This window comes from Anas platyrhynchos, chromosome Z (genome assembly GCF_047663525.1).
Source record: "Anas platyrhynchos isolate ZD024472 breed Pekin duck chromosome Z, IASCAAS_PekinDuck_T2T, whole genome shotgun sequence".
Classification (NCBI taxonomy): Eukaryota; Metazoa; Chordata; class Aves; order Anseriformes; family Anatidae; genus Anas; species Anas platyrhynchos.
In genome coordinates, this window is record NC_092621.1 from 63,208,393 (window position 1) to 63,280,481 (window position 72,089).

The 72,089-nt window shown below is 37.4% G+C and overlaps 2 long non-coding RNA genes across 2 annotated transcripts in view; both read right to left on the reverse strand.

Moving 5' to 3' along the window:
* LOC140000697 (uncharacterized) overlaps positions 1 to 10,044 on the reverse strand; it is a 17,771-nt gene extending 7,727 nt beyond the window's left edge. Inside the window, exon 1 of the long non-coding RNA XR_011805860.1 lies at positions 9,741 to 10,044. This is a non-coding gene — a long non-coding RNA (uncharacterized lncRNA). The remainder of the gene's footprint in view (positions 1 to 9,740) is intronic.
* A 12,746-nt stretch (positions 10,045 to 22,790) lies between these two features.
* On the reverse strand, positions 22,791 to 46,463 carry LOC113840395 (uncharacterized). Its single transcript, XR_003493214.3, has 4 exons — positions 46,273 to 46,463; positions 32,905 to 32,963; positions 24,630 to 24,739; positions 22,791 to 23,497 (listed from the first exon to the last, which is right to left on the reverse strand). It is a non-coding gene; the product is annotated as an uncharacterized lncRNA (long non-coding RNA).
* Positions 46,464 to 72,089: the final 25,626 nt, after the last annotated feature.

Consider the following 72,089-nt stretch of genomic DNA (forward strand, 5'->3'; position numbering starts at 1 on the left):
CATAAGATTCAGGAAAGTCTGGACTGAAATAAGTGAAAGGAAAAGGAGTGTTATAAGAGCTACAGAAGAGAAACAGGGTCACATGAAAGCCAGAATTTCTCCAGTCAATAAGTCATATATCCCTCTCTTTGTAAAGTTTAAGAGAAGGATATGGAAATCTTGAAAAACCTCATCTAACAAACAATCTCAAAACAAGATTGATCTGGCAGCTACACACTAAGCCTCTCCTGTCCTTACCAGCACATAATCTTTTGATAACCCTAGTTGATAGCTAGGACAAAGCAAAAAGCCTTTATTCTGTTGGTCGTAGAAATATATATTTTTAAAACTCTTTACCTTTGCTTTTATTTATGAAGTAAACCATTACTTCGTATTCTAAAAACAGAAAAATAAATTAGGTATTTTCCATGTCTATAATTCAAAGTAAAAGGAAAATGAAAGGCATCTGTTTCTTTACTTTTTAGTTGTTATTGTTGTAGTTGGAGGTGTTGTTTTTTTGTTTTTTGTTTGTTTCAGATGTCATGCCTGTGAAGTAGTTCCTGTTCATCAGAATTTTGCTTAGGATACAAACAGTAGTTTAATATATCAAGAGAATGGTATTATAAAATTATTTTAGAACATGAATAAACTTATTTTATCCACCTGAGATAATGAACAAAATCTTCCTGAATACCTTGGAAATGTCTGATTCAGACCCTGACAATCTGAAGCTGGCAGAGGTTAATCACGTCTAAGTAGGTGGTTGTATTGTTGATCAGCACCATTAGCCATAGCTGTTAGGAGTTAAGAATGATTTTAAACAGACACAAAACAGATACATTTCTGAATCTCGAATTTGTATCCTTTCATTATGAAATTGAAAACATAAGCTCATAGTCCTACTCCTGTAAACAAGATGTCACTGCTATTTCTGCAAGAAAGGAAAAGCATCTCCCCTTTTGAACCACATCATAATAGGGCTCCAGAATTAAAATAACAGACATAATTATATGAAGCCGGTTATTGATCCAGGAGACTTTCCTGTGACATAGCTGTACTGAACAATTTTCTATCTCTAGCTGTAAAAATATATTTTTGGACTTATAATGGTAAAATAAAGTACATTAATTAGAAATTTTAACAATTCACTCAAAGAGAATTGTGCTTTTAGTTTGATAATATTCTAGATATTTGTTTGTATTGAAATACAAACAGAAAACAGCAACAAAACAGCAGTCAAAAACCAGTATTTGACCTTGATTTTGGATCATATGGAAAGAAGGATGGGAAGAGGCATAAAGCAAAGCCTAGTTTATATGATTAATTAGAGTATCCTCAGCATTGTTTTCACTCAAATGTTGTTGCATCTTGGCCCTTCCTGCCTCTTCTGTTTACAAAAGATTACCAGAATACACAGGTGCTTGACTGTCTTCCCTTTTACCAAGGAATATGCTTGCTATTAATCCAATGGCTGTGAGAGGGATATATACACTTATATATGTGTGTGTGTGTATATATATATATAATATATATATATATAATAAGCTGTGAGACTTTCTTGGCACCTTATACATCAAAGCAGAGTATAGAGTTGATAGGTATATTTCTTTTGATATTAAGGGTATATAAATTATGCAATTGTCTGTGTAGGAGTTGATTTAACTTTACATCTGAAATATTTGGAAAACAATCACTGACCAGATACTGCAAGTAAACCCCCAAATTCTATTGTACATGAGGAAACTGAAGTCAAACTGCACATTTTGTACTCAAAATTAATTTCTAAAATAACTTTTGGAACAATTTTAACCAACAATTCATAGCAATTAAAAAAAATAAAAAAGTCTTGAGATTAACCTTATTACTGTATATTCAACAAATTTAAAAAGCTACATTGTTGGTGACAGTCATGATGTTAAATTCAGTTTTGAAGAATATGAATAATTGTAAAAAAGTGCTCTTTTCTTAATAAAAGCTTTAAAAGTCAGATAACAAGCAAGCAAGCAAACAAACAAACAAAAAACAGTTTAATGTTGAAAAAACACTACCATTTATCATTGAGTGGAGAGAAGAAATAAAGGATCAGCCAGATATTCACAGAGTCTTCCTTTTCAAAGATTTATTGTTACGTTATTCAAAAATATAATTTCACCTTAGCTATGCACTTGATGTGAGGAAGTGCTTTAATGTAAGCCTGTATCCTGCCAAGTCAGTGCTAGTGGCAGAGAGATAGGATGCTCCATCCTGCTACTGCCTTGCAGTGATGTGCTGCAGAGATGTGTTGCATTGTCCCCATCTGAATGAGAAAAGAGGAAAAAGGACATGTACTATGCAAAACTGTCCTTGATGCTACTGAATAGTTTTCTTCAGACAGCCAACATCTGTAGGACATTTTGCTCTGTTTTTGCTCTAATTATTCCCAAAAGCGAAGGGCTTCTAGGTATTTTAAAGAATGAAACACATTTGAAGCATGTTTGACACAGGTGAACACATCCCACTGTTCTTTGTGGAACTACTGGTTCTGGGTTTTCAAAAACTGTCAGGCTGAGAGAGGTTAAAAAGGCAGGACATCCACATGTGGACATTTTCTGTAAGAGGGAGATAAGTTTCACACTGCTCCACTTGTTCATTGATGTTTCACTTGAATTTTGGATACCATAAGTCTCACTGCACTCTTTTTCACCTCAAGGACAGTGAATTATTCTAAGACAACTTTCTTCTTTTTGGTGTCTTTCATCATCTTTCATCTTTTTGTCTGTATCTTTTGTCTCTCAGCTGAGAGATCCTGATAACTCCTTTCTGTTACAAAACAAGCCTATCACCTTCTTCTCTCAGCCCCCTTCGACTCTTCAGCCATCATACCAAAGGTTAAGCCTTTCTTTGTATGGAAGACAACATCGGTAGGGTTTCCAGGATATTGAACCCAGCTTATTAGAGGCCATACTGCCAAAATGGGGCAGCAGGATTCAGAAAGTCTGAAAGCAGCAGCTGCAGCAAGCCAAAGCTGTGCTGAAAAGGAAATATAACATCTGTTCTCTGCACTGTGTAGAGCAACAAAACTACACCCACACCTGCAATCCAAGTGCAAAACTTGACAAAAACACAAATCCCTTTGCTTCTATTCAAAAAAATAAAATAAAATGAAGGGATTCCCTTTGCCTGTAGCTGTTACACTGACTCCAAGCCATGATATTTATATATATAATAGGCTAGATATTCAGGTTGTACAAACCAACATTATGCTCCTGTTGACAATAACTGCTCTGTGTGGGCAGAGGATTTGACCTTTCCACGTCTTTGATGGCAGTTAGCCTCTTTATTAGGAGAGGATTGTGGAAGGTGTTTCTGGTTCCTGACCCTTTTTGATCTCAGACACTGATGTGTGTATGAGTGGAATGGAGATATTTGACAGTAACAGTGAAAGGAGCCTCTTCATATGATCAAGAAATCATGTCTAGACTCACTTTGTGTCCTCCTGCATCTGGATGATTCTAGTGCATTTCCATTGCTGTTTTTTTTTTTTTTTGAGTGCTCAGATAGCATTTTAACAGTCCCTGTATAAGGTCCTAGGGAGATATGTAGATGGATAGATTTCCCATATGTTTTATCTTATAATTGGTTACTTGATTTCGTCCAACCCTGGCTGCAATGCAACTACTGTATAAATTTTACAGGAAACATGGCTTTGTAACTGCAATGTGAGCAGTTAGATGTTACTATCCATATATGCTTTATTGGATATGAACAGTGGAAAAAAGTAGAAAAAGAACACTGCTCTATAATTTTATCAGAGATCAAACAGAAATAATATTTCATCTTATCCAGGAAGGAAAAATGCAATACATTTATCTACAGGATACAGTTATCTGTATTTTAATATAACTGCATCATAAAGAATAGCACATTAAATGTGCTCAATATTTGTGTTCATTATTACTTCAAAGGAACTATTCAGTTGAATCAGTGCTATTATTAACCGTAACAATATAAAAATTTTCAGTCAGGTCATATATATGACAACCACTCATGGATTACAACCATTACAGTTTTACAAAGGACAAAAGATGAAAATAGTGAATTCATATTTATGACTAAATGATAGGTGCATTATCAAGGAAATAGGTAAAAGGACTGGTTTGTCATAGAATATTCAAGGTTTTATAATTAAAAGGCTAGAGCTTCAGTAATACTCTGTGCCCATGTTTTTGCTGAAGCAAAAAAACCACCACTGAGTAAGCTTTTTTGTACTGCCATTTAATGCTTAAGTTAGTAATATTAAGACATACAAAATCTTTGCAATAAACCATAGCATATTTTATATGCTATAAAGCATACTGTAAGGAGAGTATAGCTGACTAATGTCAAATTTCCTAAGAGAAATGAAAATAGCATTGGTGGGACATTCCTACCTTACGTAACATGCCTAACTACTTTGAAAATTGTTCCTTCCCACCACTAGTTTCTTTAAATGATCTTAGCTAGCACTATAGAATTATGTAGGAACTCAGTTGTGGACTAGATTCCACCATGTTTAGTGGCAGAGAGGTGCAAAAAGAACCTCTGTCTCAAACACTTTTAAAAGTTTATAATTACAAACAAAACAACAACAACAACAAAACCCTCACTATTCTGATGGGTTAAGTTGCTAGTTACTCCCCAAAGCTGCCCACCTAGTAACTGCTTAGACTGAGAAAACAGATACAAAATTAGAGCAGTACAGAGAAAAGTAATTATCAGATAGCAATTCAATTAGCTTGTACATGAAGTGTGCTCCCAAGAAATATGGTAGATGTTCAAAACTAAACAAACTATATTATTTGATAGCATACTGTGCACTGTCAGGTATGGTACAGTTTCAGAGTCAGAAGAGATATTCCAATATCAAGAGTCATTTCTATCTCTACAGTCTCTAATTTTTTATCATAATGTGTTTCAATTCATCAACAAAAATAAGAAATGCGTATTAGCCTGTACATTCAGTGCCTTGCAGTTGCATATAGACAGACTATGAGATTTCTGTGGCCTCTTCAAAAAAAAAAATATTGAAATTGTAGCAAAATTATAAATAAACCCAGCCTACAACTTTAATATAACCCATCCTTAAATATAACCCAGCCCACAACTAAAAGATGATACACAGAAGAAGCTCTATACTGTATATAGTGATTAGTCATACAACCAACATACTGCTTAAAAAAAGTTAAAGATTTCAGAGGCAAAGCTTGGAGCTCTAAGAGTGTATTCAAATGTCAGGACACAATCTTTCCTTGGGGTGCCAAATACTCAGGGAAATAGATGAAAGGAAACAAGAATTCTCAGTACAAAAACTTTCACCAGGTATCTGTTTAGTTATGACCCTCAGAAAATAAATATCTTTAAAGAACATTTAAAGGCTGGTTTTGTTTGCTCTTGCAAAAATAGTAATGTGACTATGATCTCATTAATATTATATATGTTATCTTTGCTATGACTCTTAAGAGATTTCCATATACTTTTCATACAATACATAGAAATACTTTTTTAACTCTTTATCTGCAACTGAAGATATATTTAAAAAATAATAAATAAATAAAAGTAAAGGAGTGCTGTTCCTGGTTCTCTACATGAGGAAATAGAGCTTCAGAGGAAAATGATTAAAATGAGATATTTAGACACACAGGAACCCCTATATTGCACAGGTTAGAATTTCTGTTAGTCAGAGTGCAATCTCCTGGTGTTGCCTATGGATTTTATTTGTCAGGTTTGGATGACAGAAGACAGATAATTATTTTTTTTTACTTTCCCTTTTTTTTTTTTTTCAAAGTAGCTTAAATATAATCTCAAAGAAATTATAGAAAGAAATCTCATGCATTAATGCTTACATATATACTTGTTATTTATTGTCTCTAAGCAGAAGACTCTACTTTGTGTATTTTAAAACTGATAAAATTTGCTTTTAGCAACTAGAGGCAGATTAATTTCATACTATTTGTAATATGAGAATATGATGAACAAATAAAAACAATAAGGAGGAGCTTCTTGTTGTGGCTCTGTAGCAAACAAGATGAAAGGCTTCTAAAACCTTTTCACTTTGCATATGCCATAATTAATTTAGTTAGCTGTTCAAGTTGCATTTTTAAATTTAACTACAGACATAAATGCTGAAGTGGTAAACTGTGACAGACTTTCTTTTTGAAAGGCCTCCGCTGACACTGTATGCCCTCAAGCAATTTTGTTAACATTAATAAGAATCGTCAATTTTGAAACACCCTCATAAAGCACCAATTAGCCCACTCAGATGCATTTACTTTTGTAACTGAATGCAATATTTATTAGTATTAGTGGAATGTAATATTTATTATACAAAAGGGGAATGGTGGTGAGCATGAAATCTTTAGATTGCATTAAAAATAGAAATGGGCTTAAGCTGACAAATCTGGCATTTCGCAACCTAAATATTATTAATTTCTGGCTGCCGGACTTTGGTCTGTCTCTTTTTAAAGAGTCTCTTTTTAAAGAGTCCTTTGGAAAGAGTATCACTTTATTTATTCATTTATTTATGATTCACAGCATTGGCAAGGTTTTATGGCTCAGAGATTATCTGCCTAACCAGGCAGAAATAAGGACAGCAATTTTTATGTTACAGTTTTTAAGCTTTAGTCCAGGCTAGATCTATTCTTACTGATATCATTGGGGGCTGCACTCAGACTCATGTCCTACTAGAAAAACCACACTGTGCTGAGAAATAGTTGATATTATATTTCAGTCTCCAAAAGATCTGTAACTGTTTGCCCAAGGCTTCAACTAGTAAAATAAACTGATAGCCATTAACACTGTACCTGTAAATCCCAGTGAAAGTTTTTTTCAGTACTCACAATTGTAAAGCACTACAATGCAACCATTGACTGAAATTACTGCTGCATATTTTATTGAATTCTCTAGAAAACATCAAAGGGAGTTGATATACTAGGTATTGTGCTATTTAACTAATATCTGTTTAAACAAACAGTGCTGCTTAGTAATGAGGGTATTGTCTGGGGATGCTTTAAGTTTATGTACCATTTCCAGCTTTGCAGAAGCCAATTTCAGTGGCCTTTCTGTGCTTGGTCAATTTGCCCCAGCTTGCTCATCTGAGAAGCTGCCTTTGCAAAACCACTTTTGAGACACGCTGATGAAAATACTACGTAAGAAGAAAAATTATATCAATCTGATAATAGCTTTCTTACTGCTTTGGAAATTTACTGTGTTTATTCATAATTAGCTCAATACTCTCGTCATAAGGTCATTTAATACAAGGCAGAGAACAGAACAAGGTTTTCCCTAATTAAATATTTATTGCTAACATCTGTGACTGTGACATAGCTCCTGTTGTGTCTTTTTTTGTTGTTGTTTTTGTTTTTGTTTTCAACAAAATTTTATCTTCACTTTAGCTCCATAATTTGGAGGCACCTTTGTACTGGTATCAAAATAGCTCTATGACTGAAAGCAATTGTCCATCTGTTTGTTTGTTTTGTTTTTGTTTTGTGTTGTTTTGAAACTGGCTGCTTTATATAGAAAGGATTCACATTCAAAGTCAGACTGACAAAGAATGAAGAGAGTGTTCTGTTTTATGGAAACCAGACTTCTGTTCTTCATTGATTTTCATCAAGTGGAAACAAACATTGGTCATACGTTACACTGAAAGATACGTCTTGTTTCCTGCCTATGCAGGAATGTTTATGATCAATAAAAAATGAATTATGAAATACATGAAGTACATAATTTTTCAAGAGAATTTGCAAGAAGAAAAGACTTCAACAACGTGTATGTGTATCCCCCATTTTCCAAAAGGCATATAAAAGACCTTAGAACACTATTTTGTTTCTATTTTAGATAAAATATGTGAGGTTAAACAAAACTTGATCTACTTTATCTTTTAAATCTTTATAGGTTTCTCAAATATTTTTTTACCATTTTCTACTTCCAGTTTTTGATTTTATTTGCATTAGAAACCATCTTTTTTTTTTTTTTTTTTAGCTTTAATTTGTAATATAAACTATAATTGAACATTTATCATGTGCTTTCAAATTAAAATAGGTTGTTCTTATTTGACATTCATGTCAAAGAAGAACAGAATGGTTGAGGCAACCCCCCTACCTAGATCAGGTTGCACATGACCACATACACAGGCATTTTGAAGGAGTCAGGGAAGGGATACTTCACAACTTCCCTGGGCAACCTCTCCCACTGGTTGGTCACCCACACAGTAAAGTGTTTGCTGATGTTCAGAGGGAAGGATCATCCCGTGTTTCAGTTTGGGCCCGTTGTTTCTTGTCCTGTCACTGGACACCACTGAAAACAGACTGATGCCTTATTCTTTACATCCTCTCTTCTACTATTGATAAACATGGATTAGATTCACCATGAGATTTCTCTTCCCCAGGTTGAACAGTCCCAGCTCCCTCAGACTTTTCTCATGCAAGAAGTGTTCCAGTGCCTTCATTATTTTTGTGGCCTCTACCTGGGATCTCTCCAGAGTACTCATGTCTCTGTTGTACTGATGAGACTGGAACAAGACACAACACCCCAGGTGTGACCTCAGTAGTGGAGGTAAAGGATCACTTCCCTTGACTTGCCAGCAGAAATCCTCCTAATAAAGCCAGGATACCACTGGCCTTCTTTGTTTTGAGAGTATTTGTTGGATCATATTTAACTCAGGGTCCACCAGGACCCCCAGGTCCCTTTCTGCCAATCTGCTTCATGCTGTGTAACATGGTGGCACCCAGCATAGACTGGTGCCCGGGGTTATTCCTCCTCAGTGCAGGACGTTGCTCTTTCCCTTGTTGAATTTTATGAGGCTCCTGTCAACCCATTTCTTAGTCTGCAGTACAGGAGCTTTTGTTACATTTTCTCATAAGGTAAGATGTTACACAAAAATCAGCAAGGGCAAAGGGATTACTATTGGTAGAAATCCAAATAATACTTTGTTTATGTATTTTTGCATGTACCTTTCACTTGAAAATGGCCAGAACTTTAACTCAACAATTAGAAGATCTGCCATTAAAGCAACACTAGGATATTTTGCAGGAGTCTTTCAAATTTTTAAACTTATTCATCAAGGACCTGGACAATGGAACAGAGTGCACCCTCAGCATAGTGTACCTGCAGAGGAATAACCCCAAGCACCAGTACAGACTGGGTGTGACCTGCTGGAGAGCAGCTCTGCAGAAAGAGACCTGGGAGTCCTGGTGGACAGCAGGCTGACCATGAGCCCGCAATGTACCCTTGTGGCCAAGAGAGTCAATGGGATCCTGGGCTGCATTTGGACGAGTGATGCCAGCAGGCCAAGGGAGATGATCCTTCCTGTTTACTCAGCTCTGGTGAGACCATGCCTGGAGTATTGTGTCCAGTTCTGGGCTCCCCAGTACAAGAGGGACATGGAACTACTGGAGTGAGTCCAAAGGAGGGCTACTATGGTGATTAGAGGACTTGAGCACCTGTCATATGAAGAGAGGCTGAGAGAGCGGGGCCTGTTTAGCCTGGAAAAGAGGAGACTGAGGGGACTGAGACTCCTCATCAACATGTATAAATTCACATTGAGGGGAGGGTGTGGAGAGGACGGAGCTGGTCTCTTTTCAATTGTGCCCACTGACCAGACGAGAGGCAATGGGCACAGACTGAAGCACAGGAGGTTCCAGCTCAATATGAAGGGGAACTTCAGTACTATCAGGGTGAAAGAGCACTAGAACAGGCTGTCCAGAAAGGCTGTGGAGTCTCCTTCTCTGGAGATGTTCAAAACTCACCCAGATGCCATCCTGTGCAACATGCTCTAGGTGATCCTGCTCGGCAGAAGGGTGGGACTAGATGATCTTCAGAGGTCCCTTCTAACACTGCCCATTCTGTGATTCTTTGATGAAGTGGAGCCAAATTCTGACCAGCCTGCCCTGTCTGAAGCAATTCAATCTGAAACAAATCAGAATATTGATAATTTAGCAAAGGACTGTGTAGTTTGATAAATATTGAAAAGTACTGTATTCTGGATACAAAAATATGGTGATTTTTTATGTGTAGGCCAACATTTCATGGGCAATGAGGCTGGATGTAAGAAATGAACAGAGATCTTTCTCAGGAGTGCAGAATACTAAGAGTTCACCCAATCTAACTTTATGTAAACAAAAATTTGATTGTATATATAATTTTCTAAAGCCTTTTTTTTTTTTTTTTATAAAGAGCCAATTAATTCAAATAAGGTATTTGGGAAATTTTTAATTTCTAGCATTGCGTAACATAATTGAAAGCTGTTTTGTCAGAAATCATGATTAACATGCTCAGAAATCTGTCTGCAAGATGTATGCTGCACTAAGTAAAGGAAGTCAGACTTACCCATAATCTGTCTCCACTGGCTACATACAAAGAAAGTTTACTCCCTAATGTTACCCCAAATTGTTGCACATTGTCCTTCCCTTGACTGTGGCTTCAGGATACTAGGAAACATTTAGAAAGTAAGATCAGTCAGCAGGGCTATTACACTTGGTATGAAAAGCTGCCTTGGAAACAAGGAGAAAATAATGGGTTGAAATTGGCAGAAATTCTATTACTTTGCTTGCTGTGACTTTGTGGGAAGGAGAACATACAGGGGGTTTTATGTTGCAGTGAAAAGTACTTGAATTTTAGCAACTTTATGATGTTTCATTCTTTCCTTCCATTTCAGACTTTGACTATGACTAATTCCCTGACAGAACTGCTTTTCTACTTTCAATATACTGTTTGTATTGGTAGACTATTTCATAATTAACTTCTGTGTGTTTTGTTTTGTTTTCAAGTGTGTTAATCATATGGTATATGACAAATTTAAGCCACTTTTTTATGCAAAACAAAACTGTCTATTCTGTACATGGTTCCCTGAGAAAATACACCCTAAGCCAAAGTAATGGGAGAGAAAAGAGAAAAAAACCAAAATGTCCATCAGACACTCTCAGTGAAAGGGCAGTTTGTTGTCTTACTGGGTTTTCCTTTGTATGGCAATGAATATTCCTTACTTTTTATTTTACATGTACTGTGTACAGCTTAATTTTAATAATTACACATAATAGTAATCTTCTGAGTTTTATTTGCAATGAAAAGAATAATTTATTTTTTCTCCTTCTAGATGATTTTGCATCTGATTGTTTTTTTTTTTTTTTTTTTTTTTTTTTGTTTTGTTTTGTTTTTTTTTTTAGTGAAAAGGGTTTAAGACAAAAGCTGGCAAAAATTCAAATGAAAATGGTGCAGGTACTTAAAATATTTACTAATCTGACACCAACAATCACATTCCATGACCACGGCTAACACCTGGTCTCATTGTCTGCAGTGTTGTAGTCAAATTTCATTAAAGCACAGATCAGGCTTGTAACATTTCCAGCGTTAGCAGAGGCCAGCACACAACCATCACCCCAGACTGGGGATGCCATCACCGCCATGGTAATTTGTCCTTTGATCAGACCTTGGGGAGTAGGCAGTGATGCTCTGCAGTGTGCTGTGGTGGGTGAGAGCCCAGCATGAGGGAAGGCTCTGGGCAGCTGAACATGCCCAATGCAGCCCCCTACCACTTCCACTATCTCTGCTGCCTGCCCTGAGCATAGGTTAGTTGTGGTGTGGTGGGGGGTTTCATCTGGTAGAAAACCAAAGTCAGACTAATGCAGAGAGGAAATAAACTGATATTTGCTGAAGGAAATAGCACAACTAAGCTCATCTGTACCATCCCCATTAGCTGGGACATGGGCCTGCTGGTGGGCCCAACATTGTGGGCCTGTGGTCAAGCAGAGCAGGGCTGTGGAGAGCTGGAGAATTGCCCTGCTGTGGACTCACTGGGAAAGGAGCAGTGGCCTCTGACATGGGGTCCTGGACCCTGAGCAGGGTGCAGGTGGTACTTGCAGGGTACTTGCAGGGTACTTGCAGGTGGCCCTAGGCCATGAAGAGGGACACATCAAGTGAAAGTGACACAGAGCAAAGTCTGGGCCCTGATGGGAAGAACTGGCTGTTCTCTTTCCAGATAAAAGTACTCTGACTTCAAACAGGACAGGAGGACAGGAGGAAAATGGGCCTAACAGATGAGACCAAGACTGTCTCTGTCTCAAAAAGCTGGGAGGGCCATGGTCCATTGTCCACTGTGTGCTACACAAGGATAGTAACCTATGAGCACAATCCTGTGATGCATCACCATGAGTATCAGAAGCTCTTCAGAGGGTGAATAACTAACTGTGAGGGCTCTTTTGATGCACACTGTGTACTGTTCCCACTTTGGGACCCTACTGTTTCAAATAAACACAGTGCAAGGTCTTGAGGATGAGGTTTCACATGGATCTGAGCCAGCCCAACAGCTTGCTGCCACCGGAGAGGCACGCCTGGCTTCCTCTTCCCTGCTGACTCTCTCTCTCCCTTCCTTCCTCCCTCCTTCCCACCAGCTGTGTGGTCTTCCTGTCTTGTGTGCTCTGGTACACGTCAGGCCCCTCAGTGAGCCAGGGAGCTCAGCACAAGAAGCACTTCCCAGTTTGTTTGCTGAGATTGGTACAGGCTGGACCACAGGAACAGGCACGTGGTGAGAAGAGCAGGATGGAGGAATGTCTCAGCTTTGGAGTGGGGTAGACAGACAGATGGACTGTTTCTTAGACCAATGTCTCTGCATTGTGAAATGTCAACCTGAATCTCCTTTTGCATGCATTTCATGCTGGTGTAATTTCATAGAAGCCTCTGGTAAACAGGGTCTTGTGATCACATACACACAAGTGATAGGAGAGAGCTGATCTCCCATTGTAAGTAAATGAAGACAATGAAAGGTAACAATGGGAGGAGACTTTTTTGGGGAGAGAGACTCTTTATCAGGGAGTGTAACAATAGGACAAAGAGTAATAATTTTAAACTAAAAGAGGGTAGGTTTAGATCCAACGGGAAGAAATTCTTCACTCTGAGTGTGGTAAGGCCCTGGCACAGGCTGCCCAGAGAAGCTGTGGATGCCCCATTCCCGTAACTGTTCAAGGCCAGGTTGTATGGTTCTTTGGGCAACCTGGTCTGCTGGGAGGTGTCCCTGCACATGGCAGGGGGGGTGAAAGTAGATGATCTTTAAGGTGCCTTCCAACCTGAGCCATTCTGTGATTTAATGGTTCTATGAAACAGATGTCCAAGTGTTTCTGGAACTCATGTCTCCAGTTTCCAGCCAGCCCTAACATATTCCAGAGGAAGCAAATGACAATAAATGAATTATGCTGGTCACTGAGCAGCACAGCACATCAATTTAGGTGGAACTGGATTTTTGTGAGATTATATTATGATCACTGCATGCAAATTATAAGAGTTGCTGTATCAAGCAATGGTATAAAACCAAACAATTGTTTATTTAGTTATGAAGAAATTAATAAATACTGATAAGTGCTATTTTTACAGTAGTCGTTTCAGGGCTGTTGAATAACTACATGGTTATGGTCTGAATAACTTTCCAAATTAAAAAAATGTATCTAGTAACTAAACAGTTCCTGTTATTAGTGGCTTTGAGTGCCACAGGGAATGGGATCTTAAATGGGAAACCATTGGTTGAATGTCTTCCATGCTTTCCTCTTCTCTACCTGATTATCAATAGTACTCACTATGGAGAACCACCGTGTTTCTTACAAGTTGTGGTTCGATGAATAAAGAGTTTGCAAGAGGAGACAGGCTGGGGCATGCCCAGAGACATTCATATTTTGGAGAGTTTGTGCTTATGAATTAGTTTTCCCCTTTTGTTGCAAAACCTGACTTCTAGCTCCTCTTCAAACATGATTCCCCATAGTAGCTGTAAACAAGAAAGCTATTGTTATACTTGGGATGAATACGGCCTTTTTATAAAAGATTCATTGGCTCAAGAGAGAGTAAAGGAACACAGTGGAAATAGACAGTAAATATATATATATATATTTTTACCAGTTTACAACCTGAAAAGGCAAGACACCACCTATATCTACTCCTGCATTCCAAAGTGCGATGTGACCATTAGTCCTGGACCACTCACTGTTGCACTAGAAAAAATCCTATGCCTTTCTGTTCTACTGCTTTACTTTGCCTTACTTTTTGCACTAAACCAAGAGTAGCTTTTAATCAGCTTAGAGCAGACCAGTAGTTACATCACTCAGAATAATCCTCTCCTTAGCCACTTCCAGGTCGAAGTCTCATGAACTTTGTTTTTATATTTGGATATCAAATAACAAACCCTAATCTCTGGGGTAGTTCAGACTTCAGAGTCATTCCCAGCATCAGTCAGTGGATGAGTGAAAGTCTGAGAATTCTATTCAGTTCAAGAAGCATAAGTAACTATCACACGCCTGGAATAAGCACATGCATATTTAAACTGCTGCAATCTTCCATTAATTTCTTCTGTCTTGTCCTCTTTAAATGTCACTGAGGCAGGGGTTGCCTTCAGACATCCTGGGATTTATGTGTGTGTGGAGTGGGGGAAGCTGACATTAAAGAAAGAAAACAATGTACCCAGTGCCAAAAATTCTACTTCTGAGCAAAGATAGCATATGGCATGCATGAATTATTCTGCCTGAAGTCCCTGTGAAAGCTGCTGGATTCTGCAGCTGTAGGATGCCCTGCAACAGCATGACAACCTTGAAGGGTAAAGCCTAATCGCTTACCTGGTTTTGGCAGCAATTAAGATAATTTTTCCAGTTACAGAGAGATTACAAGCACATTAAAATCACTTAATCCTTTGCAGGATTTTATAGAAAGACATGTGGGCAACAACTGAACTTTGTAAATTCAGAAAGTGGTTCTAACTAAACAAAACACCATAATGGTGTCAGAAGCCTTGGGAAGTCCTGTGCTAAGTGATATGCTAAGTTTATTGAACTGAAAATAAGGACAAGGAACAGGCTGGTACAGTTAGGTCTTTTTCTTCAATAAAGCTTAATCATAAAGATCTCCAGAGCTGTTGCTATATTGATGGCATTTGAGTCAGATCAGTTTAAAAGATGTGTCCCACTCAGAAAAGCATTTGAAAGGTTTTTAACTTAAAACACACAAATACCTTCTCTGTAGTCAGTGGAATTACTGAATGTTTAGTACCAAGCAGATGTTTAGGTCCCATGTTGAACCAGAGCTGTTTTTCTCATTGCTTTTCAGTGGATGGCACAGAACAGTATTTTCTTTTAAAGTTAACAAATCCCAACTGCAAAGTTCAGGTAACAAAAAATGAGAGCTTCAGCTGCCAGTGACATGGTTTGTCTTAGTCGTAACAAACAGAAGACCATGGGCTCTTTGATGCTTGCAATGAATATCTTAGCCACCTATTTTAATACAACTACAATACAACAGTTCTCAACATGACAGTTTACCCAAAAAAAAATAGGAAAAAAAAACTTTGTAATTGATTATAATGAGAGGAAGACATATACATATTCAGTTTATCAGATACCAGCAGAATGCTACGTTTCCTCTCAAATGTGAAACAAAAATGAAAAACTGCAGGAAAAAATACAGGAAGGGCTTCCGATGTCTGTGAAGGGATTCCTTGCCTTCTGCAAGAAGCAGATCAGACAAATGTAATAGCTGGCAACAGAGGAGTATCAAGTAGTATCTACTATTCTACAATTCCACTATTTTTGTGAGTTTGTTAGTTTATAGGCTCTTCCCATTACACTGGAAACAGAGGAGAGTTTAACACAGACTGCTATTGCTGCTTCATAAATCCAGCTCACATGGTTAAAATATCTATCATGGTGTATATGGTAAAAACATTAAACAAATTTAGAAGATATCTTTATAGCTATTAGCTTTAAATGAGAAGGTTGACTCTAATGATATCTGCAACTGCATCATTTCTAATAGATTTCTTCAGGAAAGAGAGCCTGATGAGAGACATCTAAATCTGAGGATGGGAAAGCTAAAGACGGTTGCAGAGAAGCTAGGGGATCAAGAAAATGACTTCTGAAATCACCAGATTCTTAGCTTCCCAAATGAAAATGTGGGTTGCCCTTAACTGCATGGTTTAAACTGTACTCAGAGGTATTTATTCCCAGTATGTGGGTGTTAGAAAGTAATGCAACTCCTTGCCATAAATAACAATGAGTAATTACTAGATGCTGATGTGACATATGGAAATCAAGTCTAAGTCTAACTAGTGATGTGGTTACAAAATGGCACAAATCTGCTGGGTGCATGTCAAAACATTAAGCTAGAGAAGGGCAGCAGGAATGAGGTGAATAATAGAAGAACTTTTATCAAATGATCAGTGATCAACCCCAGCTGCTTTCCTACTGCTTGGCAATAGCACAAATTTAATTGTACAAAACTCTTTTTTTAAAAAAAAAAAAAAAAAACAGTAGTACATATTCAGAATTTGATAGCACTTTAGCACTTTAAGTAGTGGATTAGACCTTGTCTGAGGATCACATGTATTCTGGGCCCAAGAAACATCTCTGTCCTACTTTCTTGTTTCAAAAGGCGTAAGAATCAGTATTTTCATATTAGTTAAAATAATGAATCATATTGTCATTCTCAGAAACTTCTTACTCTGAAGGAAAATAGTTGTTTTCCAAAGTTCTGAAAACACATTATTACCATTTAACTTAATAATGAACCAAGCTATATTTTCATAGAAAAGCCCAAATGGAAACACTCCAGCCATTTATAATTTTTATGCAAATCATTCTATAAAAATGTTAAAGTAATCTCTAGCAAAAGACAAAGAGATCTAATGAGCAGGAGAGCTATGATTATTTCTCCTGTTCTGCATCCTATTTACATTTACTATCATTTTCTTTGCTTCCCTGAACCACTTTCAGACTCCTTTGTCTTCCACTTGGTATATGTAACTCTTTAGAAATTGATCTTGAAATGGACAAGTGCAGGCAGAGAAACTTCTATTCCACCTGCACACAGGCTGGCCAAGTTGAAGCCAACTCTTGTGCAGAATCTATATTAATGACTGAATCTATGCCAAACTACCGTGACTGTAACACATACTCTGCCTCTAACCATGCCAGCTGAGCCACCCAGCTTCCAAACCAGGGGGCCATGCCTGTCCAGCATCAGGGTGGCAGCAGCTAAAATCTGTCTCCAACAAGGACTGCTTCTCAGATGATCCCATTTCTAAGTGATCTGTTTCTCTCACACATACCCGTGTGAAGCTTCTCCAGCTTCCTGCTTAGGCTTTGGGTTCAGACCAAGAGTTTCTCAGCCATATTCACAAGTCTAGTAATGGGGATCTCCATGTTCTCAGCCCTTCTCATCACTTCCATGTCCACACTTGCCAAACTTCCCTCAGCAGCACAAGGCTGCATATGACTGAAATTGCAGAATCATTTAGTGCTCACTTACTGATATTTGCCTAGCCTTCCATCCCCTTCAGGAGCTTGAATGCCTCCATCCCTTTCAGATCTGACAGCTACAGATGTTCCAATAGAGAGAGAGGCCTTTTAAGGGAGATTGTGGTTCACATTACTTTTCTTTTCAAATGTAGCAAGTAGAGGCAGTGCTATTCAGTTTTTATATAATAACTTTATTGCCTCATAGTTACTCCTCACCTCATAGTTCCCCTTTGAGTTCTGTGGTGCCTTCTTACTGAGATACTGTTTGAAGTTTTGTTTTTGGTAGTCCTCTTCTCTCAGTAACCCTGCCTTCTGGTAGAAGCAATTAGTATGGTTTCAAGCCATGTGTTTACTGTTTGCCTTAATTCTACTTTCCAAACAAGAGAGAGAACTCTGCTTTAAAGGGCCTGTTGAATTTATATTATGCTATTTCATTCATTCAAAAAAAAAAAAAAAAAAAAGTGTTAAAAAGAGAGAGAATACGTGCAAAGGGAAAGGAAGAGTTTGTATAATACATTTCATTTTCTTACCTGGGGTTCAGTGTCCTACAATTCAGGATGAAGTTAATTCAACATGTCCAGAGCAACATTTGATCACAAGACCCCCAATAGCCTGAAGGTTACACAAAGACCATTTATCTTCTAATCTCCTGCCTCCTTGCATCTAGCCTCTAGTATTTCAAAACTCTTCTTGTGCTTGGAAAAATGCCCACACCAATCAAAATGATTGGCCTCCAGACTGTATTTCCACTGTTCCTTGGGGAAGGAATTAGATCACACTCTCTTGCTGTAGACATCCAGTTACTACCTCTGCTGACCCCAGCTGTTGTCATGATCTGTGTAATAAAATCAAAGCAATTTGTACATGAGAGAGCTTTACAGTTAGACAGAGATTAAACATACCTTTAGCGATGTCTCCAAATTAAATTTTCAGATCATAACTCTGCAGCCTCAGGCCATTCCCTAGAAAACATACTACGCCAAATTAAATTTCAGAATACAGTGTTCAGATTTTTTTTTTTTTTTGGTAACATAAATGTTAATTCTTTTATTTTTTATGACAACTGTAAGATGCCGTAGCTTAAGCTTAAACCATGTTTCAGCACTATGTATCAGTGTGGCACATTATACATCAATTTTCTGTATAGATATATCAAGAATATCAAGACAGTTTCACAGGTTTAACAAGTGGCAAACACAACAGAAACAGGAACAGTGAAGCACTGAATAAATATTCCATAACACGGAAATATCCCTGTATAACACAAGAGAATGGTGGGCAAATGAAGTAAATGTTTATTTCTGACATGAAATAATATCTAGAATCAATGTTTAGAGAAGCCACATGGCAAAGAGAAAGCAGTTTTGTAATCAAAGCAGATACTCATAGCAGCCTGTAATGATAATAAACTGATGATAAAAATCTAGCCAGAATGGATCATGCTTAAGCAGAACAAACCATGCTGTAACGAAGAATGAAACTGGCATCTGGTGCAGTAGTAAATGTCTAATGGCAAACAAAAACTATAAGGAAGAATGATAGCCACCAAATGAAAAATTGAATGTCACACATTTGTTAAAAGTTGTATTTGCTTATGAAAGAAAAAAAGGAGATAAAATTAAACATCTGAGTTGTTTTTTAAATTGCTCTTTTATCTATCCTGATATAAGGGATTCGAGTCAGTATCTGTTATAAAGCAGCAGACAGGAGCCATCTTATGTGCAATTCATACAGCTGCTTTTTAAAGCAGAAAAAAAAATGTTCATTTTCTTATTAACCTTATGCATAAAGAATCTTCATTAGACTGTTAGAAACACTATTACTTTTATTGGCTTTGTGTTTACTCAAGAGAAACTAAAACTGTGTCCTGCCTAATCCTCCTGTCTGTAGTATTCTCAAACTGAATTCCTACATAGTCATCACACTTTAAAGGCAGACATTTTCAGTATGGAAGTGTAAGGGTTGTGTGTGATTCTTGGTGGACAATACAAATTGCAGTTCAGATAAATTCGGGATAACACACATAGTCCATAGGACTGGAATGAAAACTCCAGTTGCAGCAACTGCATAACAAAGAATTTTAATAAAGATTTTTACTGGTCTAAATATGTGGTTGCTTCTTGGCACCTCAACCAATCTGCTACTTCCCTCTGTCCCCCTCTTATTTATTCTGAAGAAACTTTTTTTTTTTTTTTTTCCTTTATCATCAGTGTATGCTCTCTGTTTTATTTGGTTGCACTTTTAGCATATGCAACCAGCCTTAACAGCTTTCTTGGTAGCAATTTTTAAGATCCTAAATATCTCCTTTTCTCAATTTAGCCTTTTCAAACACAAAACTGACCTTTTAAGACTAATTTATTTTTTCTGTCCTCATAATCTTGACCAAAATACTATTTAGTTATGAGAGCTCTGCATCTACAGATCATTACACTTTGGGATATGTTGATTTGATCCAGAACTGCTAGTAATGTTAATTTCTACAAGTTCTCACCTTCAGCTGTTGCTCTGACAGCCACAGTCTAGATACTATCTAAAGCAAAACAGTTCTTCATCAAGCTGATATCTATAAAAGAACAGAAGCCTCTGCAATCAGAGACAGCAAGGAAACTATCATTATAGATATATTTAGCACAATTCTGTTTTATTGAAAGATTAAGCAATGAACTGTTATTTGTATTTATGACTGTTTTGTATGTATAAATATACAGTATGTATAAGTCCTTTGATTATGTCTCCTCTTTTCTATTCTGCACCTCTCTCCAGTTACGTCAGAACTGCAACTTGGTAAAATAAAAAGTTATATCTTAAACTTTCTTGTATTTTTTTATTGCCTGCCATTAGGAATTCAGTTCTGGTTCAACAGATGGGAAGCTACTGCCATGTCATACAGCAGTGTCAGCAACTGCATTTGCACTGTAGTATTTTGTAGCTGGGATGCTAGTCTCCTTACAACATAGGGATGTGTAAGACTCTAATTATGCTAATTTGCAAGTAGGAAGATCAAGCTCTCTAAGAAGGGAATATGGTGCCCTTGGGGTTTTTCTACTTCCCTCTGTAGTCACGATTTCACATTAGGTACTTTCTAATGGATATTTACAACCCGATCCAAAAAGAACAACTATTTTTCCTTTGCAGCTAGTTCAATTACATGATGTTAAACAATAACAAAGAGCAATTAGCTTTTAAAGAGGGGAAAAATAAACCATTTTCTGTATAGTAGTACAGCACTCTGCAGGAACCAATGCCAGTTCCCACTGATCTTTCATTGATTGTGTTTAGGGCCCTCACACTGAACTGGCCCAGCATGCCAACCTTGTGATGCTTGTAATAACAGTAATTAATCAACATTTAGCACTTACATAGCCCTTGTCATCTGTAGATCTAAAAGTGTTTAAAAAAAAAAAAAAAAAAAAAGGTGCAGGAGCAAGCTTGCACAGTAGGGTGAACACAGAGGTTAGATGAAAAAGAATATCTCCTGACCTCTTACCTTTGGGCAGCTCTCTGTCTGGTTATTTCTATGCCACTGAATGCAAGAGTGACAAATACAGACCAGTGTTGCAAAAATCAAGTAGTTATTATGCAGAAGCTAGTGTTGATGTTGCTTTTGGGCTTGCCACTTTTGGAACAGATTTATCTTGGTAGTACCCATTGGAGTGGTTCAAAAGAGAGCCAGTGAGGGGACTAACAATGAAATTCTGTGGATAATCACAGCAATCAGTGCTGTAATGCATTGTATGGCTGTCTTCTTTAGCAGTGTTTGTACATCCTTCACTTCTAATATTGTTCAGTTGACATAGCTAAGCCTACCTGTCTCCATGGGTAATATCCAGCCTCCTAATAACAACAGCCTATGCTTTTTATATTATTCACTGTAATGGTAATGGAAAAGTTTTTATTACTTCTTAAATGGCTTCCCGATCTTTCAGATTCCTTTGTAATAATAGTCCTTGGAGCTAAGTCATTTTTTTCTGAGGGAAACTCATCTCTACTGCTGGGTAGAAGAAAGCAACCAAATCATGAAAATGCCATCAAAAACTTCACCAAGGGGAAAAAATAAATATCTTAGACTGTTCGAGAACATTCAGCATCTTACTCAAGTCTTACTTTGCACTGTAACCAAACACAGAGAATTCTGAAGTTTTCATCCTAAGTCATGACACAATAAATTATGGTAAGTATATCTTGTCAATTATTCACATAAAAAGCATCGATGAATTTCTGGATCTGTTTTCAAATATTTCATAAGCAACATATGAACCACAATTAGATGAATATATTATCCATTATGATTTGTTTGATTGTCTTAGTAAAGCCATTAACTGCACCTTTAAACTTAATAACAAAAATGAAATGATTTACTGACTTTGTTCTCTGTTACAACTGGTTATCTACAATGCTTCTGTATGGTTCATAGAAAATGACAACTCTGCAGTTTTTTTTGTCTTGGTCTTCATTTTTCTTTCTGAGTTCACAGAAGAAAGGAAAATATCAATAATTATTTCCTCTGTTATGATAAATGTAGATGACTTTCATAGCAAAAGGTTTTTCTTAATCAAACTTGTAAGTTTAGCAATTAGATGTATGCATGAAGAAAAAACAAAGGAAACTCTAAAAGAGCACTATAGCCTTTCATTGTGGCTATTTCAGAAGCCATAGTGTACAGTTCCCTCACATATGAGGACAGATTCTTAAGTGTGGCTTAACTAGTCTTCATCCAGGATTTAAGATAGGGAAACAAACCTAACAAACCTGATGCTTTTAACATACCATCTTTGTTTCAACAGAGAATAGTGAAGAGGTAAATGATGAGAATAAAATAAAATAAAATAAAATAAAATAAAATAAAATAAAATAAAATAAAATAAAATAAAATAAAATAAAATAAAATAAAATAAAATAAAATAAAAATAATAAAATAAAATAAAGAACAAAAAAATAACCAAAAAGTTGTCTTTATGTTAGTTTGTTTATCACCTGCCCAGAAGGCAATAAGAGCTTGTTTTCTTAGAACAACCTGTAAAATTCTAGGACGCATAAGAAGTCAAAACTTTTCCCTGCCCTGCCACTGACTCCTTCACAGGAACATGGATGCTGGCACTGAAAGTTGTTTCACTGAAGTGGGTGATATGCCATCATGGAAAAATAGAGCTCATGTACAAAGTAGGGTAACTCAGCGTTTACTCTACTTGTTCCCCCACTTGGGGTTTTGTAAGAGATTTTATTGTTCTACTCCTCATTAAGAGAAAAATAAATCATCATTTGTAACTGCAAGTCCATTTTGACACCTCTGTATTTGCTTACTGTTTCACACACTGTATATAGGAGACAGCTGGTGACAGGTAGAGTAGTACTAGCTTTGGGGACTGAAGAAAGAGCTTCACATTCTACAAAGAGAAACCACTGTTTAATATTCTGCTCCAGCGCTTAAACTGCTGTTAGCTACAGGGAGTCACTATTAACAGTTTTCACACTTGGAAGAAAGTGCTTTAGATTACAAAGATTTTATTTTTTTTTCAGCTTTGCTACAGTTGGCACAAAATAATTATAGAGTTTCTATATTTCCATTTTTCTTTTGTGAAAATGAAAGAGAGAAGAACATTTATGAAAATGCACAATCCTGCTGAGCCACTTCTGAGAACATTGGGAGGAAGAGGGCAAGGTGTAATAGCTGCTGTAGTGGGCTGATATTCATAAGTGGATAAAAGAAAGAAAAAGTTAATACCAGAATTTCCAAAATAGTTTGCATGAAGATGAATACTTCTTTACGGTTACAGAAAATAAACAATATGTAAACTTTTGAAAATTTGCTTATTACTAAAGCTGTTCAAATTAAAATACTTTACACTTATGAATGAAAGTTTCTTTGTGTAATTTTGCATTCAACCTTCTAATGTTTCACTGCATTGTCCAACAATTAGTCTATTTATTGTTGACACTAACGAATAATTAAATCCAGGTTTGTTTGTTTGTTTTTTTTCCCCACACAAGTGAGGACCTAAACCATATGTAAGTGCTCATAAATGGAGGTGGTCTCACCTGGAGAAGATTTTTTTTTCCTGTTCCCCTTAGTTTTCTAACATAGTATCATTCATTTTAATATTTCTTGACCAACCCCATTAACCTAGGCATACTTACCTGCTTTTTGTAGCAGTGAAATGAACAGTTGTATTTTAGGGATCAATGAAAGACAAAACTCAAAACTCAGGGCAGGCAAAACAATTAAATGTTCAGATCTCATGAGCCTGCAAAATAATGTGAGGAAACTTAATTGAAAATGTTCTTTGAAGCCTTTGGGATTTCAAATAAAATTAACTGGTTTATGTTTCAGTTGAAGCTTGAGAATAAATTAAACTTTGTCCTTTTGTATTTTATATTAAATATTTCACATCTTGGTCAAAAATATCTCCTTTTCATCTGAAAATTTGATAACATCTGTTTTGGTGGAATGGTGTCAATACAGTTCTTGAAACTATGCACACAGTTGTTACAAAGAATAGATTACAGATTTTTGAACTCAGGATGAAATTAAAGCAAAAATCTTCTTCTTATTATTATTAGTCAAAGATGTATAAGAAGAAGTTCTTTCATTTGGTGGAAACCATTGTGACTCAAAGAAAAGCTGAGGAGTTGATACCAAGCCAAGAACTTGGGTCCATGATATAAAACAATATGTTATTTCAAGTAAACACTAAGCATGAGAAGAAATGTACTCAAAAAACTGCTTCTTCAATTAATTCTTCAGGTTGATTTAAAGTAAAAATTTCTTTAATTCTTAGTTATCTTTTTTATTTATCAATATCTCTGTTATGTGAATCTGAGAAAGGCCTACTTGTCAAAGCCATTACAATATATTCTGCCCACACAGGAAATATCTAATTAAATGGATGCCTTGTTGAGCTATGGTCTTGGATTTGTTTCATATTCAAAAACATGTTTAAAATATGATAGAACTGTCGGAGAGTGATGTTTCAACTCTTCCTTTATTTCATTTTTTTTTATTGAACTTTATTAATTGCTTCCATTTCCACAAGCCTACATTCCCAAAGTCAAGTCAATATTCCCGGTATCTTCCTGCCCATTTGACAGAAATTTTCCTGCTGAAAGTCCTGGTCTGAAGGCCAGATATGAAGAAACTAAAGCTTTAGTTTTAAATAATCCTAAAATTAATCCCATGTAGATTCTTCTTACTAGGTAAGAATAGCCAATATGCATAAGCACATCATGTGAAATACCAGTAATAATTGTTATTTGTATAAAATATATTAGAGATATTTAATAGAAAACACATGGTAAAAACATTTGAGAAAGACTCTTCCAAACAAATATGCCATCTGTAATATCTGCATTTAGAATCAGGTTAGGTTTCCTACTTACCTAGGTTTGTGAGATGAGGCATACTGAAGGGAGTGTGCCAGCAGTCTGAAGAAGAGGCATGAATAACCTGCCTCTAAGGACACTCCATATGTCTCTCCTACACTGCTCACCTAATCAAAGAAAATAAGTTCACAGAATCACAGAATCATCTAGGTTGGAAGAGACCTCCAAGATCAGCTAGTCCAATCACTAACCTAACACTAAAAAGTCCTCCACTAAACTATATCACTAAGCTCTACATCTAAACGTCTTTTAAAGACCTCCAGGGATGGTGATTCAACCACTTCCCTGGGCAGCCTATTCCAATCCCTAACAACCCTTTCAGTAAAGAAGTTCTTGCTAACATCCAACCTAAACCTTCCCTGGCACAACTTAAGCCCATTCCCCCTCATCCTGTCACCAGGCATGTGGGAGAATAGACCAACCCCCACCTCGCTACAGCCTCCTTTAAGGTACCTGTAGAGTGCAGTAAGGTTGCCCCTGAGCCTCCTCTTCTCCAGACTGAACTATCCCAGCTCCCTCAGCTGCTCCTCAAGACTTGTTCTCCAGACCCCTCACCAGCTTCGTTGTCCTTCTTTGGACTTGCTCGAGCACCTCCATGTCCTTCCTGTAGTGAGGGACCAAAAACTGAACACAGTACTTGAGGTGTGGCCTCACTAGAGCTGAGTACAGAGGGACAATCACTTCCCTAGCCTTGCTAGCCATACTACTTCTTATACAAGCCAGGATGCTGTTGGCCTTCTTGGCCACCTGAGCACACTGCTGGATTATATTCAGCCGACTATCCACCAATACTCCCGGGTACTTCTCTGTCTGGCAGCTTTCTAACCACTCATCTTCCAGCCTGTAGCTCTGCTTGGGGTTTTTTTGCCCCAGGTGCAGGACCCAGCACTTGGCCTTGTTGAACTTCTTACAGTTGGCCTCAGCCCATCGATCCAGCCTATCCAGATCCTGCAGCAGAGCCTTCCTACCCTCGAGCAGATCAACAAACGTACCTAACTTGGTACTAATTTGGTCATTCACAAACTTAATGAGGGTGCACTCAATCCCCTCATCCAGATCATTGATAAAGATATTAAAGGGAACTGGCCCTAGTACTGAGTCCTGGGGGACTCCACTAGTGACCAGCCTCCAGCTGGATCAAACTCCATTCACCACTATTCCACTACTCTTTGGGCCTGGTTACCCAGCCAGTTTCTAACCCAACAAAGCATATGCCAGTCCAAGCCAAGAGTAGCCAGTTTCTCAATGAGAAGCTGTGGGAAATGGTGTCAAAAGCCTTACTGAAGTCAAGGTAGACCACATCCACAGCCTTTCCCTCAACCACTAAGCATGTCACTTTGTCATAGAAAGAGCTCTGGTTCATCAAGCAGGACCTGCCTTTCATAAACCCATGCTGACTGGGTCTGATCACCTGGTTGCCCTGCAAGTGCAGCATGATAACACTCAAGATAATCTGCTCTGTGAGCTTCCCTGGCACTGAGGTCAAACTAACAGGCCTATAGTTTCCTGGGTCTACCTTCTGGCCCTTTTTGTAGATGGGCATCACATTTGCTAGCTGCTAGTCGACTGGGACCTCCCCTGAGAGCCAGGACTGCTGATTAATGATGGAAAGTGGTTTGGCCAGTTCTTCCACCAGTTCTCTCAGTACTTTCGGGTGGACCCCATATGGCCCCATCAACTTGTGTACATCTAAATGCTGTAGCAGGTCACCAGCCATTTCCTCATGGATTGTGAGGGCCACATCCTGCTCCCCATCCCCTTCCACCAGTTCAGGGTACTGGGTATCCAGAGAACAACTAGTTTTGCTGCTAAAGACTGAGGCAAAGAAGGCATTAAGCACCTCAGTCTTCTCCTCATCTCTCATCACTAAATTTCCCCCCGCATCCAGCAAAGGATGGAGATTCTCCTTAGTCCTCCTTTTCGTGCTGATGTGTTTATAAAAACTTTTTCTGTTGTCTTTAAAAGCAATAGTTAGATTGAGCTCCAGATGAGCTTTGGCCTTTCTAGTTTTGTCCCTACACATCCTTACAACATCCTTGTAATCCTTCTGAGTGGCCTGCCCTCTTTTCCAAAGATCATAAACCCTCTTTTTTTTCCTAAGCTCTAGCTACAATTCTCTGTTCAACCAGGCCAGCTGGCTCATCTTTGGGCACATGGGGACAGACGCTCCAGAGCCAAGTAGCAAGGATAAATGTTTTGAAAATCTGGAAAAAAACATTCAGACTTGTCCAGGTTTTTGGTTTTGTTGTTGTTTGTTTTTTTATATTGACATAAATTCCTTAATCTTCCAAAGTCATCTTAGTCTCGGCTACATCTACGAGGTTCTACAACTTTGCATATTAACATCCCTTACTCAACACTTGGTGAGTAGTTTGTCTGGGAACTGCAGATTTTGGACCAGATTGCTGTCAGAGCTGTAGACAATAAGGTGTCATTGATATATTCATGCCAAACCTCAGTCCTAGGAAAAAAAGTTTAATTTAAAGTAATTCGGCATCTGAACCTGATGATTTGTAGTCATCAAAGACAAAGGATTAAAAGAAAGATTACAGAACTACTCAGTCCTATTTGAGGTATCCAGAGTCACTTTTTAAATTATAGCAAAAATATAATATTCCTGTTGAGTCCTAGAGGGAACTGTAGATTAACTGAAAAGGAAGACCTGGAGTATGTGTTGATATAAATGTCATTGTGCTTATTAGAGGATAGGGATACTCTCCCTTACTAGCAGGGAGAGTAAAAAAGAGAAAAGAATCTATTGATGGCTTTCTGGCATTTTGAGAACCAGAAAGGACATACATAAAGGAAAGAAAGATATTTGTTGTGAAATGATGTAAATCTGAGACATTTCTAATAGAGATAAAAAAGTGAGTGTGGTTCAGGCAGTTCTTCGTGTTTATGAGCTATTTTATCTCTTTTATAAATATATATATCATTGTTTGTTTTATATCTTGTTGAAGTCTCATTTCCTCTTTTGTATGCAACTGTAGTCTACTGAATACAAATGAAACAGGAAATTACAAAAGGAAAATTAATATCCACATTCAGCTTCCAGTAGCACTACTCCCACTGCTTCTGTAACACCAAGATTGGCAAAGAATTAAAGAGGATTAATGATCCTTGCAGCTGCATCCCATTCAGTAAAGAACTGCTAACTATGCAATACTGCAATTTTGCATTTATTGTTTTTTTACCATATTCCTTTAATATGGTCCATGTTTTCTCCTTTCCTATCCCCCAACTGGTGTTCAGCTTAAATATATGAGACAGTTGTTGGGGCCCATCCCTATTCTAACAAGCATTGTTCTCCCTTCTACTGCAGATACTGTAAAACTGCTTGCAGGGTAAGACCTAGTTTCATGATTGTCATTACATCATGGTGAGATAGTCACCAATTGTGTTTCAGCCTAGGCAGGGTGGTTTTCCACTTTTTTTTTTTTTTTTTTTTTTTTTATGGGAACCTTTAAGTGAAATCCCATCACAATTTTTGCTTTCTGAGAAGATATAAATAATTTCTCTATTTCAGGAAGCTTCGAGTCTCATTTGTACATTTTGTGCTAGAAAGAAAATTATGCAAAATGTGGAACTTGTCAGACACAGGCTTTACTGTGGAGAACAACTGAGACCTGCAAATGAGCTTTGGTTCTCTGTTTCTCAATGCTGTAATGGTGAAGAATTAAGCATTTACCTTAAAGCACCCAATCTGAAATCTTCACAGACTGCAAGTAGCATGATAAGAGAATTTCATATTTGAAAAAGTGGTACAAGGATTGAAAAATATTCTCAAAGTTAATGGACAAAATTAATGGGCTGTCTTCATGCTTTTCCTTCTTAGTGTGAGGACAATGTGCTTAGGAAATAGTGACAGTCAAGAAAGAATATAGAATCATAACAGCCTTATGAGATTTCTGAATACTTTGATACACTTTTATAAGAGATTCAAGTTCTTAATTAATGTATATATAAGTGATAAAAAATCTTCAGTTTTCCACATCACTGCAGGTAAGAAAGAGTACAAAGAGAACTTGAACATTTTAACTGAAACATATTCAAGATTAACTGCATGGACAATATATATCTCCAGGTCCTGTACTGCTGCCAGACATAAATTCAGAGTCTTCTGCAGATAATACCTGCAATGTACTTGAAGAATAATATTTAGTAACTAGTTTTCTACTTTATTATTATTATTATTATTATTATTATTAATAATAATAATAATAATAATATTATTATTATTAATAATATTAATAATATTAATATATTTAAAAATAAAAATATTAATATAATAATAATAATTTCTACAGTATCATGAATGAAAAATTAACCACACTCTGCTAAACAGAAGAAAGATCTGAGTAGCCTTGTCTCCTGTCTCCATTACCAAGCATGTGGCCATTAGCAATTAAGGTAAATACAAGTGACTGTAATTTGATCTTTCATTACAAAACCTCCATCTCCTCACCTTCCTTTCAGGTACCTGTAGAGAGCAATAAGGTCTCCCATGAGACTCCTCTTCTCCAGACCAAACAACCCCAGTTCCCTCAGTCACTCCTCACAGGACTTAAGTTCCAGGCTCTTCACCAGCTTCGTAGCCCTTCTCTGGACATGCTCCAGGGCCTCAATGTCCTTCTTGTAGCTAGGGGCCCAAAACTGAACACAGTGCTTGAGGTGTGGCCTCACCAGAGCCGAGTACAGGGGGACAACCACCTCCCTGCTCCTGCTGGCTACACTGTTCCTGATACAAGCCAGGATGCTCTTGGCCGTCCTGGCCAGCTGGGAACCCTGACAGCTTATATTCAGATGTGCATTGACCAACACCCTCAGATCCTTTTCCTCAGCACAGCTTTCCAGCCACTCTGCCCCAAGCCTATAGCATTGCATGGGGTTGTTGTTGCCAAAGTGCAGGACCCGGCACTTAGCCATGTTGAACCTCATCCCATTGGCCTCTGCCCATCAAACTATCCTGTCCAGGTCCCTCTGCAGGGCCTTCCTACCCTCCACCAGATTGACACTTCCTCTTGGATTTGTCCAAGTCATCCATTTTAGATGACTTGGTGTCATCTGCAAGCTTACTGAGGGTGCACTCCATTCCCCTGTCTAAATCACCAAGACAGATGTTAAAGGGAATGGACACCAACACCAACCCCTGGGCAACACCATTCATGACCAGCTGGATTTAACTCAAAAACAAAACAAAACAAAACAAAACAAACTTTCATGAAGATTTAGTTAAAGTCGTACTTTAGAAACATTTTTTGTTTTGTAATTCCCTTCAGTAGAGTTTAAATCTTTTATTTTCAATGATGTTTTTTAATACTTATTTAAAGAATTATTTTTTTTCACAATTATAAACTTTAACATTTTTTTAAATTATTTTTGATTATCCAAAAATATGTACTAATTTAGAATAAAAACTCGTAAGACATCTCAAAAGGAAAATGTTTTCAGCATTGATCACTTTTGTTAACGATACATTTTTAACAGAAATATCTATCCATTGTCCCTTTGTACTTGTTTGATATTTAAAAAAAAAAAATCACCAACACAGGAAAAAAAGTAAATATAGTCAGTGATACAAGACTTGTTGTATTGCCATAAGGCCAAGGGAAGTGATCTTGTGATCCTCAGACCTGGTGAGGCCACACCTGGAACTGTGTCCAGTTCTGAACTCCCCAGCACAGGAGGGACATGGAGCTACAGCAGCAAGTCCAGAGGAGGGTTACTAGGTGATCAGAGGATTGGAGCACATGTCATACGAGGACAGGCTGAGAGAGCTGGACCATTTTAGCTTGGACAAGAGAAGACTGAGGGGAGATCTCATCAATGTGTATAAATACCTGAGGGGAAGCTGCTGAAAGGATGGAGCTGGTCACTTGTCAGTCGTGCCTAGCGACAAGGTAAGAGGCAATAGGCACAAACAGAAGCATAGGATGTTTAGGCCCAAGATTAGGAGGCACTTTACTGTGAGGGTGACAGAACACTTGCACAGGCTGCCCAGAGAGGTTGTGGAGTCTCCTTCTCTGGAGATATTCAAAACCCACCTGGCTGTCATCCTGTGTAATGTGCTCTAGGTGATCCTGCTCAGCAGGGGGGGTGCACTAAGTGATCTTCAGAGATCTCTTCCAGTCTCGGTCATTCTGTGCTTCTGTGACTTTTGGTGTGTAACACATACAATTGAGACCTAGAAGCAGCAAGATCTAGCACTAGCCAAATTCTGGTGCCAGATTCTGCTAAAGTGATACTGTGACTTGGCAGGTCGAAGTTGATGGAATAAACTTCAGGCTTGGTTTTGGTTTCTTGGGTTATAAGTGGTGTAAGCAAACAAGGTACAGTTATCTAAATAGGTTTAAAAAGTCATTCAGACTAAAGCAAGCTTGATGTCAGAATTTATGCCCTTACTACAATTTATTATTATTGTCATTGTTACTGACATTAATACTGATATTATTTATTTTTTTAGTCATTACTGAACTAGACCTCCAAGTGGTATTGAGATTAGTGTCTCAGAGATACGATGAAAATGCAAACTGTAATAAAATTGGTACCTGGTGGAGCGGTAGAATTCATTTTAAGGATTAAATTGTTGTATAGGAGAAACAAAATTACTAAAGATAGCATGAATGGGTTGAAAGAAGTGCTGTTGTGTTGGTGTCTATTAGCTCCTTCATCCCCAGCGCAAATGTAATCTGATGAAAAGCCTTAGCTGCAGCACTGTACTTCTGGACCTCTCTGTTATCTTGGCATATCTCTAAGCAAAAGATGAAAACAAACTTGAAACCTTAAAAAAGCTACAAGAGAGTATGTTAAAAATGCATACTGGCTTTTTCATGTCACCTAACCAGACTGTTAACTCTATGCAAGGTTTTCAGGCTAAAGTAGCTTTGGAGGGGCTATAGCATATGTTAGCAAGCTACTGCTTTTGACTAGAGTGTTTGACAAGAGTGTTTGGCAGACTTCTCAAGCCAACAGGGACAAGGGGAATGTTCAGTGCATAGCTGCAGAGTATGATGCCAACCTAAATTTTGGGGTTCATACAAGCAGAGACCAACCACGTTTACATTAAGTTGGTGGTGGCTAGAGTATATGAGTAAGGTAAGTTTGTGTAAAAGCAAGGGTGGTGTTCAGGATATATAAAAAAAAATTGTGAAGATTGCTGAAATAAATAATTAAAAGGTGCAGCAAGACACAGCAGAAGGCACGGACCAACTCAGTGCCTAAGCATCACCTTGGGTGAGGTCAGGAGGGGTCACAATGCTGGCTTCAGAATACAGATATGGCTACAACTCTGTAGACAACACAGAGCAAATAATGAGAGTAACAACAAGCTCACTGAGGTGCTGCCAGGTAAACTTAATGGCTTAAGTTTAAGGAATTCCACAAGGAATTTCTGACAACTTATGGGAAAAAAAGAGAGAAACTTTCAATTTGCTAAAACTTTTATTATATTTCCTTGCGTTCCTCGGGTTTTCTTGGGTGTCACAAAACCCATGAGGGTTTTGCTTCTTTAGCCAGTTTGAAGATTTGTGAATAGTATCAGTGAATTACATTAGTTCCCATTAAAAGGTTAATTTATTTTCTGCTCAGAATACCTCACTGCACATTGATGGAATGTGCATTGTGCATTGATGAATACCAACACTGCACACTGATGGCAATTCCCATACAAACACAACACCCCATGTACCCTATAAAGGATTTTTGTTTTTGTTTTTGTTTTGTACTCTTCGCTCTGCTCCTAATAACCAAGTCATTAGTCTCAGAGGAAAACAGCATGGAACTGAACAAGAGCTGGGCAATCCAAACAGAAAAAGTAGCCAAAAAATCAATTTAACAGTATAAAATTATCCTTAAAGACAAAATATGCACAACTGTATGTAAGTCAAAATAGGCTGACAGATGCACAATGTTACTCTTAATTTTATTATTTGGCAGCTGTGTTCAGTTGGAGTAACAGGCATTTTAATTTTATGAATGTAATTGGCATCACAGAGATGGGCTTGTGATATGAGTAAGTCTCCCTCAGGAATCAGGAGATTAGACAGAGTTCAGTGTACTTATTGTAGTACCAAAATCCTTGGCAAAACTATACAAAATCTTGGCTTTATTACAAGAGAGACAGAATATAAAATAAGTAAATTCTTTCAGAAATTAAAACACTTCTGAAATGCATGACTAGTACCACATACTATAATACTAATTATCATACATCTACTAAGAATATTTCTTTGTAACAGATTATGAGAAATAAGTAAAACTTCTGACATGTTACCTGTTAGTAGGAAACCATGGTAAGATAGAGGCATCATTGCTTGCTGTTCTGCTGAAACACTGGGGGAAAAAAAAAATCAGTCTCAGAATGTTTATATTTTATAGTGTATTATAAAGAAAATAAACCAATATGCTTTTTAGAAGGTTTGAGTTACTCTGAACATTCTAAATGTAATCAGAATTCTCAATAGGCCCTATTTCACACAACTTGTTTCCTAATCTACAGGAAAACTGGAACGTGTTTTCCTTTGGAGTGGTCAATGCAGAACTACACTGAAAGGAAGACAAAAGGTGTGCATTATAAGTTACGAGGAAAGAAGTTCTAAACAAACTGTTGGTTCAATGTGGTTCATTTCTAGGGCAGAACAATCAGAGATAAAGGAGCTAATTAGATCTGGGAGATATTTAAAGACATTTTTCTTAGGGCACAAGAGCTCTTCGTCCAACTTGCAAGAAGTTGGGCAACGGAGGGAAGAGACTATCTTGGCAAATTCAAGACTTCTTAGCCAAACTAAAATACAAAAACAAAATGGATAGGCAGTGGAGGCAGGGAAAAATGTTCTGGGGAGATTATAGGGGTATGGCCCAGGAGTGAAGGGAGGGGACCAGGAAAGCCAAAGCACAGATGCAGCTGAACTTGGCTAAAGATGTAAAAAAATAATTAGAAGCGTTTCTTCAAGTACATAGGACATCAAAGGATGATAATAGATACTGTACCCCTGCCCCGCCCCAATGAGCAAAACAGAAGACCTGGCTACAACCAACATGGAGAAGGCTGAGATACTCAACAAGTTTTTTGCTTCAGTCTTCACCAGCAATGGACCCATTTCACAGAATCAGAAGGAAGGGACTGGGAGGGTGAGGTAATACACACTACAGGAGAAGATTAGGTTGGAGACCACCTAAGGAACCTGAATGTGCACAAGTCCATGGGGCCCAATAAAATGCATCTGAGGGTCCTGAGGGAAATGGTGGATAAAGTTGCTAAGCCAGTATACATAGACTTTGAAAAGTTGTGTCAGTCCAGTGAAGCTTCTAGAGACTGGAAAAGCGAAAACATAAAATAGGTTTTTAAAAAGGAAAAAAAGGAAACCCAGAAAACTACAGGCCACTCAGTCTCACGTCTCTGCCTGGCAAGATCATTGAGCTGATCATCCTGGAAGGCATCCACATAAGGCAAATGGAAAACAGAGAGGTTGTTTGTGACAGGCAACATGGCTCTACCGAGGGCAAATCATGCCTGACTAACTTGGTAGCCTTCTACAGTGGGGCTACAGCACTGGTGGATAGGGGCAGAGCAATTGGTATCATCTATCCCAACTTGTGCAAAGCACTAAAATGGAGAGACATGGACATGACATTTGGAGCATGCAGTGGGTAAGGAATTGGCTGGATACTTGCATTCAAAGATTTGCAGTCAATAGCTTAATGTCCAGATGGATACCAGTGATGAGTGCTCTCCTTCATTCTTTACCACCAACCTTCACTCAGGGGCTAGCACTGCTACCAGTGCTATTAACATCTGTTACTGATGTGGGCAGTGGGATTGAGAGCACCCTCAGCAAGCTGGCAGTCAACCCAAGCTTAGTGATGAGGTTGACATGTGGGAAGGAAGGGATGCAGGAGGAGGGGGACCTTGAGAGGCTTGAGATGTGGGCCTGTGCGAAACTCACGAAGTCCAGCAAAGCCAAGTGAAAAGTCCTGCACCTGGGCTGGGGAAATCCCAAAAATGAAGGCAGGCTGGGGCATGAGAGCAGTCTACAGAGAAGGACTTGGGAGTGTTGTTGGATAAAAATATGAAGATGAGTCAGCAATGTGTTCTTGCAGCCCAGGAAGCTAATCGTATCCTGGCCTGCATCCAAAGAAGTGTGGTCATCAGGCTGAGGGAGGTGAAGAGCAACTTTTTATTTGGGCAGAAAATGATAGGACAAGGGGTAATGGATTTAAACTAGAAGAGGGGAGATTTAGACTAGGTATTTTGAAAAAGCTCTTTACTGAGAGGGTTGTAAGGCAGTGGAACACGTTGTCCAGAGAACCTGTGGATGCCCCATCCCTGGAAGTGTTCAAGGCCACATTGGATGGGGTTTTGAGCAACCTGGTCTAGTAGAAGGCATCCTGGCCAATGGCAGAGGGATTGGAACTAGATGTTTTTTAAAGTCCCTTCCAAGTAAAATTGTTGTATGGCTCTGCAATTCTAGGATTCTGTGACTGATTCTATGATTCTATATTCCTGAAGTGGTTAGTACCATTTTATGGTAGCTCTGAAAAACAGGACTCAAGGAAAGTGGATGAAATTCAAAACTTTTTTTTTTTTTTTTTTTTTTTTTTCTGAGTTATAATAGTCATTCTGAATCTACAATATGCTTTAAGTGACTAACTTCATTTAGACTGCACTGCATTTCCTGATACTATGTGGCAGTGACCCAAAGCAGTCCAGTAGTCTTTCAATTCTTTCAATTTTTGAAAGTTAAAACTACCACATTTCCACTACATGTGAGAACTTACAATTTCTCACTGCCACCAAATCCAGTTGTTTCTGTGTTTAATAACACAGTAAGAAATGATATGTGGTAAATATTTTTGTGTAGCCTCTTAATAGGATAGTGATAAATAATAATACACATGAGGAGTCATTAATGTGTCACTGTGCAGTTTGTGCAAGTATCATTTGTTGAGGATGAAATTTGTCTCTAAGAGTTAGCACGGGGGCATATTTAATATGCACAATGAGTTCTCATATTACACATACACTCTGTGCCATCTCTTTGCCCAGAGGTGAATTTAATTTGCATTACTATCCTGGAATAAAAAAGCTTACTTTCCAGAGCTCATGTTCTAGGCACACAAATGAAAGGTGTTCCAAACCATTGGTAAGTAATGTAGAAGTCAAAAAAAAAATAAAAATAAAATTGCATTTTTATTGTTCATAGCTATGGATTAAGGTACTATTGTAAGTTTATGACAATAGTATGAATATTGCAAATCCATGACTTAAAATTGTATAGAGAAAATGAATTAGAATTTCCTGCAGAAGTGTTTCAATCTAAATCAAAATGTGACTGTGAAAGAGCAAAGTGGAAAAACCTCTAAATGGGTCATGATAAGCACCTCTTAAAATACTCTTGGCAGACACCTTCCCCAAGGTCTCTGTCTCCTATACACTGAACTTCTTTTACCAGCTGCAGTGTGTACTGATCAAAAGGCAAATAAACATTTACTGTTTTCCAAGCCCAAAAGAGGGCTTGAATGTAAAGTTTGCATTTATTGTAAATTTAATATTTCATCTAAAACAAGATTTTCCTGCAAATGATGACTTGCCAGAAGATTTAAAATATGTCTGATTTGGGAAGAGATACAAGCCAAAAATTGTTGTAGGCTACTGCCTGGATGAATTGTATTATGTCAGATTATGAGGATGTTAAATTTCAGTGAAAAACTAGATATGCTTACAGTTTGTTTGTTTTTTTTTTCCGTCAAAAAAAAAAAAAAGTTTTTTTTTGTTTTCCTTCACAATTCTTCTGTTAAGAGATACATATTATATAGGATAGTACTAGTTGGAGACCAAGTGAGTTTATCAGTCTCAGAGTTAACAGGAATGTTTTTAAGACCTGAATGCTCTGAAATAAGACAAAAATGACTGACTGTCCTATACTAAGGACTGTTGTATTTTGAAGTTTTCAGCTTCCTCTTTTTTTCTGTGTGAACAAATGCAGAGTTATATAAGAAATTGGAAATTATACATGGCTTTAAAAAATGTCAGTCATTTTTCATAATAGTATGTTGTTCAGATATGACCTGCTCACTGCACTCTAATTACTCTAATTACATTATTCGGTCAAGGAGTTACCAGTCGCAATTGTACAGCCTTGTTTTTCGTGTCCTGCTGTCAGCAACTGGGAAGAGGGGCCGTGTGCTGCTGTGTAGGCATTATACCCTACCTTAGCAGGAGCTACAACTCAACTGACAAAGAATAAATTCCAGCTTGATAATTAACCTACAGCTCTAAATGAAAAATCAGGTGTGCTGCTTTGTTCCAGTTCCATGCACAAGAAGCTAGGTAGGGTGTCTGTATTAATGGGATGACTTTGTCAGCCTGGCTGCCCTGTGTGCCCACATAACACCCACTTCTGCAGCCAGCAGTGAAAGAAAGAAACAAGTGGCAACTCCACCTGCACCCAATATAAACCACTGCTGATAAGAAAATGAAGTTCAGTCTCCCATTTTGAATATTAAAAATCTGAAAACTTCTCAAGATGAAGAGTGATGTATTCTTTCAAGATATAATTATGGATGTAGATAATAACGCCTCTTGTAAATTAAGCAACTAATAACACCTCTTGTAAATTAAGCAACTATTAGAACCCATGATCTTGGAGATCTTTTACAACCTTAATAATTCTATGATTCTATGATACTGTGCTTTGAATAAATGTTTCAAAACAAAACAAAATGAAACAAAAAAATGAACAAAAACCACGAAAACAAAAACACCACCATATTTCCCTAAAATTATGCTTAGACTTTCCAGCATGGAGGCTTAGTACCAGCACAGTTTCATTACTGGTTTTTATTTGTGTTGTGATGTGATTGGATTGAAAGAGTGCCAGGGCTTATCTACTTTGTTATCTGTTTTTTCAGTTGCCAAAATAAATTCTCATAACTGATTGGCAAATACTTCTTTGCCAATCCTTTCTTTCTTTCTTTCTTTCTTTCTTTCTTTCTTTCTTTCTTTCTTTCTTTCTTTCTTTCTTTCTTTCTTTCTTTCTTTCTTTCTTTCTTTCTTTCTTTCTCTCTCTCTCTCTCTCTCTCTCTCTCTCTCTCTCTCTCTCTCTCTCTTTCTCTCTTTCTCTCTTTCTCTCTTTCTCTCTTTCTTTCTCTCTTTCTTTCTCTCTTTCTCTCTTTCTCTTTCTTTCTTTCTCTCTTTCTTTCTCTCTTTCTTTCTCTCCTCTCTTTCTCTCTCTCTTTCTCTCTTTCTCTTTCTCTCTTTCTCTCTCTCTCTCTCTCTTTCTCTCTCTCTTTCTCTTTCTTTCTCTTTCTTTCTTTCTTTCTTTCTTTCTTTCTTTCTTTCTTTCTTTCTTTCTTTCTTTCTTTCTTTCTTTCTTTCTTTCTCTCTCTCTCTCTCTGTGTCTCTGTCTTTCTCTCTGTCTTTCTCTTTCTCTCTTTCTCTCTTTCTTTCACTTTCTTTCTTGCTTTCTCTCCTGCTTTCTCTCTTTCTCACTTTCTCTCTTGCTTTCTCTCTCGCTTTCTCTCTTTCTTGTTTTCTCTCTTTCTCGCTTTCTCTTTCTCGCTTTTTTCTTTTCTTTTTTTTTTTCCTCCAGCAAGTAGCTTATCTGGTGAAGTTGTTCTGAAACAAAAACTAAAGTACTTTTCCCATCTCCTCCTGTAGCTGCATAAATTTATTCTCCAAGTCCCCCCCCCTTTTTTTTGTCTGAAACTAATGTTAGCTCTTGTTCTCTTGCTTTTGCTATCTCCTTTAGTAATTTTTTCATTCACTTCATCTTTCTCTCACTTTAAACATCCTTTTCTTTGTCTTAACACATTCTCTGCCTTCAAAATGCTACATCCTTCAAAATGAGAGGTGGGGTCCCTGCTGCAGAATGGTGTGCTTAAACCAGTAAACAGAGTGCAAGGAACTAAAGTCTGTTTTAATGTCATTAAAAGCAAAGGCATACATTTAATACTAAAACAAATAAGACAAGATGAAGGAATGCTACCTGGCAAAGAATTGACTTGAAATCACACTGTTTATCCTAGTCTAACGTTAGAGTGGAAAGGGATAATATCGAATAAGAGTTGTACTGTTATATGACCATGACTAAGTTCCTGAGAAGGGTCTGAAAAACAAATAATAGTAATGAGATAACACTTCCCTGGAGGATTCCAGCATAGGAGGTGAAAGGAGAATAGTTTATGAAGTAAAGTTTGATGGAAAACCAAGAGGCACTGCCAAATCTGTCTTTAATTGAAATCCTATCTGTGGATAAAAGAATGATTCAGACACTGCCAGTGTCCTCAAGCTTTCATGTGGCAATGTAATAAATACCCATCAAGCTACCTGCACTCTTTGCCAAACAAGTGCCAAAGAAGGAAAGTGAAGAGGACAAGCAGACACTTCAGGATTTCACTTGATATGTATTAGCAAAGTACCAGAGTAAGATGAGGAAAGGGAAAACCAATGAGAGGAGGAAAGTAAAAAAGAGAATACAAGAGCAGAACTGAGGCCTGTCACACTTTGCAGTCCTGTCCTTTCCATTTAACATGAAACTCTTCTTTTATAAATGTCAAAAAGTCAGAAAGTAGTCATGTGATTGTATTTATTGTTTCTCAGTGACTTTAAATTATCTTTAGTCTGTTCACAACAAAGAACTAATTTGTGTCTCACCACCTGTCTTGTAAACTCAGCCTCAAAAGCAAAGGTCAAGTTGGACTCTTTCACAGCTCTTAAGAAAGGGTTTAGATTACTACCACTCCCACATTTGTACAGACCATCACTTTCCAATTATGCTCACATGCCTTTGCTCATATGTTACTGACTGTTTTTCTAAAGGATCGGTTCTGCTTGTGACTAACAAGGAGGAAAAGGTTTCAGGTTACTCTTACTCGAGTTTCATCTCCAAGACTCATGTGAGTAAAATGAAACAAATAGAATGATGTTAGACAGGACTCTGGGTAAGCACAAACATGCACATGCACACTCGCATTTTCATGAGAACATTTCATTTAAGGTGAATTAAAATAGCCATTCCTTTGATCACACTTGTATATTAGCAAGCAACATATTTGCAGTATCTTTTTGCTATGCAACATCACAATATTTAATAAATATTGTTTCACTATTATAGAATAGAATCATAGTATCATTTAGGTTGGAAAAGATCTCTAAGATCATTAAGTCTGAATGTTAACCTAGCACTGCCAATTCTCCCACTAAAACATGTCTCTAAGCATCACCTCCACATAGGTTTTTAATACCTCTAGGGAAGGTGACTCAACCACTTACCTAGGCAGCCTGTTCCAATGCTTCACCACCCTTTCAGTGAAGAAACTCTTCCTAATTTCTAACCTAAACCTCTCCTGGCACAACTTGAGGCCATTCCCTCCTTTTCTATTGCTTGTTGCTTGGACGAAGAGACTGACTCCCACTCCCCTACAACTCCCTTTCAGGTAGCTGTACAGAGTGATAAGGTCTCCCACGAACCTCTTTTTCTCTAAACTAAACAATCCCAATGCCCTTAGGTACTCCTCTTTAAGACTTGTTCTCCAGATCCTTCACCAGCTTTGTTGCTCTTCTTTGGACACACTCAAATACCTTGATGTCCTGCTTGTAGTGAGGGGCCCAAAACTGAACACAGTACTTGAGGTGCAGCCTCACGAGAGCAGAGTACAGGGGGACAATCACCTCCCTGGTCCTGCTGACTACACTATTCCTGGTACAAGCCAGGATGTGTTTGACCTTCTCGGCCACCTGAGTACATTACTGGCTTGACCAATTGATATCAACCAACATCCCCAGTTCCTTTTCCACAGGGATTATGTAGAGAACTGATAAAGCTTCTCTTCTCTCTGAAATGACTCTTAAAATACCTTCAGAAATAGAATATTTTTGTAGCTGGGTTGTGCTTGTGTGTTTCTGTCATCTTTCCAATTTCATGATTACTTTTTGTTTGGGTTGTTGGGTATTCTTATGTTACCAGTATTCAAAAGAGAACAGAGTAATCTAAAGTATTTATCTATTATAAGGAAATAACTGTTCTCTGAATGAAGAAACAGATGTAAAATTAACCAAAATTCTCAACTGTTTCACAAATTATCTTAGAAGAAAAAAAAAAAAAAAAAAAAAAAAAAGCACAAATCTCAGTTGCCTTATCTATAAGCTACACAAATCTTTATTATTTCATATTAGTGTCATAAAAATAAAATTATTCCTGTCTGAAAAATGCTTTGTGGAAAAGTCACTGATATAAACCCATCTTATTTGTATTTGTTTAACAATTTCTATAATGGTTTTTCTCCTGTGAAGAAAAGCTGAGAGAGATGGGGATCTTCAGCCTGAAGAAGAGGAGGCTCATGGGTGGCATCATTCCAGCTTTTCAGCACTTATAGGGGGCTTATAAAAAAAGATGGAAAACAACTTTTTGCTCAGGCAGGCAATGATAGGACAAGAGGGAGTGGTTTAAACTAAAAGAGGGGAGATTATATTAGAGGTTAGGAGGAAATTCCTCTCTCAGAGGGTTGTAAGGCAGTGGCACAGGCTGCCTAGAGAAGCTGTGGATGCCCCATATATGGAGGTTCTCAAGGCCAAGTTGGATGGGGCTTTGGACAACCTGATGTGGTGGGAGGTGTCCCTGCATATGGCAGGGAGATGGAACCAGGTGGTCTTGAAGGTCCCTCCCAGCCCAAACCATTCTGTGATTCTATGGTGATTCTATAACTTTCATTGGCTAATTTATGAAATGTTTAATGAGGGAAAATTTGTTATGTTCTCTTTGGTTTTGTTTTATTTATTTATTTCCTTATTTGGCTTCAATGGGAGGTAGTTATAAAAGTATTGATTATATACAGGATAAGGGACTCAGAATTAACAGTATCTTGAAATAATTTTACATGTACAATCTAATCATTTTAATTTGCAGACTGATACAAATGAAAGGCAGATATTGACTCTGCCATGAATGACTAATAGAGTTTCTTTGTCTCTGCACAGTCTTTGAAACAGAAGTGGAAATTTGGCGTGTTCTTAAGAGACAATCCTGTGCTGTCCAGAGCTTTATGAGAGACCTGCCTGCCCCTTTTCCTTTCAAAATACTCACCATAACATGTTTGACACCTTCTTTCCATTTCATAACAACAAGGAAACATCAACTACAGTGAGTTCTAGACCAGCCCAGTGGAATAAATTTACAAGGTAATTAAATAAATCTGTACCCTGCCCACTCTGTCTATTCAGGGCCAGACATGTCTTTCATGCTTGATGTCAGTCCAGCATTTTCCAGTGACATCTTGAGCTGCTACAGACTTTCTGGGTCTCATTCTTTCCACCACCCCAATGCCTACTTTCTTACTTCCTCTCTAATCCTCTCAGGGAGTCTGGACTGGTTCTTCAGCTGCTTCCGGACTGCACTTCTCTCCGCTTGGCCTGAACCTGCACATTAGAGATTCTTCCAGCTGAAAATATCCAGTTGCTTCAAGAGTTATTTCACCTGGCCCAGCACACAATAGCCAAGACAAGACTGTCCAGAAACATGTTTTCATTGAAGTATAGTGCATAAAGCAGTCAAATGAACAACAAAAGCAGCACATAAGGCAAAATGTGTATTTTGCAACATCTGTCTGACAATGCAGATGTAAAGACTCACTGTACTTTGAGGATTGCTCCATCCTTAAGAGCATAATCTTTCAGTACTTTGAAGATTATATCTGATACTTTTCTGAGTGCTGAGGCAATCTGCATATTTGTGTACTGCAAACTTTAAATGACATAAATCAAAGCTGACAAACTAAAAACGTTGTTGTTGAAGTACCTAAAATCCATAATGCTGCCATTCCCATGATTCAATAGACCCTTTCCAGGTTTGATTGAAAGATTGCTCTATAGCTCTCCAACCGTAGTCTGAAAAGCCAATGCATTATGGTAGGACTGACAGGATATGATTAATGTTGTTAAAAATATATCAGCATGTATTAGGGCAGACTTTGTGTATCCATTCAGGCCAATCAAATTGTCCATTATCAAATGAGGTAAGAAAATAAATAAGAGGCTTTCAGTGTCACATTCAGACTCTCTGATTACATTTGTGTTTGTTTTTTTTTTTTTTTTCAATGTCATTTGCTATCACTTGTTACTTTTCATTAGAACTCAGTTGTCTCTGAAATATGAAAAAGCTGAACATCAGTCATGCTGAATTAAAAATACACAACTTATGCATAAATTTGGTGTTCAGAAAGTGTAGAACATTGTCCTTGAACAAAAATTTCCTTGGTAAATATGTCGCTACTCAGTCTGCAAATGTACCAGATAGCTGAAGTGCTGTCCTCTGGAGATGCGTAAATTTCCATCATTACTAGATTCTATTACTAGAAGGCCTACCAACTACCAGTGGACAAATTGTCATGGAATCACAGAATGGATGTCATTGGGTCTAACCCCTCTGATGACGCAGGGAAACCCAGAGCAGGTTGCCTAGGACCACGTCCAGGCAGTTTTTGAAGATCTTCAAGGAGGGAGATCCAAAGCCTCTCTGGGCAGCCTGTGCCAGTGCTCAGCCCATAGGCATGGGTATTACTACTGTTAGAGGTATGTCATGCTTGATTTTGGCAATTGGATTATCCTTCTGTTGTGCACTTTGCCCTCTCATCTCATTCTGCGCACAGAAGCACACAGAATTACTGCACTGGGGAAGTATCTGCCTTGATAGGAGAAAGACTGCCAAAGGTGTTGAGAGTTCAAAGACCTTGATGTGAGAATGTGTGTTAATTGAACTTAACTTTATAGAAATAGATAAGGTGCTGGAGGTAACTGAAAAATAGTCTTGAAAATGAGAGGTTTGTGGAAATAAGGCAGCAAGCACTATAATAAACTTGAAGATGAATCAACTGTGATAAGTGTATTGACTGAGACACAGTGGATTTACAAAGAAAATGTGGATCACCATGACAGAAGAAATTGCTTATGGCATGACTTTAAAATGAACTGCAGAAAAAGCAGTGGACACGCTTGGTTAGCTCCTGTCCTGTTAAAGCCGTATAGTTCAGATTGCTCCAAAAATCCTTAGGTGTGAGCTATATATTTCCAGGGCATTATTCTCAATATATAAATCTGAATCTTTGGAGGACCATGACTTTTGAGAATAACACATGTGGTCATTAATGTCCAACTGAAATACATATTTTTAAATAATAAGTATCATATGATTTTGTGATTTAACCATAGAATCATAGAATCATTAATGTTGGAAAGTACCTCCAAGATAATCTGGTCCAACAGTCCCCCTACCACCAGTATTATATGTAAAATTTGGGTAATCATCAGGAACATTTATTGATAGTAATGACCATACTACCAGGATTTTCCTTCCTGGACTCCTGCAAGAGTCCATAACAAAGTTTACTTCAGGTCACAATTCCCATGTGAAAACTGGACTAGAATTGAAGACTGCTGTGCTGTATTATTATATACCATTAGTAGATGGCTGCAATTTGAAGATCAGCTTCTATTTCGGGCATGCTAAAACTGAAGGCACGTCTGTAATCAAAATTCCTTTTAATATTTATACTGCATTCTCTCTTCCTGGGTCTGTTATTTAGATCAATCCATCCATCAGACTTAGATTTCAGTGCCCTTTTACCAGGGTGTGGAAACTTCGGCTTAAGTTTGTTTTCTCCTTCTTCCCAGAAGAAGAATTAATATTGCTTTTTATGTTCTGTGATTTAGACTGTTGGTTTTGCTCTCTGGGCAGGACTTGTTCTGAGGTGTCTGCGTTTTGAAGTAAAATTAATAGAATCTCTGTGAGAACAAATGCCTGAATGTTTCAAACTAATTCCAGATTAGCTCTAATACTCCCTGGAGACCATCTTTATTCTTGTCTGTGGTGGTGACTACCCAGGTGGAATTCTCTACTGAGTTACTACATGGTTAAGTTTGCAAACAAACAAACATACAAACATGTAGAAATGCTGTCTCAAAACTTTTGACTTTGTGGAACATGTGGCAGTCAGATCTTTGTGTTGATTTACTATATTGTTTCAGTAGAAGGGTGGCTTAGAAAACCTGATGAAGTAGTGAAGGTACTTTGGCACTTTTCAGTGATGGAAGTGAATGCACAATAATTCTCAATGGTGCTCATAACATTTGCAATGTGTTAAAAAAAAAAAAAAAAAAAAAAAAGACACCTCCTTAGTATATTATATAGACCATATAGTGAATGGATATATCCCACCATATCTTCAACAGCTACTATAAATTTTTTTTAATAATATGCCACAGAATTAGTTGGATACTACATGATATATAATACTTCATGCTGAACAATGTTTCCAAAATATTATGAAACATATCAGATGAGAAAGTAATGCAACTTCAAAAGAGTATCAGAGTCTACAAATATTCATTTTACTTCAGTAATAAGTATGTTTTGGTTTTAGACCATAGCATCTGAATACAAATGACAACATACTTCTAAAATTGCATTGAGATTGATAATGTGATTGAGAAGAAGATGAGAACATTGTACCTAAGGAGATATCCATATGTAGCAGAACAAGCTGAATTTCCTTAATTCCCAGTAGTCCCATCATATTAAACAGAAGCATTTTTTCCCTTCTATCCACCAACAAGAGAGGAATAATCCTTTTCCCCATGGGCTAATCTCACCCTAAATGACAATCCCACTTCAGAACCACCATTCAAGGACCTGTAAGGAAAGAAAAGCCTCCTGCTTTTATTCACCACAATTGAAGATTATTTTTGTACGAATGTAAAAGCTAAGATCATTGACAACACAGCAATGAAAATCTACACTTTATGGCCATGATGTTGTTCCCAATTTTGAGTACATTCTCCTGTGACATGGATATGTCCCAAAGAGAATAAATGTTGCTTTATCTCAAACTTTCCATGCATTACCAGACAATGTCATGTAAGTGAATCTTAACTACATTTACATATATATAAAATTTATATGTATATAAATTCTGTTTATTTCTGCTTCTTAAACTTTGTCAATTTATAAATTAAATCTACCAGCATTTTCATGTGTGAAGCTGCCCAGAATCACAGAATCACAGAATTGTCTAGGCTGGAAGAGACCTCAAGATCATCGAGTCCAACCTCTGACCTAAAACTAGAAGCTGACTATCATCGTAGTAAAAGGATGCAAATTAATTTTGATTAGAAGTTATAAGAAAATGTTTCTTATAGACATTAAGATTGTATATAACCACAGCCTTGAAATGTGCCTGACTAAAGCCTGCATTTCGTTTCAGGCAGTTTATACTTCAGGAGGGAACCAGAAAGACATGAGCCTTTGTACAGAGCTTACTCTCCAACAATATAAAAATCAAATGCTATGAGTACAGTTTTGTATTTCATTAGTTGATTATATAAATTTAGCTGTTAAGAAATGACAATAACAACAAAATTGCAATCAATGCAAAGGAAATAATTTGGAAATTATGAACATCGGCATTTGGAGCTTCTTGGTAAATTCTGACTTGAAAAGTTAATGAAAAATTAAGTTTCTAACACATTCACAATATTTGTACTCATTCCCTTCTTTCATACTGTTGACATTCTGATATGATAACATCTCTTCTGCATACACTTATAGATGCAGAAACATATTCAACATGCTTTAAAAAAAGCCATACCCACCTCTAATCACAAGAGCACAACCATTGTTCCAGTGACAGGAAAAGCTGAAACATAAACTCCATTCTTAAAAAGAGAAAGTAGGAATCCCAGAAAACTACAGGCCACTCAATTTCACCTCTCTTCCCGGGCTGATCCTCCTAGAAAGTGCTAAGGCACATGGAAAACAGAGAGGTGACTGGTGACTGGCAACATGGCTCCACTATGGGCAAATCATGTCTGACTGACTTGGTATCCTTCTACAAAGGAATTATACCACTGGTGGATAGGGGCAGAGCATTTGGAATCAGAAACCATTTTATCCACAGTTTCTGAAGTGATTTTGTTGTTACTTTCATAGTCTTTATCAAGGAGCAGCAGATTTCAATTAAATAAGCAACTAAGTATATGTTTGATTGACACCGGAAGAGTTGAGCAACCCTTTCAGTACTGGGCAAAGGTAGAACTAGACAGGATGTGGTGGAACTTCCTTGTGATTTATTACTGCAGAAAATACTTCAGGGATAGAAACACTGCAAGTTCTGAGCACTACTGGCCAAGTTTCAAAATGCAAGGGCCAGCCTGAACAGCAGCTGAGGTTATTTTTGTGTGTGTTTATATGGTCTTAAAATGCAGATAATTTGAGGCTATCAAGTTGTTCAGTGGTTAAACTGTGTAAGTACATGGTTTGATTTTTCTGTACTACCACATCTCTCCTTTTTGTTGGCAAACCTCATATTATCGTATTACAAGTTCTTCTATCATATCCTTAGACCACAGACTACCTTTCCCTGTGACAGGGCAAACAACAAGTTCCTCAACATAAGGGGACCTCCATGTCTACCTACGATCTAATGCTAGGAAAATGTTAAACCACTTAATTAATAAAAGCTGATGGGAAAATTTGCAACAGATTCAACCTGGCTAGTAATAAATTTGGTCAGAGACCCTGAAACTGAAAGATAGAACAGAGAAAAATCTCATTATTCTAACATGCTTATATCTAATTATATCATGAAAATATCCAGAGGAGCTGGATATCTGACCTTGGTAATCCACTTGCTAGAAACCAGGAACTTCTGCTTCCAGCATCAACTTGCAGCAGACTGCAGACCTGAGAGCACCTTTCCATCTGCATGGCTTATGGCTTGTGTGGTATTTCATTGATTCTATAACCCTGAATTCTGAAATGGATTCTTACCTACATCTTTCTCTTTGCAGGTGTAATATAAAAGTATTATATAGCATTTTGAACCGAAAACAACTTTTTGGCATTGATGCAAAATGGTGGAGGAAAAGGTTACTCAGCATAGTTGCTTTGAATACTATATTAATACCGACAAAACATTTTCTTTCCATCTGCTTTGGTTTTCTGAGTTTTAGTTTAAAACATTGTGCTTTTGAATGATAAGCTATGTATAAAGAAGGTAGAAGATAAACATGGTCAATGAAAGTTTACCCAGTGTGCCTACTCAAAAACAGCAGAGATATTTTTCAGTTCAGTCACACTCTTGCAAATCCAAAATACACATACAGTTCTATACCTAATCTACAAACACATTTGCCAGTCATGTGCTCTGAATATATAACCATATTTAGAAGTCATTACTTGATATTAGTGTATTCCCTTACCCTAAAGATAACTGACTCATAGTTATGATTTCCTCCCTGCTCCAAAAACTCAAAATATTTATATGTAAGGAGCTCGCTAACTTACTTCATGAGTTCATATGACCTGGTTGCCCAAAATAGGAGGGTGAGCAGACTCAGTAATGCAGGAAATCTTCCCCAGTTCAATGTGTCCAAATGTTTAAGCTCTCTGGACTTCATAAGACTTTGAGAAAAGCTGAAATTTTTATGTGCCCTTTGAGTCGTTGCTGTATAAGAGCTTTAAAGGTTGCATAACAGTCTGTTTGCCAAGTAGTCACCACACCCATGTTACATTAACAGTGGGAAGAGAGACTGACAAATGTATCTGAAGAACATCCTAAAGTTGGATGGGAAAATATTTGTTGTTCTCATTTTACTGATGTTCATGGTGCAACACAGTATATAAAAAAACAGGGAACATATTTCTTGAGTAAAGAGTCAATGCAGCCCTAGGTTCATTTCTTGCTGTGGTCTCCAGTAAATACACTTGGTTATCTCTTCCACACCCATGGTTAAAATTATTCCATTGCTTCCTAGTTGTTCAGTTCTTTCAGAAATTAGCCTGAGCAAGAAGCATTAGATTTTTCTATAATTATTTATTTATAATCTATTAACAAAAATTTTAAAAAGAACCAAAAAGCCCATGAAGACCCTAGAAAATAGTGGCAGGTCACTGACCTGCATCCTTACAGCCTGGAGGTCCAAAGGTCCCTCAGCATCCACTGTTATCCTTCAGAGCAGGGCTGATGCTCAGCCCTCACCTCTGTGAAAACAGGAATATTGACGTCTTGCCATAGAATCATAGAATATCCCAAGTTGGAAGGGACCCATAAGGATCATCGAGTCCAACTCCAGGCACCACATGGGTCTACACAAAAATGTCACCACAGCTTGGCATATCAGGGCAGCTTTCAGGTGGCCTAATGGTGTTTTGTTTATGTAGGAAACAAGTATTTAATTAGTAACAGAAAACTGGATGCATTTCATTTGTAATGTCTCAGCTGCTACTTCTCTGTCTCCTTGGAGGCCTGTTTCTGATGCCATGCAGTGGTGTATTGCCCCAAGGATTTGGCCATGGCTGCTTTCCCTTACATTTATTTTTAAAATGTCTGATAAATTCATGGGAGTTACTGCTGATGCACACTAACTACAGAGGAGACTAGCAAGAGACTGTCTCTATAAAGACATGTTTTTATATGTATTAGGTATTGAGTACAATTTATATGGAAATGTTTAGGGGCTTTCCCTCTCTATTTGTTTTATTAAAGCTTAATTAACTATGCAGATGAAATCCATTTGAAAATATACTCTCATCCTTCTAATGGAAAACAATGAGAAACTCAGTGATGATTAAATAACTCAAGATATGCATAATTAATAGCAAAACTTTTTTTTTTTTTTTTTTTTTTTACAGACAACATTAATTTATGAAGTACTTCACAGTAAACATTCACTTTAAAAGGGCCTGAGAAAGAATAAGAATAATAAAAAAGGAGGTGAAAATGACATTCGTGAGGAGGTATAGACATGCAGGATGTTATTGGCCAGAGATGGATAGGGGTGATACCATGGAGTAATGGACAGCATTAGTAAGAACTCATTCCAATAGGAAAATGATATGGTTTATGGTGTACTGGAATCAGATGGAAACGGACAGAAACTGTGGGCAGAGCAGCCAGTCAGAGTGGAGAGGCAGAGTCAAGCTCAGTTAAGGAGAATTTAAGTGGAAAGAGCCAATATGTGTTCTCACTCTCCAAAACAAATGAATTGTGCACAACAGAAAATTAATTGAGAATTTTTTTTAATATAATTTTGTGTGATTACATACACCTGCCCATGAGAAGCAGATGTGAATGACACAACTCTGTATATTATGCTTTTTAAATAGCTGCCTCTGGAAAGACTCATGTACTACGTAGCTCTACAAAATAGTCTCTCTTTCACTGCACCACTGTGACCCCAAATATTTGCTTTCTTTAAACAAACGAAAGAGAAGAAGAAAATCTCATCCTTTTCTCTCACCAGCCTAAGTCAAGAGTATCTGCAGGAGAATCCACGGAATTGCACTTATGCAAAACTGACAGTATCGTTTTCTAAATCTTTGGCTGTTGTAGTGTTGTGAGGATCATTTCAGTTCAGTGTGAAATTGTTCAGGGATGATTTCAGTGTTGTACTCTGTAAAAGGCTACCAGGCTTAGTGGCATATACAGTAAGTATCCATTTCAGTGAAACAGAAGGCAGAGGAGTGACATGTCATTCCCAGGTCTAGAGCCAGAACTGCCCTTCCCATGGGATTAGAGAAAACATACTTTTTCACATCCAAAAGTCTCCATAGCATATCTGCTCATTAATTTAAAGGCTTAAAGTATAACAAAACTTCAAACTGTGAACCTAGAAGAAACAAGTATAGTTTTCCTTTCATACAACTTCTCCAAAGCAATTAAAAAAGAAAATAACAGAAAGATGTGCTGCAAAATTAAAACAGAAGATTTTGGAAATGAATATATATAAATGTAAATAATACCCAAGAGTTTGCCCTGAAAACATGAAAATGTAATTCTGATTCTGGCTACTCTGAGTTTATAATGCCTGTGGGACAGTATGCTGCTGAAAAGCTGTGCAAATCTGTAAAAAAAAAAAAAAAAAAAAAAACCACCACCTATCATTCTTACCCTACCTCTGTCACATTTTCTGTTCTCAAACTGTGGATTAAACTGTTGATTATTGCATGTCTCTTTTGTGCTGTGTCTTTTACTACAGAACTGCAGCTAAAAGCCAATATTATATTAATTAATCATTTCACCGCTCACGGTGTAAAATCTTCAGAAATCGATCACTAATTTTTTAAACAGGAAAATAATTAGAGAAAATTGTACATAAAGTATGTTTATACTGAAAACAAAACAGAAACAGATTTTTTTTTTTACTCCCAGAGGTACATTCTAGAATGTTTTCCCCTTGTGATCCTCTGAGCTCATTCTACATGTCTTCCACTGTTTTCATAATGTGCAATTTACACTAAATTATGCAAACGAGGAGAAGACAGTAGAAATCCTGATGATGTTTTATCCCATTGAATCAAAACAATTTTTAAAGTATTTCCCACTTGAGGTGAATATAACTCACTGGTCTGTGCATTTTATGTGCCTCTTGCCATACCCAGTTTATTAAGGAAGCAAACCTGCTACACTCCCTATCTATTTTAAGTGGCTAAGATACACTTTCAGCTCCCCATTCACTTTGTTCAGTCTGCTGTGTCCAGCAAGATGATGGCTGCCCCAGAAAGAAGGGCTGACACAACAGCCTAGGGATGCAAGCCTTGCAGGTTTGGGGTGAGCTGCCTATCTTTGCACATCTCTACCTATTCACTGCTGTGGATTCTGCATTTCTCTTCCCTTACATGTTGTAGTAAGGCCAAAGGCTACTAGAAATAACAACTCACTCCAATAACACTGTGTGTCTTTGATTCAATCTTGGTGCCCGTCAAGACAATTTAACAGATGGGCTAAAATGCCCAGTTACTCAATAGCACTCGCTTTTCACCTCTTACCAGTTAGAAAGGAGTCCAAAGTCAGATTAGCATTGTCTTAGACACTCAAGTAGGTACAGAACAGAAGAAGATCTCGGAGATACCGTGACTCAAAGCTTGAACTCTAAATTGTTTTCTACGTTAGTGAGTATGACACAGTGGGTAAGATCTCTTTACAAGAATAGTTCATAGCAAGGGGATGAGGCATAGATGAAATACCGGTAGCTTGCTAAAACAGGCAGAGAGCCATGAAAGCAGGCGGGCACATATTTCAAATGCAGCATAAGAGATAAAAACTAGCTGTAAGGTTACTACATCCCTACTCCAGTGCACATTCTTCCGCTTCCCAGTTACTCACCAACTGCCATGCATGCCACACAGAGATATTTCTTGTGCCAGCTTAAAGATGTAATCTGAGATAAACTGGCTGTGAGTACTGCTCCACTTTCTTTACAGTGACTACATTAAATAATTCAAATTGCCTCTATGAAAGAGAGTGGAAGAGATAGTTGTTATTTGGTGGCAATAGAGTTAATTTTTCTCCCTATTATATAATCATAGAATTGTCCAATCATTTAGATTGGAAAAGACCTCTAAGATCATCTGGGCCAACCTTTAACCTAGCACTCCCACATCCACCATTAAACCATGTCACTAAGTACTACATCTATATATCTTTTGAAGACCTTCAGTCTTAGTCCAGTCATACACCAGCACAGAAACAATGAAACCATTAGGTTTCCACTAACATAAAACTGGTAGGAGGCAGTGGAAGGCTGAATCCATTCTGCTGATGAGAGCAGCTCAACTTCATGGAAAGTGGTTGAGGTGGCATCACTCACAGGAGAATGAGGTTGGATTTCTTCTATTGAAGATACTGTTTTCAGCTGCAAATCTATTTCCATTTAGTGTCATATAATGATAAAACTACTATCTATTAATATTTTACTTGAGCACTGACAAATCCACAAGTTTCTCTAGTTCAGGTATATTCAATTTTGAGTGTGAATATCACCTATACAAAAAACTCTTAATCTATGTTGAATGTTCAGTATTTACTTCACTCTGGATATGGATACTCACTTTTAAGGTTATTACCTATATAGAAAGTGCTAAACCTACAGCCAGATGCAAAAATTTAATGAAAGAAGGAAATTACCATTTAAACTTCTAAAAATCCTTAGGAGCCTAAGTGAGAAGACCAAGCCTGAGTACTCACATACAATATAGGAGTTGCTAATGTAAAGAATTTATGTAGAACTAGCAACAACTACTGTATACATTGAAAGAAAAAGAAAAAAAAAAAAAAACTTTTGAGACTATAGTCCTGTCCACAGATTCAAAACCGGGATCATCACACCTGACTGAAAAGTTTCTAAGCTGGTCTAAACTTGTTCTTTCCAAGGACAGATAATAGGAGAGAGTATTGTCTCTGGAGACAGACACTGAATGACACTATTGCATTCACTGAATTCTTCTTTGCTGCTCTATTCTCTTTTAATTCCCACCTTCATCACTGTTGTACCTGAAGTTATTCCAAGAGCGCTCTAAGCAAGATGAACTACATCTGTGATGCATGTTTCATTATTTTATCCTCTCCGATCAGGTACAAAAGAAAGCCTAGAAAAAAAAAAAAAAAAGGCATTCTGGCAGTAATGTGCATAAATGCTCTTGCTCCTGTAAAGTTCAAAGGAAGAAAGTGTAACTGTTTTCCTTTGGGCTCAAAAAAAAAAAAAAAAGTCCAAGCACTGATGCAGATTGAGATTGAGTGTCATTTAAAGAAATAAATAATCAAACAACTACAATAAGTAACAATAATTGTAGGATTTGTTTTCTTTAAAATGCAAAGGCCCTCAGCAAATTTGGAATTTAATAAATAAAAAGAGAAACACTAGAAAACAATTATTCAGTACTAACATGAAGTAAAGTGAAAACATTCACTGTGAGGGACAGATTTATAAAGAGCTCTCAGACACCCTTTTCACTGACATAATTCCAGGGTGTTTTTACTTGGCTGACATGACTTCCATGGAAAGGAGCCATAAAAGGAGAGAGCTGTACAGATCCTCTTCTGGAAAGGACAAACCCTCTCTGTTGTGATTCACAGCAACCAACTTATTGAAGAGCACAGCATGTATTTGTGGATGAGAATGGTAGAGGAGTACTAATCCATCAATATTTATTCATCAGTAATTGGATATGAAAAAAGAAAAGAAAAGAAAAGAAAAGAAAAGAAAAGAAAAGAAAAGAAAAGAAAAGAAAAGAAAAGAAAAGAAAAGAAAAGAAAAGAAAAGAAAAGAAAAGAAAAGAAAAGAAAAGAAAAGAAAAGAAAAGAAAAGAAAAGAAAAGAAAAGAAAAGAAAAGAAAAGAAAAGAAAAGAAAAGAAAAGAAAAGAAACTTTTACTTCAAAAACAAAGAAAAATCTGATTTTGGAAAGTATTTCATTAAAAAATCAAGCAGAGCATTTTGTAAACATTGCTGCCATGGCGTGATATAGAAAAAGAACTCTCTCACTAGAGAAATGCCAAAAGTTAATTTCAAAAGCAGTCACAATCTAAATTTTCATTGAGACATGATACTTTGAAAAAAAAAAATTTCCCATTGGAAGACAATTTTCAGGAAGAAACCCCACTCCATTCTTACAAGTGGACACATTCCTACCTAAATTTAGTATTATTATGTATAGTCTGCTGAAGTTTAGATAAGCATGCAATGCCAGTTCTTCCCAAATTTAGGAGAACATATTTGCAAATAAACAAATTCCAAAATTTCAAAAGGAGAGCTTTCTGGGTGTCTAGGATTGTGCAAGTAGCAGCGACTTTTTTTTTTTTTTTTTTTTTAAGTCATGGCAGAGTAGGAAATTTCCCTTAACTTCTATAATGACAAAAAGATTTCCCTTAACTTCTGTAAAGAGAAAAATAACGTGTCCAGCCACGCACTTTCCAGATAAAAATACTTTGTGACTTGAAGGCAAAGGAGATACGACTTTTGATATCCTGCAAAGACACCAGAGAAGCTAACTTAACAAATGCAGCTCATTTGAAAAATCAGGATTCTCTCTCTTAAACAGGAAAATGCATTCCCCATTGCAATAGAAAGTGAGCCACCTATTTTGCAGAATTTACCAACTAAAGAAGGACAATGAGAAAACTGACCCATAAACCATACAAGCATGGGATATTATTTTACTTAAAGAGATACTAATCCTTGCTTTCACTGGACATCCTCAAAAGTGCACTGAAGTTAAATGGAATAATCCTGAGGACTTTTGGATCATCTGAATAATTATTTTCACAAATTCTTAAATGAAATTACCACAAAAAGGATAGGTAAAAAATAAAAGATCAGTCAGTCCCAAATTGCTCTTCAGAAACATTTTACCGTTCAGGCTTTATTTATGCCACTAATAAAAGTATAATCAACCTATATTAGGCAACATATTAAAATCTAATTAAAATATTTAATTTTGGCCTGCAAATTATAAGATGTAACCCCAGGAATGTGGAGAATAATATGGTTTATCTTATATGTTGGTGTATTTCTCTCTTTTTCCTAAAGGTCTTTCTGAAGACCTTCCCTTTCCTCTTAAACTTGCTCAGATTTGAATTAAATAGCCTGCTGCAAAATGTACAGCCATTGTTTCCCCCTCACTACCGACTACGTATATACATGGTTCAAAATTGAAATACTTAAAAAAAAAATCAAAAATTGAAATACTTAAAAAATCAAAATTGAAATACTTAAAATTTATCAATTATTAATTAATTAAAATGTTCTCCTCTTTGATTCTGCTAGACTTGTCAGAATTTTCAAAAAGGCATCTTCACAACTGACTTTAAAGGACATTGCTGAAATTTTTGCACCCAGGTAACAATTCAAGCTTTGAAATAATTGTTAACACAAGAGAAACTAACAAAGCTTTCAAATGTCTGATAAAAAAGTCAGTTCTTGGTTGCCCATCTTCCACTCATTTCTTTCTTTCAAAACTATTATTTTACCAGTTTTTCTGTCAACACTTATTCTGATGTTACATAAATCATTAATTTATGAAGGAAAAGCAATCTCTAGAGAGAATACTGCAGTGTTGCTTTATAAGGAAGTGTTAAAGGGACGTAAACATGTTTATTTATTTATTTATTTATGATATCTTAATTTCATGAAATATTCTTACAAACTATTTACTGGCACATGAGGTAGTTTTCTGAGACAGAACCCCAAAATTCCAGAATAAAACCTACTTATAAGAAACTAGTTATTTGCAAAGAAGATTTGATTTTTTATTTATTTATTTGTTTTTGCTTGGAGTTTTCAGCAGTCTTCTTCAACTGGGCCAAAGCTAGTCCTAAAGTAACAATTGTTAGCATGCCAAAATCTTTGCAAATAAACCTACTGATATCCTGAAGTAACCAAACACTGAGAAGACCATGCAGATTAACTTCTTGCAGGAAATTCCATCCATCAGCCTTGGCATGTAAACTAGGGCACACAAAAATATGCTTATACTTGAGACGTAAGAACTGGGGAGGAAGTAAAAGTGTGAAATGCCACTGCCAAAACCATAACAGTTTAAATTCCTCTGCTAATTGCCATCCCTCTTACTCATAATATAAACAAATGGGAGAGTAGTGGTATCAGTGAGTTCAAACAAAAGACACTGGCTAGGAAAGATGCGTATGTTTTTCCTGCAGATAAAGTTAAAAGCACAGGCAGATCAACTGAGCCAAAACTTGTCTACTCAGACTGATTAGCTTTTAAGTGACCACATTTAAAAAGAAAAGGTAATAGAAGTAATAAAACTACCCAGAAATGTTTCACTACTATGTGCCTTTACACTATGTGCTGCATAGTTCCACAGCAATCAAAGTATTTTAAACTGTGATAATATTTTGATTCACGAGGTTATGTTTGGGGTATGTTTAGAGGTTACTTGCTGTCAGCTGGCATTTGACTAGCTCCAGACATCTTCTCTCCATTAACCAGCTAAGATACTCTGTTGGAAAAAATCTTCATACATAAGTGTGCTACAATACACATCATGGTGTCTGGGGAGAAACTCTATTATCCTTTGCAGCAGAGAATAGGGAGCAATTTTGAAGAAAATATTAGCTCTGTTTTGGTTGGGCACTTTCTGGCAGTGCCTTGAAAGCAGCCGCTTACCATTCTGCATGTCCACTCTCTGCATCACATGGGGGAACACCTCTTCCTTGCCTAATTCAGAGACTGATAACATTTGTTTCACTCATAGCATGAACCGAAACCCTCTGGAACATACAACTTTCCTGCTCATGGTGGGATATGGTTGCTGGTCACAAGATTTGTTGCTATTACCATGCACTAAGTGAGCATGAACACCTGATGATGAACGCAAACTCCCATCACTTAGAAATAGAATGTTTAATACAAATCTTTCTTTCTTTATTTATTTAATTATTTTTATTAGCAGGACAGCATGGCTGTATCAGCAAACATTTCCTGCAAACAAAGCTAAATACCACCTCCACACTTCAGTGAGTCTTAGAGAACCTGCATTGTAAAGCAGTAAACAGTGCTACTTCTACTGGGATTAAACCAGGTATTCAGTCTTGATAGCTGCATATTTAACAGACATGGCACATTGTTTCCTGAGCTCTTCAGGAGTACAGGACTCAAACCAGTTTACTTCCTTCACTTCTGTCTGGCCTGATCGTATGTAGCTCATTGTTGGGCTGCTGCCCAAGGAGCCCTTAGTTAATTGAATATAATTACTCTGCATCCTACTTTCAAATGCTAATGTAGTTTCGCCTCTCCTTGTAATACAATACAACTGGAAGCCCCAACTGTTGTCTGGTGGATGTAATACTTTCCTCTTCAATACATTCACCTCTGTAATAACACAGCAGTTTGCTGGTTGTTCTTAATCTTTAAGTATAATGTACGGTGATGAGTAAATTAGTAATGAAAGGTAGTTAAAGGTGTTCTCTTAAAACATGGATGGTTCTTCACTGAAAGACAGATTTTATGAGCATTCAGCACTACTCTTTCTGTCATTACTCATCAATAAGTTAACAAGGCAGTCAATTAACATGTTCATCTTCACCTGAGATTGACAAGCTGTAGAGAGCAAAGAGGCACAGGAGGATGCGTTTTCACTGAAACAGAATGCTCCAATATCAATAAATGTCTGTCAGGGCTGAGGGAGCTTGTAATCAGCTCAGAACATCTAGATAGTCAGTTTGTGTTGCATTGCCTCCTAAGAGCTTTTATGTGCCATTTTAAAAGGAGCAGGGTTAGAGTGTTTTGGGTTTTGTTTTGCCCCCCTTTCTCCCCCCACCTCTTTTTTATTTAACCAGATTGAAGGGCATGTTGTTTCAATTTGAACACTCAAAATAATTAGTTAAGGTGCTTTGAAAGGTAATGCTACACATACCCTACACGTAAATTAATAGGTCTGGTCTGAAAGCTTTCCTTCATTTCTTGTTATTGGTTGGTGGTTTTTATTGGTGGTGGTGGTGTGTTTTTTTTTGTTTGTTTGTTTGTTTGTTTGTTTGTTTAATCTGGGGCTGAAGTGGTGTAGGTGAAGGTGGGGATGGGAATATCAGGAGAGAAAATGTTCTGAATCAAAATAATTCATAAAAATTTCACTTTTTTTTCTGTGAAGTGATTTCTCAGCAATGTTTCTCAGACTTCTGAAGGACCTTCTTAAAATAGAAACCCTTCCAAAATACATTTGGATATGGAAAAGTCATTGTTCAAAACTATTTACCTTTAAAGATGTTATTTGGAATGTTTTAAACAAATTTTTGGTAAAATGTGATTTTGAAATAAAAGAATGTGACAGTGTTTTAATACAAAATTTATTTCAATTAAAATATTGTGATTGGTTCTCCCAATGCATCACAGGTATTAGCAAACACCTAAAATACTTCTTTGCTTAGTCTGTTGTAAAGTATTCTGAGGATGATATTCACTTAAAAATGCATATGCATGCAATTTCTGATGCTAATAGAAATTGAGAAATTACTGTTGAATACATCAAAATCAAGATTTTGGGGAATACCTGGGAAATGCTTTTGCCAGCCCACACCTGTTAATCTTTACAAGGTATTTGGACAATGCCTTGAACAAATTTGGACAAATAATATGCTTTAACTTTTAGTTAGCCATGAACTGTCCTCTTCTAATTGAACTGTTCTGCTCTGTTCTCTTATATTCTATCAACTTAAAAATATTGTACTGCATTAAATTCATTGTTTTCTGTATTCCAGTGTCAAATATCCAGGCTTGTTGTAAATGTTAATGTAAATATTACTGAAACATTTCAGCACTGGGTGGATAGGTCTCAGATAATAGGTTTAATCTTAAGCATGCGAGCATTTTAAATATAAGCATGTGTTTATAGGTCCTTCTGGATTGGGATCTAAAAATAGCAAAGATTAGGGACATTCTGATCTGGCAAATCTAGTCATGGTGCTTCAGCTCCAAACTCCAGCTCACAAACCAGCATATTAGCTTAAATCCCTAACTAAAAAGTGAGTTTGAATTAAGACAATAGCACACCAGCTTGAGTGGCTGTGGCATGAGTATGTCTCCCAGTCTGCCTGATCTCTGAGGAGGGCAATAGGCTCCCTCTCCCCTGCACCTCCTCCCAGAAAAAAAAAAAAAAGAAAAAAAAAAAAAAAAAAAAAGTCTTTAATGAACAGCCAGCGAAACAAGGAAACCACTTAGTTTACTGCAGCTGTTTCCTCAGTTGTCATAGGGGAATGTAGGTGGGGTGGCCACAAAAACTGACCTACACCCTCAGTAACATGTAATATAAAATTCATTTACTCAGCAGGATGGGCATAGTGGGTGGATAGTGACTTCTGCTCTAAGATTTCTCTCCACAGACACACACACACACTGCATACTCACCCCAGCCCAGGCCCCTGGCTGCTCTGTTCAGACTGCCATCAGGGTCCATGGTCAGGACACTCACCCACGTTGCCTAAGCAGACAGGTCCTGCCTGGCTACCCTGTGCATAGCTTTTCCACCTTGCTCAGACCCTGACACTGTTGGATGCCTGTGTAGATGTTCTCCCCAGCATGGTCTACTGGTTTAGGTATTTTTTACTTTATATAGAAGATTGTTGACATAAGGCACCAACAACCTTGCTAACAGTCTAGCCCTAGGCCAATGTAACTGACCTCCAGTCAGTTGGGGTATTAGAATAGAATTATTCTAATTATATGTATCAGGATGAGTCCAGAGGAGGGCCGCAAGGATGATCTAGGGGCTGGAACACCTATCCTATGAAGACAGGCTGACAGAGCTGGGTTTGTTCAGCCTGGAGAAGGCTCCAGGGAGACCTCATTGAGGCCTTCCAGTACCTGAAGGGGGCCAACAGGAAAGATGGGGAGGGACTTTTTGCCAGGGAGTGTGGTGAAAGAATGAGGGGGAATGGTTTAAAGTAAAAGAAGTTAGATCTAATTTAGATACAAGGAAGAAATTCTTTGTTTTGCGGGTGGTGAGGCGCTGGCACAGGCTGCCCAGAGGAGCTGTGGCTGCCCCGTCCCTGGAGGTGTTCAAGGCCAGGCTGGATGGGCCTTTGGGCAACCTGGTGTGGTGGAAGGTGTCCCTGCCCATGGCCGGGGGATTGGAATTGGATGATTTTAGTATTGCTTATATAAATACCAAAAGAAAAATGGTTGTACCTCATCCTTGTATAGCTTCCACTACAAAACAAGAAAGAAGGCTGTGGCTTCTACATCAGTAATAAAAAAGTGATCAAATCAAACAGTTGTAGTGGTTGTAAGAGAAGAGAATGTTATCTTTTAACTTATAGTTATTTTATTTCACCAGTTTATTTCTCAAGCATCGCTACAGGTCTTCAGGCTTATCAGTCTCTAACACATTTATGACTCCACAAAGGTATGTGTCCTACCTTTCAGCCTTTCCTCTAGACAGGATATAAGCCAAAAATAATAAGGTACTTAAAATAACACTATTTATTCTAGTGTTATTCTTAGAATAGTGTTATTCTTAGAATAACACTAGTAGAATAACCAAAGATGTCTTTTCCTACTTTACTTATCATTGCTCAGAAGAGTTAAGTCCTTCTTATTATTCAGCACCTTTCCCAAACCTCATGGTCTGATCAGAAGATAGGCTGGATGGTCTCAAAGTCATCTAGGTAGAACTGTAGAAGTCAGGAAACCCAAATCCCTTTGTCTTTGTCTGAAAGCCAGAAGTTTCCCTTGCATCTCACTTTGTCTTTGCAAAGCAGATGCATTCAGGCATCACAGAAATGTGCAACAGCAGAAATTCAATCCACACCAAAATAAACACCATTTTACCTGATGAGTTTCTGCCTCATGAATGGGAAAAGGAGATACATTTGAGAACACTATTGACTTACTTAGTCCTGTGGTCTTTTTCTTTTGCTTGAGACTATTCATCAGGGGGTTCTTTATGCCTTGGATAAGCTTTGTTTCCCAACGTTTGTTTTACAAAACTTACACCTATTTGTGTCTATTTTTGTTCTCTCACTGAGATCTGTCCTCTTGTGGTACCTTTCCAAATCTTATGAGCACTCCTATGAATATTCCATTAATTAGGACATGTTGCAAACTGGAAAAAGCAGATAAGAACATTATGCCTACGTTTTCCTATGTCCAACTTCCTCTTAATGTGGATTTTTTTTATTTTGGGTGGGTTTCTGTCCTTTTTTCCACCTTTAGTAAGATAAAGATGTACCTGTTTTTTCTGCAATTTCTTCTTAATATTCAAAATTAAGGGAAATGTAGAGAAAAAAGGAAACAGCAGTAATAATGATTACTACTTGTTACTAGCTACTGTCTACCAGGAGGTGTCATTAAAAAAGACAGCTGTTGTAATGCATGTATAGAAAGTGGATTACCAAGAGACACCTTAACTATAAAGAAATTCACTTTTTGGCTAACAGCAGTCATCAAAATAATTAATTCCCTTCTTCTCCCATTCCCCATTTTCTTCTGTAAGGTGCCACTCATATACATCTGGTATTGACATATGATATTGTAATTACTGACCAATTTCCTTGTGGAATTAGGTGGTTTGCTACTGAGAACTTGCATTCCTCACCCTGTTAACACTCTGACATTTGATCCAAGCTAGGTCTGTCATATATAGATACAAATCAGCCTGGTGACAAAACTTGAACTATTGCTTGAAATAAGAACTTATACTAAAACTATGCGAATATTGAAGCTGGTGAGGGAAGTATAGCTCCTATGTCTTTAACATTCCTTTAACAAGTTCTACAACAGAATTTTAAGTCAAAACAGCAACCTGTGAACTAAATTAGTTCCTGAGGCCTCATCTCATGTTCCTTCCTGGCAGATTAATGTAGGTCTGGTAAACTATTAGCCAGACAACTGTGCACACAGACGTTGAGAGTAACTCCTGAATTATCAAAGTGTGATTTGCACTGCTGATTTTTCAAAGACCTTTGTCCAAACTATAATTCATGTTTTCTTCCTGTCCAAATGTATTTCTAGCCATAAGCTTTAGTTAAATGGTGATTTTATATGGTGCTTGATGGTCACTTGGTGAAGGGGGCTTTAAACTAAAGTGTTGCTGACACCTGAACTGGTAAAGAGAGGTATAAAGTATCTCAGGTTACAACACTGTGAAGCAAGAGCAGCATGTGCAGCTCTTCAGTTGTTCATGCAATCTCCCTTATAAGACACAACCTTCTACTGCTCTGGTGTTGTTCTTGCAGCATGGCTACAATCACTATTCTCCCTGGAAGGAGACTGCCTTGAAGGAATATTTCAGAGATGCTGACTTATCTTTTGCAATGAAGCCAAGCTTCAGTTCTTAACCACTGTACAGTTTGTCTCCTGTATTTTCCATCTTTGCAAGGTGCAGGTTGAAAAGGTGAAAGTTGCATATCAAATACCTAGCTTTGAATGTTTATGGTCACATTCATGTTTATGCAACAGTAGGCCTGGAAGAGACCTTTTACATCATCTGCTTGAAGATAGGAACAAGCATGCCTCAACCACTGGTGTTAATGCTTTTCTCTGTCATTCTGGAAAAAAAAAAAAAGTGAAGCGGTAGGGATTCTACTGCTTTTTTTTTTTTTTTCCCCCACTAAAAATCATCAGAACTCTCCATAGTGCTTCTACTGACAGTAACTTGGCAATATTTAGGGATAGAAAAAATATATTTCTGACACAAAAATCACATGTTTGGCAAACACAAAGCTGCAAGCCCAGCATACAGAAAGAATCAAGTACTAGGTCCTAAAGTTTTCCCCTTCCTCTAACAGACAGACCTTTTTAAATTGTAATTTTGTCATGTCAGATTTCTCCCCAGCTAACCAGTTTGAGACAGAATCATGACTATAAAATAATAACATGAAACTTTAAAATTGTGTAGATTGGAAAGTATTAAAAATAGACAGTGGGAAACCATTAGATGACTTCACCACAATCCATTCAGACGCAGGTTTGTTTACTTTCAAATAAACCTTTTAACAAAATTTTCTCCTGCCACATACACAGAAAAAGAAATGAATCTGTCAAGAAAAAACAACAAACAGACATAGAAAAAATGAACGTAGAATATAATTTTACTTTAATTAAAGGGTTTCCTCTGGATTTCTGTAAGGCAACGGAAGTCTGAACCAGCAATTGAGTCTTGATAATTCAATCTCTGTTTCCTTCCTTCACATTTTGTTATAGCAAGGAATATTTATGCCAATCTTTTTCACAAAATGTAATGTACTTGGAAATAGTTGGATGAATGTCTGTCAGTAATGATAGAACTAGAATTCCAAATCAGTGATATGAACATGTATTGAAAGATAAAAGCAAAAACAGAAAGAAAAATTACCATCATACTGCAATGGCAGTTACATCAGGCAACAAAAGTGAATAACCATGCTGAGGTACTCAATAATGTCATTAAGAAAACTGTTATCAATTAAAAATAATTAGGGAGTAGGTAATTTCAGTAGGACACTTTGCAAAAGACATATGAAACAGGACTGGTCTCAAGACTTCTAGGAATTGCTGTTGAGATCTCTGGGGAATGACTCATACAGAATGAACTCATAAAAGCATCAACATTTATATTTTAAGGTTTTAGCTGTTACCTACTTTTCCAACAAAATAACACTTACATAGTAACAACACAAAACACTGGAAACAGCCTAAACTAAACTTAAGTTTACTCTGCAAGCTAGAGGGAGGCAAGAAGAAAAAGAGAATGTGGCTGTATACGAGATATTCGTATTTCCTCTTGCAAAGTCCACTTGCAAGCAACCTCCTTCAGTGACTGCTGGTTTTGAAATTTTGAAAGGTTTCACCCAAACATGTTTTTGATTTATTTATTTTTTTAAATAGTCTCATCTGGTGTCTTGTGTGTTGTAGGGGGAAGGAGAAAAAGAGGGTGCTCCCAAATTCCTGATAGTTTAACTGGAAGTTCCAAGACTCCCTATGAAAAACTTGATTTTAAAGATGTTGATGGTTATGAGATAGCATTTAGGAAAGAGGGGAGTTGTTAATTCCCATCTGTGAAGCTCTCCTAGCTCAGGAAGAAATCCTGTGTAACCACACTGGCAGGTCAAATCAGCTTTCTGGGCAGGACCTTGTACAGTAAAATTGTTCTTTGACATTGCTGCAGTAGGTACATGCATCATTCACTTTTCCCAGACACTCCAAAATTTAATTTTAGGAATCTCTAGAGATGGCAGGACCTGTAGGATTCTCTCCTGCACACCAGGAAAAAAAAAAAATAGTGGGAAATACAATAAATTTTAGAATGAAGAGTGAAGTAGAGTTTTTAACAGATAAGGGAATGTGTACTTGGATGATTCTGTATCTTTTTTTATTATTTTTATTTTTATTTTTTTTAATTCACACTGCCTACTGACTCTGTAATTTATTTATTTATTTATTTACCTTTAATAGTGAAAAAATATGGATATTCTGGATGTTCTTTAGTTAACTTTCTATTATGCTAAATGGAAACATGGACTTTAAGTTATATTTGGATAGTATTTAAAATTGCAGCCAGAACCTGTACTTTATCCATAGTGCCTGGGATAGCAGATAATTTTTCAGCATTTCAGAGGAATTTACATTGGCAAGGATAGGGAAAGCATTTTGTTCTGGTCGTGATTTGTTGGGAGCAGAAGGACTGGACATGAATTCCATCTTTGTGGTTGTGGTCTGTTTTGTCCAGCTTCATTACCTAGGCAATGTAGGCAAGAAGGATATTTAGGGTCTCAAATCAATCCTCGGAAAATGAGTGAAAAACTTAACAAGAAACTTCTGCTTTTCTGCTTTCTAAGCATGAGCTTTATAGCTTTTTTTTTTTTTTTTTTTTTTTTTTTGACATCTTAAATGTTTGGCTATAATTCAGCAACAAGATAAAAAATTTAAGATTATAAAATGTTGTTAAATGAATGTGTTAAAAGAAGCCTGTGGCAAGATACATTAAAGACAAATGTTCATGCTTTCATTTAATAGGGTATTAAACATTGTTTTAGATATGAATTAAGTGTTTGATTGGATATGAAAACTACCATAAATGAGTGCACATTGTGCAATGCATCCTGTAGAATTCTCTGATCATTATTTGGGTGAGTTAATCCGGGAAAGATGCAAGAATGACTTATGGGTGATGTTAAAGGGAATTAAATACTTGTGTACTTCATAATCAGTTGCAATTTGAAGAGCTAAAGAGATTGTAACTGAAAGAAAAACGAGTCTGAAGTTTCATATATTCTCTGTGAAATATAGAGAGCTACTCCTGCAAAGCCTAATGTCCTGTCCCCTTATTTTAGCTTCTGCATGTCTAAACAATTTCATTCAACCAGTAAAATGCCTTTTTAACAGGGAAGAAGAGCCATTAAAGAGACCATCCTGGAGAACTGCAAGCCAGGAAATGTGATTTTTTTTTTTTTTTTTGATCCAGATTCTTGTTTACAAGCAGCATATGACTACAAGAATTTGTATGTCAGATATAAATGTACATAGTAAAGTAGAAAAATATTAAGGTTGTGTCCCTCAACCTTTCTTGGTGATGTTGATTCCTTGTTTTTAAATGGACAGCATTCACTGAGGTTAGGTAACAATCATTCTTTTTACCAAAGCTGACTGGGTAAAATGAGGTGAGTTTGTTATCCCTACCACGGATTAGATTTGTGCCCAGCGCATTTAGCCAACAAGCACACAGAGTCAGGACCCACATAAAGGTCCTGACTTTATTTTAATTCTGCACAGAATTCGGTGCTTGGAGATCTTTTATAAAACAAGCACAGTCTCAACTGAAAGCACAATTATTTGTACACAGCTACTTGTTAAGCTATTTCCCTTTACTGGTTCTGCTTGGTTCTGACAAGCCGAACTTACCTTTACAGGGCGTGCCTCTCACAGGTAAGAAGACTCTAGGTTCATGGGGTTCGTGGCTGTTGTATCATTTCCATATCAGTGGCAGTGGGCTTTAATATGTTAATGACCCTTAATAGGTTAATGACCCTTAATGAGTATGAGGTTTAGGGTGGTGTGGTTCCTTTCTGGTCACTTCCTGTTAAGGCTACCAGTTATTGCAAAGTGGTTGGAGCTTCTGAAACTAAAATATCCCACAAACAAAACAAACAAACAATAATAATAATAATTAAAAAAAACCCTCTTGTTTCGAGACTTGAATAATTCAGGAAATTACCTGAATATAGTGGATGTGTGTTTCAGAAAGAACTGAAATATCTCTGAAAGTTGTTTTTTTTCGGCATTTGACATTACTGAATGGTCTAGAAGATTGTTGTGAGAAGGATCTATTGTATCCATGTATAATGCTATGATGGAATTATCTGGAATGATATGCTGATTTGCCAACTTCAACTTCATCCAGTTTGGAGAAGAATTTTATTCAGTGTTTTGAGAAATTTGTCATATTCTGGCCTTTCCTTTTGTGCAACATTAGTCCTTGCAATACATCTGATAAGGCCACAGGGGAAAGATTTGGGCTATTGTATTTATCTTTGTGGTGTTCCCTTTCTGACTAGAATTGTTATTATTGTTTGTTTCTTTTTATTAAAAATAATAATAATAATACAAATTCCAAAAGACTAAAGAAAAACAATCATGAATTTGACTTCACTCACATCCTAGCCTGAAATTCTTGACATATGTTTTTCAAGGCAGCTCCTGCTTTTCATTTCTTACTTCTCACAACATAAATGTCACAGAAATGCATGAAGAGAGTTTCTGTGTTTCTAGATTACTTTATAGTTAAAGATTTCCTTGGTGTCTTCAGCAAGTAGACTTTTTCTTCTAGTTAGATTGATAGATACAAAAGATTAATATCTGCTTGCACATATTAATATTGTTCTGTCTCAGTATTTATAACAGCAGAATAATGCTGAACTCTATAAACACTATATTTGAACTACTGGATGGATAGTGCTTACTCTAAATTAAATGATGGAATTTCTGTCTTTTAGAAAGCTTTGAATCTGGACTGCATCGTTACATAAGATTATCCCAATATATAATACACATGGATGTATTCAATCAGGCATGTGCCCATGTTAAGTCTTTCCCAACATTTTGCCATACCTGCACTCTATATATTCTTTGTTTCATCTCGTTGTTCATTCATGCTGATCTCTGAATTTATTCTTAATGCCAAAAAAAAAAAAAAAAAAAAATCAGTGAAAAACAAATAGGTTCCAATGCCTTCTGCAAAAAAATGGCCAACGTTCACCATAACTTTTGTCACATATACACTTGCACAGCAAGCCATTCCTGTGCAGAGGCACCTCAGAACAAACATAGCTTTCTGAAGACAACACGTTTTTTTCAGAAGCTCCTGTGTAACAGCCAAACAACAGCTACTCATCCTTGTGGAGACTACATGATTTGGTAGATGCTGCTTTATGGATTAGTCAAATACGAGAAAAATCATGCTAAGAAATGAAAATATTATCACAAGTGTGATTCGCATTTTACTTGTGAAATGTTAACATTCCCACCTTGTCCACACTTAAATGATTTAAAAATACTTTCTTGAATTCAGTGTTTCTTTTTTTTTTTTTTTTCTTTTCTAAATTGTACATGATTAAATAACTAATATTCCAGCATCATTAACGTTGAGTCAATTCATTGATATGTTGGAAAGATATTCTCAAGCACTTGTGGCAAGTAGCTCTAATGTGTTCCTAGGAATAAACATACTGGATAAACCCTTCCCAAAAGTCATTAGCTCTCAATTGTACCATAACACCCTTGTCTAAAATGAAAGGTTTGATGATCCTCTATAAGTTATTAAATTTATTGTTGTCCTCTTTCCACATGCTTTTGAAGGCCCACTGATAGTTAGGATGTTGCTTCTTCTTCCTCCATAGCATAAAATACATAAAAGGTCAGCATTCAGGCTTCCACCCTGCCTTAATTTAATCTGTACAGATTATCTATAGATAACCTGTATTCCTGATACATTTACTCCATTCTGCATCAACCCTCCCTGAGCATACCTGACCAGGAGTGTCCATTATGTTCACTCTGAGGTGTATCAGGAGGTGTAACACTCCTGTATCCTGGTACAGGAGTGTTAATGCATCTCTCTCTGCATAGCAAATCACTTGCCTAACATGTCCCATTGCCTTTTCTCACAGCCAAGTCAAATCACAGTAGCTGATCACTGAATTCATGTATTTCTTCCATATTTTCCTTTGCTTTCAGTGAACAAAACCCCATCTTGTCAGTGATATTCTTACTGTTAGCTCCTAATCAGAGACTGTCTTGCATTTTGGTTATTTGCATTTCATACCCACATTCTACTATTCCTGTTATTAAGCCGACCAAGCTTCAGTGTGAGAACTGTTTAGCATCTTGAACTTTCAAAGGTGCCTAAGAGCCTTCTGTCACATTCAGTCCATTTGCCCTGCTGATGGGAGCTCCCCTGGGTTAGAGACCTGGTTTCAGCATTCTCCTGGTCCAGACTCACTTGAACAAGGGTTTTTTCCTGAAAAGCAAAGACTGAATAGACCAGTGAATAAGTCAATGACACCAAGTGACTCACCTGGTGCGTATAAAACCATACTTCTAACTGTAGTTATTAGATATGAGTGTGATGGAATAAAATATTTAAGCTCATCATGAGGTTCCCTCCCCTCAGCTTGTGGTGGCCTCGCAGCTCAGAGACACTGAAGTCCAGGTGTTGAGCACCACATCCACAGAATCACAGAATCACAGAATTTCTAGGTTGGAAGAGACCTCAAGATCATCGAGTCCAACCTCTGACCTAACACTAACAATCCCCACTAAACCATATCCCTGAGCTCTACATCTAAACGTCTTTTAAAGACTTCCAGGGATGGTGACTCCACCACCTCCCTGGGCAGCCTGTTCCAGTGCCTAACAACCCTTTCAGTAAAGAAGTTCTTCCTAACGTCCAACCTAAAACTCCCCTGGCTCAACTTAAGCCCATTCCCCCTCGTCCTGTCACCAGGCATGTGGGAGAACAGACCAACCCCCACCTCACTACAGCCTCCTTTAAGGTATCTGTAGAGAGCAATAAGGTCGCCCCTGAGCCTCCTCTTCTCCACGCTGAACAAGCCCAGCTCCCTCAGCTGCTCCTCCTACAACTTGTTCTCCGGGCCCCTCACCAGCTTTGTTGCCCTTCTCTGGACCCGCTCAAGCACCTCGATGTCCTTCTTGTAGCGAGGGGCCCAAAACTGAACACAGTACTCGAGGTGTGGCCTCACCAGAGCCGAGTACAGGGGGACGATCACCTCCCTAGCCCTGCTGGTCACACTGTTTCTTATGCAAGCCAGGATGCCGTTGGCCTTCTTGGCCACCTGAGCACACTGCTGGCTCATATTCAGCCGACTGTCCACCATCACTCCCAGGTCCTTCTCTGCCTGGCAGCTCTCCAACCACTCATCTCCCAGCCTGTAGCTCTGCTTGGGGTTATTGCGCCCCAGGTGCAGGACCCGGCACTTGGCCTTGTTGAACTTCATGCAGTTGACCTCAGCCCATCGGTGCAGCCTATCCAGATCCTCCTGCAGAGCCTTCCTACCCTCAAGCAGATAGGAAGGCTATCAGATCCAGAACGATCTGTTCGTAACCTGACAGGAAAAAATGTGCACAGAATAAAATATGAATGGGGGAAAAGGATGCAAGTGTATCTAGATCCGATCAGTGAAAACTAAATACTGCCACCTCGTGACATAATGGGGGACCGTCGGGTTGAGGGGCGCAGTGAAGTGTCTCCCAAGAGGCAGACGGCATCCCTCTCCAGAGGGTATCTCCAGTCTCCAGCACCCAGGGCTTTCAGGATGCGAGTGTTCATTTAGTCGTTCCCTGTGCATTATAGCTGGCTGCGTAGGCGCCTCCCTGTCTGCTTCCAGTTGCACAGTAAGTCTCAGGAGGTCTCACCAGCTGGCTTAGCAGGAGTCAGGAAGGTATTTTCCTAAAAGGTCTTGATAAGCTGAGATGAAAGATGTTTTTGCCTACTTTATGCCCTCGTCTAGACTGAGACAAAGTGCTGGTGAGCTTTTATGCACTTCTATCACAGCAATAGACTTCATCCTCCCCATCTTAAGGAAGATTGTGTCTCTCACAGCAAGCAGCCTGAAAGATGGTGGCAAGGCTCCCATGCAAGCAGGTGTGTGCCCTGCAAGCTTCAAGAATAAGGGTAAGAAGGTATAAACCACGATGGAACCAGAGCCTTCTGGTTTATACAGTTTTAATTTAATAGCCCTTAATTAAACTAAAGGATTTTGTTATTTCTGATCTACAGGTTATATGGTAGGAAGATACAAATTGTATCTGCAAAACGTGTGATTGAACCAGGTATAGAACTTTGCTTTTGAATACATCTGTTACAGTATGTGTATCACACATCTTTTCACATGTCAGTTTCAATTAACTTGTAGCACAAACAGATCACTCTGAGAAGGTTTTTGGAAAGAGGGTCAATAATCTGCAGTTCATCATGCAGCATTCTGTTGAGACTTTGGAGTTTTTATTTGTTTAGTGGCAGATCTTAGTGACAGATCTTGTCCTTATGCTGGTCCTTCTGTTTTTCTATAGACCACAGCTATAGTGGTATTGTCAGCTGCACTTTATATACTCCCAAGTGCTTTACATTCCCAATGCAGAGCAAATCCAACCAAATGGGCTTGTGTATTCCCTTCTTATAACTTGCTACCCTATTTTAAATAAGGGAAATATATTAGAATTACTACAAAATTATCTAGGGCTTCTATAATAGGAACAGCTAAGAATGAACATCACATCTACTGTACAACTTTATTGTTTGTTTGTTGTTTTTTTTTTTTTTTTCATTCTCTTTTTCTAACCTATTTGTCTTTTCTATTGGATTTTTGAAATCTCTGAACTAGCATTTTCAGCCACTGTACATCTGCAAAATTAGACATGTTTCTCCTGAAGTAGTTGCTTAAACACATAATCAAGCTATTAATAATAACAGTAGTAATAACTGTCTGAAATTCTACAGAATTCATAAGGATGGCTTGGAAACATCTTTTGCAGTTGTAAGATGATGGAGGCAAGGAAGAAGGTGCCCAACCAGTTGCTTACTGTCTGTAAATATCTGTATTTGAGTATGCAAAACCTTCCTCCCAGAAACCAAAGGTTTTATTCTTCCAAATATTTAATCAAAGTCTTTTTCATAAGCTTCACATAGAGGCATTTACAAATATAAAATCTACAAACATAATCCCTATGTCTACAATTAAGAAAAACAATGTACTGTAGCATAAGCATTTTATAATACTAATTAATGCTGAAGCTGACCTGTGGAAAAACAGTTTGGGGGTTATTCTGTAAACCATATGAAATAAGTCTGAAAGTGAATCTGTCTTTGTTAACCTTAACTCGGAAGCACATCACATTACTTCCTAACTCAAAGCAATTCTTTTATTGGCAGTGAGAAAGTAACCTGAAAGACATAATACACAGCAATGATGATAAGAGTTAATGGAAGCCCTGCACCTACCATGAATCCATGTGAAGCAAAAAAAAAAATGGAAAAAAAAAAAAAGATGCACTATCCCAAGTTACCAGCTGATTTTTCTTAAGAACATCAACATTTGAAGATTACTACAATGGAATTGGAGTAGTGGAATTGCAGCATCAGACTCAACTGTTACTACATAAAAAGGGTTCCTGGTAACTTGGAGATTTTTAATATTGTACTTCTGAAGTTTTCCCTTGATGTAACAGAGAAATACATAAACTAAAAATTCCCTCAACTTCTTAAAAGACACTATCTATTCTTTTAATTAATTCCCTAGATCATCTCAAAATAATTTATGCCTTTTATTGCCCTATTTTTTGAATGTTCATCTGATTCGTTTGAAAACCCTGGAGGACAGAACGTCAGCCTAGTCCTCCCAAAGATAACTCAAAATAGTGCATAGGTCATCAGAAATTGCTAGCCATCTATCTAAGACAATTCTTGAGAGAAGTGTTAATGGGTCCCAGGATAGAAGTTATTCAGATAGATACATTCCATGTCTTTGTACTTTGCTTGTATGAATTTTATAGCTCAAGCCAATATCTTTTAGAAGAAATTCCCTTTTCTCATTAAGTCTGTATTTCACACAAATTAAACAGCAGTGAAGTAATGTGAAATGGGAGTTTTCTAAAAAAGATCTCTTCTTTAAAAGAGTAGCCTCTAATT